The 72,089-nt window shown below is 37.5% G+C and overlaps 1 pseudogene; it reads left to right on the top strand.

Annotated features, from left to right (window-relative positions):
• Positions 1 to 41,886: 41,886 nt before the first annotated feature.
• On the top strand, positions 41,887 to 46,644 carry LOC145113322 (uncharacterized; annotated as a pseudogene).
• Positions 46,645 to 72,089: the final 25,445 nt, after the last annotated feature.

The raw sequence follows: 72,089 nt of genomic DNA, 5'->3' as shown, positions 1-72,089 counted from the left end.
GTTAAACAATACTTCTCAACTACTATGTACAGACAGGGGTCAGACATGAAACTCCGGAGGGTAGGACCATTTTAGCATTTTAAGCCGTTCTGAAAACCAACAACCCAAGCGGTCCTTCAAACCGGATTTCCCGTACCACGAGTAGTTAAACAGGCATTATAACGACACTTATATAAGTCATAATAATAACCCAAATATTTATTATAAGTTCCTATTAACATTACTATAATTAAATATAAGCTATATTAAAAATAGGGTAGGCGTATCTCACTTACAACGGGCTTTTATCAAATCCTGGGCTTCGCTGAAGTAGAGTTTCCGAGCCGAAAATCTCTTTTTTTCGGAGCCTTCGGGCGCTCTGGGGCTTCCTTCTAGTGCTACGGGGTTCCCTAGGCTTTGGGGGTGTTTGGGAGGCTAGAGAGAGAGAGAGAGAGAGAGAGTAGAGAGAGAAAGAAGTGGAGAAAAGTTTGAGAAATGAAGGCTGGCTTCGGACTCTATTTATAGCTGAGAGGCTTCGGATACGCGGGGCGTTCCTGCGAGGGTACGCGGGGTGTACCTCGGTGCGCATGGCGTTCCACTTCTACGCAATGCGTTCGTACGAAACGTGTCACCCTTCGCATGGATTGACGTGGCTACTTCCGGACAGAGCAAGACGAGACCGTGGTGCGCTCCTTCTTCGTACGCAGGGCGTACTCGAACGCGAGGCGTTTCTCGGACTACGCGGGGCGTAGCCTCGCACCCAACTCGCAATTTACACCCTCGACTTCTAAAATTCATAACTTGCGCATACGAGCTCTGTTTTCGACGTTCTTTATATCCACGCGTAGGTGGGACTGTACTCTACAACGTTCGCTTAGACTTTGTTGGCTAATTTTGAATTTATTTTTAAAGTTATATTTTTAACAGGCCGGGACAGGAAAAGTCTTTTAAAAATTCATAACCTCTTCATCCGACGTCCGTTTACGTCTGTCTTTTTATCTTTGAACTACTATTAACGAGATCTTTGATTCTCTTTTAGGTTGTTTCGGCAAAAAATCGGTCGATCTAATATTCGAACTCCGGGCTGCATACTGTTAAGCCGAAACTTAGAAAAATCATAACTTCCTCATACGCAGTCAGATTTGGGCGTTCTTTCTATGCACGCTCTCGGTTTAACGTATGCTACGAATTTCGTTTAGATCACTAAGGCTAAAAAGCAATCTATCGGAAATTCACTATTTACATCACGCAATGTCGTGCCGGTTTTGTCGTGAAACTTCGACAGACCATAACTTCTTCGTTATAACTCGGATTTCGGCGTTCTTTATATCTCCGGAATCTTTGTCACGACCAATACAACTTTCTTCATAGATAACGGGTTTATCTAACATTTTATTTTTGACGCTTATTTTCATTCTTAATTTATTATATCTTTATAAACAAGTAAATAAGCACATAATTCACATAATATTCACACAATTCCTTTTTATTACTTCAAAATGAGTTACAAATTGCTGACCTTATCTATTACATCATCTTACTAATACTTAGCCTGAAACACGGGCGTTACAGTTCTGTCCCCCTTAGGATTATTCCGTCCTGGAATCATGCATCATCAAACTGATGTGGGTAGTGACTCATCATGTCACTTTCTGTCTCCCAGGTGAGGTTTGGCCCATTCGTACGTTTCCATAGTACAAGCACTAAGTCGACCATCTTGCGTCATAACTTCTTAGACTTACGGTCAACAATCGCCTCAGGCTCTTTGATTAGCATCTTATTTTCATCCATCCTTAACTCTGAAATTGGAATTATGTCGGGAACTTCTCCTGTGAAATTCCTCAAATAACACACATCGAAAGTGTTATGAATACCATCTAGTTCTTCCGGTAATTCCAGCTTGTAAGCTTGGTTCCCAATCCTCTGAAGAACTTTGAACGGTCCAATAAACCTTGGACTCAAATTTCCTCTCTTTTCAAATCTTATAAGTCCCTTCGACGGTGAGACTTTAAGCAAAACGGAATCTCCAACTTCAAATGTCATCGGTCGTCGCTTTTTGTCAGCATAGCTCTTTTGATGATCTTGAGCTGCTAACATTCTTTCCCTAATCACCTTCAACTTTTCAGCAGTCTGATGGACTGTCTCTAGGCCCATAAAATGCTTGTCTCCAGCCTCAAGCCAACAAGACGGCGTACGGCATTTTTGTCCGTACAAGGCTTGATAAGGTGCCATCTTGATGCTCGAGTGGAAACTATTGTTGTAGGAAAATTCTACCAAAGGTAAGTGCTCATCCCAGTTTCCTTGGAATTCCAGGGTACATGCTCTTACCATATCTTCCAATGTTTTTATCGTTCTTTCGCTCTGACCATCAGTCTGTGGATGGTAAGCTGTACTTAAACATAACTTTGTACCCATTTCCTCTTGTAGACTCCTCCAAATTCCTGACGTGAAACGACTATCACGATCTGATAGATTCGTTAAGGGGACACCGTGAAGTCTTACAACTTCCTTCACGTAAGCATTTGCAAGCTTATCCCTAGACCATCTCTCGTTGGCTGCTATGAAGTGTGCACTTTTAGTGAACCAATCCACGACAACCCAAATCATGTCGTGACCGTTCTTCGTTCTAGGCAGTTTAGTCACAAAATCCATGGTGATGTCTTCCCATTTACCCATGGGTACAGGTAAAGGTTCTAAACTCCCATATGGTTTATGATGTTGTGCCTTAACTCTTGCACAGGTTACCCACTCGGCCACATACTTTGCAAAATCGAGCTTCATCGTCGGCCGCCAGTAGTAAGGTATCAGATCCCTATACATTTTAGTGCTGCCGGGATGAATCGAGTACATGGTATTGTGAGCTTCTTCCATCAGAAGATATCTTACTCCTGCCGTCTTAGGTATACAAATCCTATCTTGGAATACCTTCAGTCCTTGATTATTCGTACCGAACACCAACGTTTTGCCTAAACGTTCTTCCTTTCGGTCATTATTCTCTAGAGCTTCTTCTTGAGCTTTTTTTATGCTTTCCACAATCGTTGAGGCAACTTCAATTCTTAACGCTCTTGGCCTTTTCCTTTCAAGGTTTACTTTTCGATTTAGAACATCAGCGACAACATTTTCTTTACCAGGGTGATAAAGTATCTCACAGTCGTAGTCCTTGAGTAGCTTTAGCCATCGTCGTTGCCTCATATTAAATTCCTTCTGATTAAAGAGATACTAGAGACTCTTATGATCAGTGAAAAGTTTGCACTTTGTGCCATAGAGATAATGCCTCCATATCTTTAGGGCGAATACTACTGCTGCCAACTCCAGATCATGAGTGGGGTAGTTCTTTTCGTGCTCTTTCAATTGTTTGGATGCGTATGCTATCACCTTTTCTCTTTGAGTTAGAGCACAACCTAACCCAACTCCAAACGCATCACTATAAACTGCGAAGTCTTCAACTCCATCAGGCTAAGAAAAAATTGGTGCTTCACACAACTTCTTCTTTATCTTCTCGAATGCTTCTTCGTGTTTCTCACTCCAAGTATAAGTAGCTCCTTTATGGGTCAAAGTTGTGAATGGAGCAGCTATCAAGGAAAAGCCTTGGATAAACCTTCGGTAATATCCAGGTAATCCCAGAAAGCTTTGAATCGCCGTGGGACTTTTTGGTCGTTCCCATTTCATTACAGCTTCAATCTTTGCTGGTTCAACCATTATTCCTTCCTGGTTAACCACATGACCCAAGAATTGGACTTTTCGAATCCAAAAATCACATTTAGAGAACTTTGCATACATCTTCTCCTTTTTCAGTACTTCTAATACTTCTTGCAGATGCTTGCCATGCTCCTCCTGGCTTTTTGAGTAAATCAGAATGTTATATATGAATACTATCACGGATTTATCGAGGAATGGTTTACAAAACCTGTTCATCAAATCCATGAATGTTGCTGGAGAATTGGTTAGTCCAAATGACATAACCAAGAACTCATAGTGTCCATATCTCATTCTGAACGCAATTTTATCAATATCCTGCTCTCTTACCTTCAGCTGATGATATCCTGACCTAAGATTGATCTTTGAGAAATAGCTCGAACCTTACAGCTGATCGAATAGGTCATCAATCCTTGGCAATGGGTACTTGTTCTTCACCATTGCCTTGTTCAACTCTCGGTAGTCTATACACATTCTCATGCTTCTATCCTTCTTCTTTACAAATAACACAAGAGCTCCCCAGGGTGATGAACTAGGTCTAATGAAACCTTTGTGACATCCCCATTTTCACGGCCAAAAAAGACCGATTTGTTTATGCTTTATTTGAAAATCGGAGTATCCTTTTAAAGAAAAATGTTGCGGAATTTGTTCCCATAAAAACATGATAAATAAATTATCAAAGCATTTCCGAAGAAATGTATTTTATTCATTTTAAAATATCGGGATGTCATTGTCAATACAGAAACATAAGCATAAACAGACCTTACATTCATTTATACTAGTGATTTTCATCTCTTTAATCTCTCAGTGTAATGTAGCCTCATATCGACACTTGTGATACAAAAAACTTGAGTGGATCAGGTTAGGAAACCTAGTGAGTACATAGGGTTTTCAACCCACAATAATATAGTTATTATGTTTAAACATCAAAAAATTAACCCAATTACCCATCCCCATTATCTTCTTTAAGTATCTTCCCTATGAATCATCTATTCCTCGTTATTTATTCCTAAGGGTTGTCCTAAGGAATAGGCACGAAGTCCATCGTCGCCAGGGTTTATACAACAGACACTAAGTTCATAGTCTTCAGGGTTTATACAACAGGCAATAAGTCCATAGTCGCCAGGGTTTATACAACAGACACTAAGTCCATAGTCGCCAGGGTTTATCTCGTTTATTGACAATATTATTTTTGAGAGTCCACTCACAATACATGTCAATGGGTTTTTAGAGTACACCGGGTGAACATCTCGTTCACAACACCTACAGGTTGCGTTCCTGCTAGTGTTCCACTAGACCGTCTAGAATAGTCTGTGGTTGTCATCCATACTCTGCTAGATGACGGGGCCAACGCTTAGGTAAAGGCTTCTCTTATTTTTTACCTCTCACCCTTATCTCATGATCTATATCACCTTTTATCTCATTATCCAACTCATATTTCTGTTGGATTAGGTGTCTAAGTCCATAACTATAATTGGTATGTACTTGACCCGATATTAGCATGGTCCTTTTGGGTTGCCTTCATCATAGCAATTTGATAAGATGAATTATGGAGAAAGAGGTTAATTGTGGTTTATTAGTATATTATAAGAATGATATATTAATTAAGAAATCATATTATTTAATTAGTATTGATCAGAAATTAATTTAGTGATCAAGAGAGACTGATTAAATAAACGGGGACTGATTATGTAAATCAGCAATAGTTGAGTGTTGGGCTATGGACTCCAAATAGAAGGGATGGAAGAATTCTATGGGAAGCCCATTATGAATTCGTCAAAGGGGCCTTCTAGAAGGGTTTATGGATTGCTTAATCCCTAAGCAAGGGAATTAGGGTTTCCAAGTTGATAACCTTAGATGCCTCAACTATATAAAGAATCCCATATACTCCAAAAATCGGCCTAATGATCCTAAGAGGAAACCCTAGTCGATTTTAGAGCCTCCTAACCTCTCTCTCATTATTCTCCATTGCTACTTGGTGTTTGTGACTCATTAGAGGTGCAACAATTGAGGCACTAAGCTCTTGAAGGTCAAGATCTACGAGCTACAAGGAAAAGGTATTCATCTAACTTTGTTTTATGTTATAAACCTCGAAAATTGTATGCTAGTTAGGGTTCATGCTTTGGATGATTAATATTGCATGTATTACTTGAGAAAAACCTAGATCCAAAGCATTAGGGTTGCATGTACACCATAGGAATGTTGTAGTGCTCAAAACTCAACAGTGGTATCATAGCCTAGGGTGCTTTTTCTAGTTGTATTTGATGCTTACATAAATCGTTCAAAGAAAAAGGAAATCAATTTTTGGACCCTGACTGATGACCACGACGTGGTCAAAGTCACCACGACGTGGTATCAGGTCTGATGGATTATTTCTGGATTTTTGGCCTAAATTAGATTTGGATAATTACCATAAGTTGTTTTAACTGTTAAAATTTGAATTTTCTAATATGGTGATGAATATCCTCATCTAATTAAAAGATAATTTTAAATTTTAAGATAATTACAAGATTATGTGATAAATTAATTATTTATAGAATTTGATTTGAATTATCTTACCATATAAAATAGATTAGGTCAAATTTTTGATAAAGATAAAATTATATGATTAATTTAATTATTTTAAATTTGATCTAGAAGTTTGGAAAAGTTTCAAATATTTTCCCTCAAGTTTTGGAATTTAAAATTTGATTAAAAAGTTTTAATTTTGAAATATTAAATTCTAAAACCCTAGTGTTTGAAAAGTTTAAAAATACACCATCATGGATTTAATTAATTAATTAAATAAGTATTTTAGTTAAAGGACTATTAATAAGTCCATAGATAGGTTTAAGTTTAATTAAATTAAAAGTCTAATTTATTAAAATATTAAAACCTTAGTATTTTAAATGTATAAAATACACCCTGATACTATATAAAATTAAAAGTTTAAACTATTATATATGTATGAGTAAAAATCCAGTCTTACCGTTAGTATGCCTCATTCACAAAACTAGTCTATAAGGGGGTATAAGGAAATTACCTATAAAATGGTGATTGAATGGGTGTCCACTCTCACCCACCGCTTCCTTGACTAGTGGAGGGTCATTAGCCGAACGGGTAGGATAGGACACAAACTTCCATTAAAAGTATAATTAAAATACGAAGTAACTAAATGTTTTATAAATTCCCAATCTTAGTTACTTTAGAAAAAATGTGAATTTGGTGCTAATCCATGAAATTGCACATTGCACCTTGTTGGTCGTTAGTGGAGTGTGTGTGGTTAACCAGCACACTAATATGGGACTAATGAAGGATGTCAATGGGTAGCTCGTAGATTATCATAGATCGATGGAGCGTGTGTGGCTAACCGACACATTGATTAGGTGATAAATGACATCGAGAGTACCAAGTTAATTTGCATGGTTATTCACACCTTGTTTGTGATCCTCGGTATCCCAGTCACAAACTTGAAGGGCATAATCGAGATTAAACATGCCATTGAAAAGTTCAATGAATCTCAAAATATCTAGGAGTTTCATCTAAAACCTAATTCATTTAAAATTTTGTTTTCGTGGTGGAATTGGTAAATCGGCATTTACCTACCGACAAATAGTTTGTAATTGGATTACGACATCCCTCTTCCGAATTGTGAATTATTGTGTTGGTTCCTATACTTAATATCTCATTTGGGTGTTATATTAAGGATTGAATCAACTAACTTGAATTTCTCCCATTGCAGATGTCTAGTTCTGACAACTATGGTCTTCTTGAATCCTTTGGAAAAAGCTTTCCTCATGAAGATGATATTCCACGTGACGATCAAGGTGAAAGATCAATCCCTTCTTCGTGCTTTGGTGGAACTTCTCTTCCTCCATCCCCTCCAATAGTTCTCCCTGACCCACTTGTTCATCGACTTGAAAACTTCAAGGTCACTCAAACCCTATTGGCAAGCAAACACGAAGATGGAAAGTCTGTATGTGCTCACGTCTTGGAGATGAAGTTGCATATTGACAGGTTGGGAATGTTGGTTGTCATTTTCCCGAGGAAGTTGGTTGTTGACTTGGTTCTTCAATCACTTCCTAAGTCATATAGCGGGTTCATTAAGGACTACTATATGACTGACCACGACGTGACCCTTATAGATCTTACATATTTGCTAATTGCTGCTGAATCAACAATGATTTGGCACACTGGTAATGCAAATTTGACTGGAAGATCTACTTCCCAAACTTCCATGGACATTAACAATGGCAACATTGGAAGTCCAGAAAAGTTTTCTCTTCCCAATGGAAAGGGATCGGCCAAGGTAAAACCATTTGAGCAAATGGTAAAGAGAAAGGCTGAGTCTGAGATAGTCACATGTACCATTCCGAAAGAGTTTGTTTGTTTCTATTGCCAAGAGAAGGGGCATTGGATGCAAAGCTACCATATCTACCTGAAAGATCGCAAGGATGGTAAAGTCAAAATGTATGACTCTACTTCAGGTAAGTCCAGTATCTAACTCTATTAAGTTCCTATTTGTAGATTCTTAATACATGATGTGATGAGATTGCATTTTGATGTTTTTGTAGGATCAAAGAAAAGAAAGGAAGCTTAAAGGAAGAGTGATCTGAGTCTGGTCACGAAGAGATGGATTTCGATCGCATGGTTCGATGATCAGATTTTTGAGCTGCTACTTAGGAGTTATGATAGATTGCTTAGGAATATTAGTAACATAGTTTTCATATGTATTTGCGTTGTAAGGACAAGTTTTTCCGCATTTTTATAAATAAAGAAAAATTTTATTTTATCTTATTTTATGTTTCCTTGCAATGGCATTTGTGAAAATTGTTGTTTATATGTTTCTATTAATAGCAAAATGTTGAAAATGTTTGATTCTTAGTTATATCGATTGTGGTAGTGTCGTAATTTTCTAAGTAAGGAAAGATTCTCATCGCCCAAGTTTCAATTGGACAGAAACTTGGAATCATGAGATTTGAATTATATGATGTATGAAAATCTTGGTAGTTGGGAAAATTGGGACTAATTCCTTGTTCGCATATGTATGTGAGTCAAGTGAAGGATTAAAGGATATAGTACACATTGATGTGCACTGGTCAATTCCATCACAAAGAGCGATAAGACTATTCGTCATCATTTACTAAAATATTAGTAAATATGGTTATGCTTACAAGATTAAGTGTAATTCTGAATCATTGGAAAAGTTTCAATGTATAGCAGAACGAATAAGAAGAATCAATTGGGCAGAAAGATAAAAGTTTCTCCAATCTGAAAGGAAAGGAGAGTACTTTGGTATCGTGTTTTATGATCATCTTAGTGATTATAAAACCATATCACAATTGATCCTCTAAGAACACCTTAGTGCACTTGTATGTCTAAGAAAAGGAATCGGGAATTGTTGAAATGATTAAATCAAGAAGATGAATCATACTTGGTTCCAAAATCGAGTCTTAGAGTCATACTCCAAGATTATGACTTGAGTGACATGTTTTAAGTAGGTTTATTAACATCTCATGAAATGCGGAGTAGAAAAAGTTTTTATTACTCATGCACATTCGAAATTGGTAGTTGTGATGTTTTGGATAAAACAAAGACCAACTAAGACCAATTGTATGAAGTGTTTTCTTGATAAGAATTTGCACTAACTCTTGAATATTTGTTTGTTTAGGAATGTTCCTTGATAAAGAGTCTTATATGTCAAGAGGTCAGTGGGAGTCTTAATGGTCTAGAATAATTTTAAGAACTAATCAATAATAAACCTATTGTTTATCACTAGCACACGACTTGAGGTTTGTAACCTATCGTGTTGACACTTTCTTGTTTTTGTGCCCATTCCGGTTAAATTGACTATGCGTGTGAGTTCCATGAGTTCTTATTGCATAAGGCAAAGCACTTTGATCAGTGAAAGTGATGGGTTTTGAGCATTACATCAATCCTATGATGCACATGCAATCCTAATGGTTTGGATCTAGGTTTTTCTCAAGTTATACATGCAAAAAAACATCCAAAGCATGAACCTAAACTAGCATGCTATGTTTTGAAATTTATATCTAATATAAAGTTAGAAGATTACCTTTCAATTGTAGCTTGCTTGATATTTGCCTTTCAAGAGCTTAGTACCTCAAATGCGATACCTCTAATAGATCACAAACACCACAAGCAATGGAGAATGATGAGAGAGAGGGGAAGAGGCACAAAATCGGCTAACGATCCTTCTAGGGTTTCAAGTTTCCGATTTCTGGAGTGCCATGGGGTCCTTATATAGCTGAGCTGTTAGGGTTTCAGTCAAAACCCTAATCTGATTGCTTAGGGCTTAAGCAGTCCACATGATCCTTCTAGAAGCCCCCCTATGGACGAAATTCTATGTGGACTCCCATAGAATTCGTCCAACCCCTCTTTAGGAATCCACAAGCCCAACTTTGCAATTATCTTATAATTACAATATCAGTCCCCTTAATTTAATTAATCTCTTTTGATCACTAAATTAATTCCAAATTAATTCTTAACCAATATTAATCAAATAATATGATTTCTCAATTAATATATTATTCTTATAATATATTAATAAATCACAAATAACCTCTTTCTCCATAATTCATCCAGTCAAGTTGCTATGGTGCAGGCAACCCAAAATGACCATGCTACTATCGGGTAAAGTACATACTAATTATAGTTATGGGCCTAGACACCTAATCCAACAGTCTCCCACTTGGATAAGTCTAATAACTATAAATGCAAGTACGACTTCGAAATCCGATTAGCAATCGTAACTCTCAAAAGCCGCTGTCGAACTTTGACCTAGTCAATGACATGTCCTTTAGATAAGGGATCATGTAGTCCTCCGTTCTCAAGATATCATGCGGACAAATACATGGAACATAGTCATACTTATTGTCCAGAAGTTTGTTTCCCGATTTCTGATTTGTTTGACATAGAACTTAATTGAACACATCAATTCAGTCCTGACCGGGCCCGACACATAAGTCAACACAAAATCATCGAGGGGTCCAAGATATATCTTTTAATACTCCTAGGATAAAAGGAACAAATAAACTTTGACTTATATGCTTGTATTATTTACTCATTAAATCGTACACAACAGTGCGGTTTATAACATCAAGTTACTGATGCGTTTACGCATTATCAATGCACAACCAACTCGTAAACAACAACTCATATACCTCGGTTTAAAGACTATACGATATTATCGTCTCACAATCACTCATGATGAATTCCATGAAGTTATTCATGTGAGCGCAGGTTTAATCCAATACTCAAATCTTATTTCAAGAGCACTCATGAACGTTGCAACAAACTTTTACTATGTCTAAACGCTTAGACAATCTACAAGCCAATTCATGACATTCTTGCCTCAATACCTAATTCCAAAGTATGATCGACTGTGGATAGTTTGAATAATCTTATTATTTTGGAAGTCAAAACATGCAAAAGTGAAACAATAGTAAACAATTGACACAAGATAGTAACCTTACTCATAAATAAAACTTATTTTTTTAATCATCAAATGTCAATTACATTTTATCTATTACAAGTTTCTAAATAGCTATCTAATCACTAAAACTAATATCGTCCTTCAGCCCAATACTCCTATCATGCTGCAAGTGCTTAACCCTACTCAAACCCTTCGTAAGAGGATCTGTTGGGTTCTCCTCTGACGATACCCTCTTCACTACGAGGAGCCCCTCTTCTACTCGATGTCTAATGAAGTGATATTTTCTATTGATGTGCCTGGATCTGCCATGATCACTCGGTTCCTTGGTCAAGGCGACCGCACCCTCTTTATCGCATAAAATTTCCATAGGCTCCTTTATGGCAGGTACAACACCAAGGTCACCAATGAAGTTATTAAGCCATATTGCCTCCTTCGATGCTTCGCTCGCTGTTATGTACTCTGATTCACACTTTGAATCAACTACGGTCTCCTGCTTGGAACTTTTCCAAGTTACTGCTCCTCCATTTAGGGTAAACACCCAGCCCGACTGAGAGCGGAAATTATCTCAGTCGGTCTGAAAACTGGTGTCACTATACCCTCGTACTCTCAAGTCATCACTCCCACCGAGGATAAGAACCCAGTCCTTAGTCCTCCGCAGGTACTTAAGAATGTTCTTTACCGCAGTCCAGTGAGCTCTACCTGGGTTCCCTTGATATCGACTAACCATGCTCAAAGCGAAATCCACATCAGGGCGAGTACATGTCATAGCATACATGATCGAGCCAACGGCGGAAGCATAAGGTACTCGACTCATTTCTGCTATCTCAGCATCGATACTCGGACTCTGAGTCTTACTCAATATGGTATTGCTTTGGATTGGTAACTCCCCTTTCTTGGAATTCTCCATGCTAAAACGTTTCAACACTTTATCCAAGTAAGTACTTTGACTAAGTCCTATTAGTCTCTTACTCCTATTTCTTAATATCCTTATCCCTAGAATATAGGCAGCTTCTCCGAGGTCCTTCATGGCGAAGCACTTCCCAAGATAGTACTTAACCTCCTGCAAGGTTGGGTAGTCATTTCCTATGAGCAGTATGTCATCTACATACAATATGAGAAAACTAACTATACTCCCACTGGCTTTGACATATACACAGGACTCATCCTCGCTTCTCGAAAAACCAAACTCTTTGACTTTCTCATCGAAATAAAGATTCCATCTGCGAGACGCTTGTTTTAATCCATAGATGGATTTCTCAAGCTTACACACTCTATTAGGGTGCTTCGCATCGAAAAAACCCTCTGGCTGACTAATGTAAACATCTTCAACCAACTTTCCATTTAGGAAAGCGGTTTTGACATCCATCTGCCATATTTCATAATCATGAAACGCAACTATGGCTAGCATAACCCTTATAGATTTAATCTTCGCTACTGGTGAGAAGGTCTCATCATAGTTAACTCCAGGAATTTGAGTAAAGCCCTTCGTAACCAATCGCGCCTTATATATGTGTACTTTCCCATCCATGTCAGTCTTCTTCTTGAAGATCCAGTTGCACACGACCGTCTTACGACCAGGTACATTGTCAACCAAGTTCCAAACTTGATTGTCATACATGGACTGAATCTCGCCGTCCATAGCCTCTTTCGACTTTGCAGACTCTGGGCCTACCATGGCTTCCTTGTAGTTGTTAGTTTTATCCATATTTATTAGTGTACTATCACTAATAAACGTATCACCCTCAGTAGTTATATGGAAACCATATAATACGGGTGGAACACTAACTCTACTGGAACGTCTAAGAGGTAAGGACTCGTCATTCAGTTCAATAGGAGTTTCCTCCTCGGTTTGAGAGCCAGTGTAAGAGGTTCCTTCATCACTTGATTCTTGAAGCTCTTCAAGTTCAATTTGCCTCCCACTATCCTCTTGGCATATGAGTTCTTGTTGGGTTTTATGTACTCTAACATTCCTATGGTGCACATACAATCCTAATGCTTTGGATCTAAGTTTTCTCTAATTATACATGCAACATTGGTTTCAAAAGCATGAAGCCTAAACTAGCATACAAAATTTGATACATGAATCATAATACTAGTTAGAAAATTACCTTTTTATGTAGCTAGTAAGACTTTGGCGTTATGAGAACTTAGCACCCCAAGTGTTGTGCATCAAACAAGTCACAAACACCAATAAACAACTAGATGGATATGAGCTAGAGAGATTTAGGAGACTAGAAATCGGATTCTACTTCTTGGAATGCAAAGTGTGTAACCGATTTTAGCTTATGAATATATATATATATATATATATATATATATATATATATATATATATATATATATATATATATGTGTGTGTGTGTGTGTGTGTGTGTGTGTGTAGAATATCAAGGGTCATGTGTAACGCTAATCCATAACCATAAGCTTATGATCCACCTATTTGATTTGGATAAATACTTCATGGATTGACCCATAAGCCCATCACAAATCAAACCATGGATCATTAGCCCAACTCATATGTATCAATTTAATTAGTCTCTTTTGATCCCTAAATTAATTCTAAATTAATTCTTGATCAATAGTAATTAAATAATATGATTCCTCAATTAATATATTATACTTATAATATATTAATAAATCATAAATAACCTCTTACTCAAATATCCATCTATCAAATTGTTCTTGTGAAGGCAACCCAAAATGGACCATGCTACTATCAGGTTAAGTACATACCAATTATAGTTATGGGCTTAGACACCTAATCCAACAGTTTCCTGCTTGGATAAGTCTAATAACTATAATTGCCAATGGAACTTAAAATCTGATTAGCAATCATAGCTCTCAAAAAGCAGTTGTCGGACTCTGATGTGTCCATTAGATAAGTGATCATATAATCCTCTGTTCTACAAGATATCGTGTGGACAAAGACATGGAATATAGTCATACTCATTGTCCAACAGTTTGTTTCCCGATTTCCGATTTGTCTGACATAGAACTTAATTGAACACATCAATTGAGTCTTGACCGGGCCCGACACATAAGTCAAAACAAAATCATCGAGGGGCCCAATATATCGCTTTTAATCCTCTTAGGATAAAAGGAACAGATAAACCTCGACTTATATTCTTGTACTAATCACTCGTTAAATCATACACAACAGCACATTTTATAACATCGAGTTACCGATGCATTTTCGTACTATCAATGTATAACCAACTCATAATCAACAACTCATATAACTTAGTTTGAAGACTATACGATATTAAAATCTCACAATCACTCGTGATAAATTCCATGAAGTGATTCATGTGAGTGTGGGTTTAATCCAATACTCAAATCTTATTTCAAGAGCACTCATGAATGCTTGTAGAAAACTTTGCAATGTCTAACACCTTAGACAATCTTACAAGAACCAATTCATGACAGTCTACTTTCATAACCTACTTCCAAAGTATGATCGACTGTGGATAGTTTGAATAATCTTATTATTCTGGAAGTCAAAACATGTAAAATGAAACAATAGTAAATAGTTGACACAAGATAGTAACTTTACTTATAAATAAAACTTCTTTTATTCAATCATCAAATGTCAATTACATTTTAGCTATTACAAGTTTCTAAATGTCTATCTAATCATTAAAACTGATATCTTCCTTCAGCCCGATTCTCCTAGCGTGTTGCAAGTGCTTGACCCTACTCAGTCCCTTCGTAAGGGGATCTGTTGTGTTTTCCTCTGACGACACCCCCTTCATTACGAGGAGTCCTTCTTCTATTCGATGTTTTATGAAGTGATATTTTCTGTCGATATGCATGGATCTGCCATGATCCCTTGGTTCCTTGGCTAATGCTACCGCACACTCGCTGTCACAGAAAACCTCCATAGGCTCCTTTACAGCTGGTACAACTCCAAGGTTTTCGATGAAGTTCTTTAGCCATATCGCCTCCTTCGATGCTTCACTTGCTGATGTATACTCTGATTCGCACGTTGAATCAGCTACAATCTCATGTTTGGAACTTTTCCAAGTTACTGCTCCACCATTTAGGGTAAAGATCCAGCCCGACTGAGAACGGAAATAATCTCTCGGTTTGAAAGTTGGCGTCACTATACCCTATCACTCTTAAGTCATCACTCCCACCGAGGGTAAGGATCCAATCCTTAGTCCTCCGCAAGTACTTTAGAATGTTCTTTACCGCACTCCAGTGAGCTTTACCAGGGTTCCCTTGATATCTGCTAACCATGCTCAAGGCGAAGGCTACATCAGGGCGAGTACATGTCATAGCATACATGATCGAGCCAACAACAGAAGCATATGGTATTCGACTCATTTCTGCTATCTCAGCATCTATACTTGGACTCTGAGTCTTACTCAGTTTGGTATTGCTCTGGATAAGTAACTCTCTTTTCTTGGACTCCTCCATGCTGAAACGTTTCAACACCTTGTCCAGGTAGGTAGTTTGACTAAGTCCTATTAGTCTTTTACTCCTGTTTCTCAATATCCTTATCCCTAGAATGTAAGCAGCTTCTCTGAGGTCCTTCATAGCGAAACACTTCCCAAGCCAGGACTTAACCTCCTGCAAGGTTGGAATGTCGTTTCCTTTGAGTAGTATGTCATCCACATAAAACACGAGAAAGCTAACTATACTCCCACTGGCTTTGACATATACACAGGACTCATCCTCACTTCTCGAAAAACCAAACTCTTTGAATTTCTCATCGAAATAAAGATTCCATCTGCGAGACGCTTGTTTTAATCCATAGATGGATTTCTCAAGCTTACACACTCCATTAGGGTGCTTCACATCGACAAAACCCTCTGGCTGACTCATGTGAACATCTTCAGCCAACTTCCCATTTAGGAAAGCGGTTTTGACATCCATCTGCCATATTTCATAATCATGAAACACAGCTATGGCTAGCATAACCCTTATAGATTTAATCTTCGCTACTGGTGAGAAGGTCTCATCATAGTCAACTCTAGGAGTTTGAGTAAAGCCCTTCGCAACCAATCGCGCTTTATAAGTGTGTACTTTCCCATCCATGTCGGTCTTCTTCTTAAAGATCCATTTGCACCCGACTATCTTACGGCTCGGTACATTGTCAACCAAGTTCCAAACTTGATTGTCATACATGGACTGAATCTCGTTGTCCATCGCCTCTTTCCATTTAGCAGACTCAGGGCCTGCCATGGCTTCCTTGTAGCTGTTAGGCTCATCCAAATTTACCAGTGTACTATCACTGATAAATGTGTCACCGTCAGTAGTAATATGGAAACCATAAAACTCAGGTGCCTGTCTAACTCTACTGGAACACGTCAGAGGTAAGGACTCGTCAATTGGTTCAACAGGAGTTAAATCCTGAGGTTGATCGCTAGTGTTTGAGGTTCCTTCATCGCTTAACTCTTGAAGCTCTTCAAGGTAAATTTGCCTCCCACTGTCCTCTTGGCATATGGGTTGTCTCTCTCGAAAGACTCCTCTCCTCGCAACGAAGACAACATTGTCCCTCGGTCTATAGAAGAGATATCCAAAGGATTTCTGTAGGTAGCCGATGAAAATACATCGCTCACTACGAGGTTCGAGCTTGTCGTGAGTCTCTCATCTTACGAAAGTCTCACAACCCCAAACCTTGATGTGGTCTAATGAGGGAAACTACCCTTTCCAAATTTCGTGAGGTGTTTTGGTAACCTTTTTAGTTGGGACTAGATTAAGGATATGGCCGACAGTCTGTAAGGCATACCCCCAGAATGAGATAGGTAACGAAGCTCGACTCATCATGGAACGAACCATGTCTAACAAGGTTCGATTGCGCCTCTCAGCTACACCATTAAGTTGTGGTGTCCTAGGTGGCGTCAATTCTGAGACAATTCCACAATCCTTAAGATAGTCGTGGAACTCGATACTAAGATACTCTCCTCCACGATCGGATCGAAGCATCTTTATCTTCCTGCCCAATTGATTCTCCACTTCTTGTTTAAACTTTTTGAACTTTTCAAAGGTTTCTGACTTATTCTTGATTAAGTAGACATACCCATATATACTATAATCATCATTAAAAGTCACATAGAAGCGGTTAGCATCCCTTATGGCGGTTCTGAAGGGTCCACACACATCGGTGTGTATGAGATTCAACAGACTCTCACCCCTTGCACAAGAACCAGTGAAGGGTGACTTAGTCATCTTTCCAAGCAAACAAGATTCACAAGTGTCATTTGACTTTAAGTCAAACAGATGCCATGGAATGGTCGTGGTGTTGCAACAAGTCTAAAACTTACCAACTCTATATACAAAGGAACTCTAGAACCAAACATAAAGTTTAAAATACTATAGTAGTATTTTATGATACTATAAATAACTTATGTGAAAACTAAAATACCCTTACTGATAGGTCTATAATTGCTTAGTGTATACGCTAAGGTTATATATAATTAAGATTTTATAGACTTAGAATTTGTGATTTTCACTTTACTTCATGTTCCTTGTTTGTTTGTGGTCTTAGAGTAGGATCACTTATTCGAAGGTCTATTCGATCTTAGTTATATACAACTTGTATACACTGCGTGATTATAGGAGGACCTGGTAAGGATCACACCATAAAATTTTCAATAGAAATGCTTTTATTAATCTCATAGATTCTTTATACACCCCTTATCTCGCATAAACAAAATATCTAGACATCATAACCCCACTACAACAGCCAACAGAGGAGGTGAGGAACCAGAAGGGGTTCATGAGGAGGATTACGAGAAGGGATCAGATTAAGAGAAAGGCGTTGGAGAGATCGCTAATGAACCTTACCCTATCAGGAGCAAACATGAGAGGTCTGCTCGGACATTCGAGTTTTGACTCTCCATCATGAAGTAATGGAAGTCAGTTGCAAATCCCGGATCATGACGGAGCAAAAATTAAACACTTCTACGATGAATAAGAACACCCTATGGATGTCATGCCTACAAGTAGATTAGGAAAACAATAAGGACCACCAACACTTTATAGACGAAGAGATAGCCACCATGAGACAACAAATCTTTGCAGCTGAAGCCAGGACAATCATAGCGGAACAGAGAGCATAGGAGACCTCTCGCGAGACGTGCAAGGTGGCAGAGCACCTTATGCGTCACTCTAATAATTAATAAACGAATATAACCTAGTGAGTTAGTGATTACACTACTCGCACTATGTGTTAGGCTTATCACATCTTTCGTCGTAACTAGTAATAGTAAATCAAGTCACAGAATTTCATTTGAGGGTGGTTACTACTAAACATAAGTTGATGTTACATACACCTCTGTTATGAATTGTTTACAAAACCCTTTAAAGTCGGAACATGATACGCACAGAACTAAGATAACTTAGTTCAAATGACATTCGACTTATAACAACTACTAAAAGACTTACCATCATTTCAACTTTTAAACCATATAGCACAAAGATTCCTCCTCATAGACCAATCAGCCGTGTCAACAACAACACATCAACAAATCCACCACCGCCTCCACCACAATATGACCCCCGCGGTTTTCCAGGCTGTTGTAACAGCTGTCGTGACAGCCGCCATGACTCAAATCCATGCAAGTGGTGCTAGTGGGGAGGGTAGTGGTGCTAACAATTCTAACCACGGAGATAGCTACATACACCCTAGGGAGTGTTCCTATAAAGATTTCATGAATTGAAAACCCAAATCCTATAATGGAAGCGGGGGAGTCATTACTCTAACGCAGTGGCTCGAGAAAACGGAATCAATATTCGAGATTTGCGCATGCCCGGAAGGGAGCAAAGAAAAGTTTGTTGTCTGCACCTTCTCTGACAGGGCCCTTGCATGGTGGAATGGCCTTGTCAAGTCACTGACTCTCATAGTGGCTAACTCAATGGGCTGGGACAACCTAAAAGCATTGATGATGGAAGAGTACTGCCCTAGGGGCGAAGTACAAAAGCTGGAGCAAGAGCTATGGAAGCTTACCATGACAGGCTGGGGACTATCCCCTCAAATTCAAGGGAATGTATTGGCTTCAAACCCTATTACTTTCGATAGCGCCAAACACTTGGCCCAGAGACCCATCGACCATGGAGTCCGCCAAGGCGTGATGGCCCGTGTTCCTGAGCCAACAAAAGGGGGCGACTATAAGCGAAAGTCTTGGAGCAAGAAAAAAGGACAGCCAACGCAAGAGCCCTCGAAGAAACAACAGATGGTTGGTATTTATGCTGCCACAACCCCTGTCACTCCAGCACCCGCCAATCGTTATGATGGAACCCTTCCGAAGTGTAACTACCATCACACCGGAGTTTGCCGGGAGATGCACTGCAGAAATTGCAACTGGAAGGGGCACACTGTCCGTTTCTGTAAGGCACCGACACAACCAATCTCCCAGGTCCCCGGCATTGGAGTAAGCCAGGCTTGTTACGGGTGTGGTGAAACTGGACACTTCAAGAGGGATTGTCCAATAGCAAGGAATGTTGGTGGAGATGGAAAGGTACTTATGATCACCGCAGGAGAGACTCTCCCGGAACCACTTGTGGATATCGGTACGTTTCCTAACTATAATGTTTAAGCCTCGAAATTTTGCTAAAAATAGTGCCAATTAAAGCTCATTGACCATAGGTTTAGAAATGCGACAAAACATAATCATAAATTGCTCCCTCATCCGAACAAATCACATCATTCATATAAAAACTAAGGATCCTTACAGGTGAGCTATGATGGCTTAGTGTAAACATTAGGTTCATATATAATTAAGATTCTATAGACTTGGAATGTGTGATTCCGCCTTAAATCCTGTTCCTTGTTTGGTTGTGGGCTTAGGGCAGAGTCACTCATTCGACTGCCTTATCAATCGCAATTATATATGACTTGTATACACCAAGCGATTATAGAGGGACCTGGTAGGGATCATACTATGAAATTTCATCACTATTTATACGAGCATTCGTACTGCTAGTACTCGCTAATTACGGTACAAAATATTCACAGTAGTAATAACAAGGATAAAACTGAAAACACTAAATCCATATACATAGAATACATTATCGCTCTAAACAATCACTCCTTCCAAATCGAATTAACACCTGTTACAATAAGAAGTTCCGACGTCGTCATTCGACATTGATTGGTTTGGTCCTCACCATACCGGTTTCATGTGCTACGAAAAGACAGTTCGCCTTAATTGACCGACTAACGAAACCCTTTCAATCTATAATGACAAACCCGACACAAACCTCAGAATCGTCTCTCGCTTCAAAACACAGAAGTACCCATGCGAGGGGTACCATGCCTTCCGAACCCATGCAGGAGATGAGAAACAAGAAGCGAAAAACATCGAGGATGTTCCGAAAGTCCGTAATCTTCCCCAAGTATTCCCAGCAGACCTCCCGGGAATACCACTCGTATAGCAAGTCAAGTTCAAGAATAGAGACTAAGGACCCATGCAGTTAACCTATCACTACTAGGTGTATACGTGAGGGTGGTATATAGATAAGATTCTACGGACTTAGGATGTGTGATCCCCCCTTAACTCATGTTCCTTGTTTGGTTGTGGGCTTAGGGCAGAGTCGCCTATCTGACTGTCTTTTCAATCTTAATTATATACGACTTGTATACACAAGGCGATGATAGATGAACCAGGTATGAGTCTTGCCATGAACTTCAGGACAAATCTGCCCAGGACTACGAATGGACATGCTACCATTCGGGTGAACGTAGACAAGTAAACCAAACCCACACACTCCTTACCGATCAAAGCAGCAGACGAAATAGTGAAGGTCCACTAGAACGCCAAGCGAGGACCTGAGTTCCCTTGGGAACGAGAAGATCAGATGAAAAAAAGGTACACACATCTCTTCCCTAGCTCCTTAGTAACCACTCTAGAACTAATTTCGGGACGAAATTCCCTCTAACATGGGGATGATGTAACAACCGGTTATTTCGGGTCAATAAAAGTCAAACAAATCAAACAAAGGTCAAGCATGTCAAATGAAAGTCAAATAATTAATTCATGATGCACAAAGTACCCATTGCATAAGAGATTTCGGTTTTGGGAATCTAGGATTAAATAGATTTCGGTTTAGGGAATCAAATGTTAATCCTTGGCTGAAAACCCTTCATGGCCGAAATCACCCTCAATGACCCACCATAAGACCGAAATCTCAAAGATGCTTACCCCTTAGACCAAAATCTCTATGTTAAGGCCCATTAAGGCTGAAAACACCACAAGTGAGGATCAAAAACACCTTAGTTAAGGCCCATCATGGACCGAAATCTCCTCCTTTATATATATGCATAACCGAAATCTAAACCTCATTTCTCATTTGCAATACCGAAATCCTTCCCATTTTGCTCTCAAAACTCATACGAAATCACCATATCTTCATAAGATTTTGTCCAGATCATCATCAAATCTTCATACCATTATCAAGAACATTCATATCATCTTCAAATCTTCATAAATCCACCCAAGAACACCTTCAAATATTCCTAAGGATTTTTGTAAGTATTTCTTACATAATCTAGTGTTGTCTAACACTTTAAATTGTTATTTCGCTAATTTAAATACGATATCGTGTATAAATATTATTAGGATACGACTATTTATAGTTCTAACCCGAGGATCATCGATATCGCTACGCTATACAAACAAGAACACACATTCGATGTGAGTTCATACCCCTACGTTTTCACTATTTTTCAATGTTTTAGGGGGTGGGATACAAGTAAAACACAAGAAATCTTGTGTTAACATTCAAACGATTTCAACTTGTTTCAAACTACTTCAAACTATTTCAAATTTATTTCAACTTTTGATTTTCTTTCTCTCTCTCTCTCTCTCTCTCTCTATATATATATATATATATATATATATATATATATATATATATATATATAATTAAGATTTAACAGGCTTAGGACTGGTGTTTCCACCTTAACTCCTGTTCCTTGTTTGGTTGTGAGCTTAGGGTAGAATCACTTGTCCGACTGCCTTTTCAATCTAAATTATATATATATATATATATATATATATATATATATATAAGTATAAAACTTATTTAAATAAAACTTTAACCCTTTTGTAACATGTTGAGCAAAAGGGTATCTTTCTCAAATATTTCATTATCATTTATACAAAATGTTAAATTGCAAAGGTTTTCATTACATACAGAACATACATATAAACTATAATAGGTATAGTATATGGAACTTACATACTATTTTACTAAGTCGGATAACAGTACAAAAACAAACATATAAACTATAATAGGTATAGTTTATGGAACATACATACTAGGATTTCACTATGAAAAGAGTAATACAAACGATTTATCATTACTAAATGGCTTTTCATTATTCTACACGTAACCGTCAATATAGCTTTGTGAGACACACCTTCAATTACTTATCTAGTACCAATAAAAGCCCTGATTTTATAACCAGAGTCTCCTAGAGGGTGAGCGTGAATTGGTGTATAGATCTATACGGGACTGACAATCCCGCGCCCTGACTGTTGGCTACAGTTGGAACGGAAGTTCTGGGGTGACAAATGTCATAACGATTCCAACGCCTGAAGAACGTCGTATCAGGCCATCTTAGGTCATCAAGCATGGTTATAATAACTCACAATTTAGTATTAACAATACGATTAGTGTACGAATACATAAAAAACTTCAAATGGTTTTATTTAATAATAAAACTACAAAACAATATTTTACAGTACATCTGGTGGATCCAGGAACATACATACAAAAGGTTCAATATTCATTTACAAACTAGTAAGACAAAAAGGACCCTTATTACTAATTCTATAATTCCTTAGTTTATACATGAGGGTTATATATAAATAATATCCGATAGGCAGTGGAATGTGTGATTTCCGCCTTACTTCCTGTTCCTTGTTTGGTTGTGGGCTTAGGGCAGAACCACACATTCAACTGTCCGTTCGATCTTGATTATATATAACTCGTATACACTAAGTGATCGTAGAAGGAACCGGTATGGGTCATACCACTTCATACAAGTACAGTACACTATTTTCTAAACACAGAAACTTACATTTCTGGAAAACATTTATCCAGGCACATACATTAAAAAGGGTTACATACAAATACAACTACAATACACTACTTTTCTAGTACAGTGCAACTACATTTCTGAAAGGACCATTATTGTTAACTCTATGATTACCTAGTGAATACGTTAGGGTTATATACAATGAAGATTCGATAGGCAGTAGCATGTGTGATTTCCGCCTTACTTCCTGTTCCTTGTTTGGTTGTGGGCTTAGGGCAGAACCACACATTCGACTATCCGTTCGACCTTGATTATATATAACTTGTATACACTAAGCGGTCATAGGAGGAACCAGTATGGGTCACATTACTTACATGAATTCAAAACGTTGTATTTCATATTTTAAGCATAAGGAACTTATACATTTCGGTCTTAAGGTTCTAAGACTACATTTCATTTACAAACAAAATATTGGATTTTCTGGAGGAACACACTAACACTTTCAAGGAACAAAGAACATACCTTCTAATACAAAAATGCTTATGAACTCACCAACTTAAATGTTGATACACTTTCAAAACTACTTGTATTCTCTGGGAACCAGTAGACAGGTACACACACAGGTTTCGTGAAGACGGAGCATAGTAGCGTCACATCTTAGTTTTTGCTACATACTTTTGGAGTCAATCATGAAATGATTCGAATACAATGTAAACACTATACTATTAATACAATGGTTGTTCTTGATTTGATCACTATTATACAATTGTTATGATATTGTACATGACGTCGCCCGCCCCCGGACGTTTCCGCCGTTCTGGTTCGGGGGTGTGACAGGTTTTAAGGCATGTATGAGTTGATAGAAGTATATATCTTCTCGTTAACTTTTCGTGGATATAAGGATCATCGGAAACGGACTTAGAACAAAGAAGTTATGGCCTTCAGAAGTTTTAGTGGTTTTAGGGTGAAACCGGGTACGCGGGGCGTACACAAGTGTATGTGGGGTGTATTGGTGCTAAGGCCAGTACGCGAGACATACAATGGCGTACGCTGGGCGTACTCAACAGATTGATCATGGAGTATTTTTTGCTTTTTGGAGTCTTTTGTGATGAAGATGGGTTTTTGAATACTCCAGAAGCAATGGGTGCTAGATCTTAGCCCCATTCGGTCCCAAGGTTCATAAAAATGCTTGTATGATGTATTGTGGTCCATGCAAGCATTAAGACCTTTGTTAAGTCCTTTTGAGCTTTAAGAGCTTCATATAGCCATGCATGAACGTAAAGTTAGCAACTTTACGTGATAATCCAACTCAAGGATGTCAAATCTGCGTTTTGGAGAAATGACTTAAGGGATTAAGAGCAAAATGTGGAAGATCGCTGAATGGGAGGAGTACGTTGGGAATACAAGCCAATACGCACATAGTACAAGCCCAGAAGCATGTACGCTTTGATGGGATTTGAGCACTACAACATTCCTATGGTGTACATGCAACCCTAATGCTTTGGATCTAAGTTTTTCTCTATTGAACATACAAATAAAAACTCCAAAGAAATAACCCTATGGACTAGCATACAATTTCGAAAATTGACATAAACTAGGGTGAGAACATTACCTTACTTGTTATGTAGCAATAACAAGAACTCATTGACTCTTAAAAGCGTATCCCCAATTGTTGCACCTCTAATGGAGTCACAAACACCCAATGCCAAGGATGAAGATGGAGAGTAAGGATTTTCGGCTAGGGTTATGATTCTTAAGCATAGGCTGAAAATCCCATAACCTGGAGGGTTACATAGCTGAGGGCTACTAGGGTTTTCAGGTGGAAACCCTAATACCTTGCTTAGGCAACAAGCAGCCAATGGATTCCCTCTTTAGAGCCCTTGGACGAAATCTATTGGGCTTCCCATAGGATTTCGTCCACTCCACTCTATGGAGTCCATCAGCCCAGTTTTGCAACTATCAATGATTTACAAAACCAGCCCCTCCCTTATTAATCAGTTCATTTAATCCCAAAATTAATACTATATTAATTTCTGATTAAACACCAATTAATAATATAATTTACAAATAATATATTAATCATATAATATATTAATAAAATCATTCTGAGTACCAATTTATTATTCATATAATAAATCCTACTCTCTCTCTCTCTCTCTCTCTCTCTCCACTTATCATCCTATCAAATTGCATGAGTGAAGGCGACCCAAAAGGACCATGCTCATAATCAAATCAAGTACATACCAAAAATAGTTATGGGCTTAGGATGTTTTGGGCTTCGGTTTGGGCCATTCTTTTAGGCTTTGACGCTTAGGGCTTTGTGGGCCATCTGAATGCAATTGTTTTGGATTAGGAACTTTGTTGGGCCTTGGGCAAGGCCCATGGAAGGGTTTGGTCCCAATTTGGAAAATTGGACCATATATGTGTTGGATATAGTGTCTAAGTCCATAACTTTATTTGGTATGTACTTGACCCGACCCGGCATGGTCCATTTGGGTTGCATGGTATTGCAATACTTGGATAGACTAAATGAGAGAATAAGGCACTTATGATTATTAATATATTAAAAGTTCTAATATATTAATAATAGTATTATTTAATTAGTATTGATCAAGTATTAATCTAGGATTAATTTGGTGATCAAAGTGAGACTAATTAAATATATAGGGTTGATTATGACAATCATCAATTCTTTTATGGTGGATTAATGATCCATGGTTTATGGGTTATGGATGTAACCAAATGGAGCTCCATGGATAGTCCATGGGAGTTACAAATCCATGGGTCATGGGAAATCAAGAGTCATGACAATTAAGGGCATTCATGTGTAAACCCTAATTGTGACAACACTATAAAAGGAACCCTATGGCTAGCAAAATGGGGACCTAGTGGACCTAGTGTTACTAGAGAGGGCATAACCAATTTTGAGTGCTAGAAGTATTCTCTCAAGTTATTCCAAGTCTTGTGGTGTTGTGTGAAGCATTTGAGGCACAACATTTGGGGTGCTAGGCTCACAAAGTCTTGAAGGAATCCAAGCAACAACAAGTTATGTATTTCTACTAGTTTTTATGTTTTATGTAATCCCCATGCCATGCTAGTTAGGAAATAACCTTGAAAAAGAAATTTGCATGTATATAGAGAAAACATAGATTCAAGGTTATTAGGGTTGCATGTACACTTAGGAAGTGTTAGAATGCTCAAAACCCATCAGTGGTATCAGAGCCTAGGATTGTTTTCTGTATACTTGATGCAAAACTGCTTAAAAAAAATCGAAAATTCTGCATTCTGACGACTGGAATCGCTGAGCCCATGGGGAGGACTCGCCGAGTCCATGAACAAATTCATTCTACTCGCCGAGTAGAATAGTGCACTCGGCGAGTAGGAGCGTGCTGGGCAGTTTTTTCGAGTTTTGTTGCTGGAAATGGATTAAGATCATTATCCCAATCTGTTTTGGACTTGTAAAATCTGTTTTTCAAAATGATAATGATTATGTTAACCCATTTTACATGACTTTTATCAATTTTCAAGTATTGTATATGTTTATATGATTTCTTGAAATTGCTTGACATGAATTTGTGTTCTTATGAGTTTTTAGAAGATCATAGGAATTATGTGTAACCACCATGTGTGTTTAATTCATGATCTTAATGGCTATGATGGTGTCCATAACTTGTCCTCAAGTTATGGATAACCAAGAGTCACTTCTTTTAATTATGATTAAAGAACTAAAGAGGTTTCATAAAATGAAGAGTCTTCATTTTTATGAACCATTAAAACTCATAAGTTACAAATTGAAGAGACTTGGAATAGTTTCAATTCTCGCCCTCAAGTTTTGGAATTTGAAAAGTCTTACACTCTAATACTTTAATTCCAAATTAACCCTTAGATTTTTAAAAAGTTTAAAAATCAACACTTATACTATTATTATAATTTTATTATATAGATATGTATAAGAATATGTCATTCTTACTGTTAGTAGGCCTCATTCACGAAGCCGGTCTATAAGGGGGGTATAAGGTTGTAGCCTATAAAATGGTGACTTAATGGGTGTCCACTCTCACCCACCGCTTCCTTGATCGGTGGAGGGTCGTTAGCCGAACGGGTAGGATACGACTTTAAATACTCGTTAAAAGTATAATGAATTATAAAGTAACTATACATTATAAATTCCCAATCTTAGTTACTTTAGGAAAATGTGAAATTGGTGCTAGCCCATAAAATTACACTTTGTACCTTACCAAGTCGTTAGTGGAGCGTGTGTGGTTAACCGGCACACTAACATGGACTAGTAAGAGTGGCAAAGGGTAACTTGACCTTATTATAGATCGGTGGAGCGTGTGTGGTTAACCGGCACATCGATTAGGTAATATTGTTGAGGGTACCAAGTCAATTTGTATGGTTATTCACACCTTGTTTGTGATTCTCGGCATCCCAGTCACAAACTTGAGAGGGCACAATCGAGATTCAAACATGCCATTGAAAAGTTCAATGTATCTCAAAAGATCTAGGAGTTTCAAAACCAATAAAACCTAATAATAAAATATTTCGTTCTTATGGTGGAAATTGGTAAATCGTCATTTACCTACCTTCAAATATTTTATAGTATGGATTACGGCATCCCTCTTCCAACTATAAATAGTTTGTTGGATCCTAGCCTTAATATTTCATTTGGGTGAATTATTAAGGATTCCTAATCTAATGAAACTTGTCTTTCTTTCCTTTCAGATGTCTTCCAACAATGCTTCTGGCTCAAACCCAACAGGCTCCTTTTCCCTTATGAACTTGTGTGGTAAGGTCATCTTTGATGGATCCAATTTCAATGAGTGGATCAGAAACATCAGAATGATTACCCGCTATGAGGACAAAGAATATGTCCTCGATAGGGAGCTTAAGGTTGTGAATGAAGCCACTGCTACTCCTGAAGAGTTTGCGGAGTTTGTTACGCATGAAAAGGATGCTACTAAAGTAGCATGCATCATGATGGCCACCATGACTCCTGAACTTCAAAAATCCTATGAAGATTTCTACCCCTATGAGATGCACCTGGATCTGATGGAAAGGTACCATCAGAGCGCGCGTCAGGAGAGGTATGAAATCATCTCCTCCATGATAACCGCAAGGATGAAGGATGGTGAACCCATCACCGGTCACTTGCAGAAGATGCAAAGGTTCGTTGACCGGTTGCTGAAGCTAAATGTTGACTTTCCTGAGGAAATGGCGATTGACATCATTCTCCATTCCTTACCTCCAAGTTATGATCAGTTTCGTATGACTTATCATATGAACAAGGAGGAAGTCACACTTAGCAAACTTCAAGGACTCTTAAGGACAGCTGAAAATGGCCTTAAGGGTAAAGCGGTTGCTACTTCTACTCCTTCAACAGCCCCTGTTCTGGCTATTGGGCAGGGAAAAGGTAAGAAGAGGAAAAGCCCTTCGAAGGGTACCAAGGGTAAGACTCTTGATGGTTCCTTTTCAAGTGGGACAAAGAAAGGTCCCATTACTCCTTCTTCAAACCCAAAGGAAGCACAGTGCTTCTATTGCCAGGATAAGGGACATTTCAAGCGAAGCTGCCCTAAATATCTGCAAGATCTAAAGGATGGGAAGGTTAAACCCACCCATGCAGGTATTTACACAATATTGTCTAACAACTCATCTAATGCTAATTCTTGGGTGCTTGATACAGGGTGTGGTATTCACATTTGTACTGATTTGCAGGCACTAAGAAGAAGTGAGCAAGTGGAGCACGGGAAGATAAACTTAGTCATGGACAACAGGAAAGCATCACATGTTACCAATATAGGAGTTTATTCTTTATTGCTTAATAATAGGTTAATGTTAGATTTGAATAAGTGTTGTTACTCGCCCGAAATGGCGAGAAATATTATTTCCTTTCATGGCTTGTACAAACAAGGTTTTACATTTTCATTTGATAATAAAAATGGTGCTATTAATGTTTATTACAATGATGTATTTTACTTTAAAGCATTACCTTGCGATGGTGTATATGAAGCCGTGAATGTTGTAGACAATCTAGGAAATAATGTGTTGTATATTGATTCTTCAGATAGCTTGGATAAAGCATCCTTGTGGCATTGTCGTCTTGGACATGTTAACAAGAAGCGCATAGGCCAACTCCAAAAGGCTTGGAATCATTTGACCTCAAGTCAGATGATAGTTGCGAGTCTTGTTTACTTGGAAAAATGACAAAGTCACCCTTCACAGGAACTTGTGATAGGGGTGAAGGTTTGTTGGACCTTGTACACACGGATATGTGTGGGCCCTTCAGAGTTGCTACAAGGGATGCTAATCGCTATTATGTGACTTTTACTGATGATTACAGTAGATATGGATATATTTACTTAATCAAGCATAAGTCAGAAACCTTTGAAAAGTTCAAAGAGTTTAAGCAGGAAGTGGAGAATCAATTGGGCAGGAACATCAAGATGCTCCGATCCGATCGAGGAGGAGAGTATCTTAGCATTGAGTTCCTTGACTATCTAAAGGAATGTGGGATTGTCTCACAATTGACACCTCCCAGAACACCACAGTTGAATGGTGTAGCTGAGAGGCGCAATGGAACCTTGTTGGATATGGTTCGTTCCATGATGAGTCGAGCTTCGTTACCAATCTCTTTCTGGGGGTATGCCTTAGAGACTGTCGCCCATATCCTTAATCTAGTCCCTACTAAAAAGGTTGCCAAAACACCTCACGAGATGTGGACTGGGAAAGTTCCCAATTTGGACCACATCAAGATTTGGGGTTGTGAAGCTTTCGTGAGGCGTGAGACTCATGACAAGCTTGAACCTCGAAGTGAGAGGTGTATTTTCATCGGCTACCCACAGAGATCCTTTGGTTACCTCTTCTACAGACCCAGAGATAATGTGGTCTTTCTAGCAAGAAGAGGAGTCTTTCGTGAGAGAGAATTCATAAGCCAAGGGGACAGTGGGAGGCGAATTGACCTTGAAGAGCTTCAAGAGTCAAGTGGTGAAGGAACCTCAAATGCTATCGACCAACCTGAGGAGGAAACTCCTGTTGATCCGATAGATGAGTCTGTACCTCCAAGACGTTCCACTAGGGTGAGGAACACACCTGATTTTTTATTATGGTTATCACATCACCACTGAAGGTGATACATTTATTAGTGATAGTACACTAATAGATTTGGATGAACCTAATAATTACAGGGAAGCCATGGCAGGCCCTGAGTTTGCTAAATGGAAGGAGGCTATGGACAGCGAGATTCAGTCCATGTATGACAATCAAGTTTGGAACTTGGTTGACAATGTACCAGGTCGTAAGACAGTTGGGTGCAAATGGATCTTCAAGAAGAAGACCGACATGGATGGGAAGGTACACACTTATAAAGCGCGACTGGTTGCGAAGGGCTTTACTCAAACTCCGGGAGTTGACTATGATGAGACCTTCTCACCAGTAGCTAAGATTAAGTCTATTAGAGTATTGTTAGCCATAGCTGCATTTCATGATTATGAAATATGGCAAATGGATGTCAAAACCGCTTTCCTTAATGGAAAGTTGGCTGAGGATGTTTACATGGCTCAACCAGAGGGTTTTGTCGATACAAGATACCCTAATAGAGTGTGTAAGCTTGATAAATCCATTTATGGATTGAAACAAGCATCTCGCAGATGGAATCTTTGCTTTGATGAGAAAGTCAAAGAGTTTGGCTTTTCTAGGAGTGAGGATGAGTCTTGTGTGTATGTCAGGGCTAGTGGGAGCATAGTTAGCTTCTTGGTGTTGTATGTGGATGACATACTTCTCATAGGAAACGACGTCCCAACCTTGCAGGAGGTTAAGTCCTGGCTTGGGAAGTGTTTCGCTATGAAGGACCTTGGGGAAGCTGCCTATATCCTAGGGATAAGGATATTGAGAGATAGGAGTAAGAGACTAATTGGACTTAGTCAAAGTGCTTATGTGGATAAGGTACTGAAGAGGTTCAGTATGCAAGATTCCAAGAAAGGAGAATTACCAATCCAGAGTAATGCCAAGCTAAGTAAGACTCAGAGTCCGAGTACAGAGGCTGAGATAGCTGAGATGAGTCATATACCATATGCTTCCGCTGTGGGCTCGATCGTGTATGCTATGACTTGTACTCGCCCTGATGTGGCCTTTGCTTTGAGCATGGTCAGTAGATATCAAGGGAACCCTGGCAAGGCACACTGGACAGCGGTAAAGAACATTCTCAAGTATCTGCGGAGGACTAAGGATTGGGTCCTTACCCTCGGAGGCAGTGATGACTTGAGAGTGGAAGGATATAGCGCTGCTAGCTTCCAGACTGATAGGGATAATTTCCGCTCTCAGTCAGGCTGGGTCTTTATCCTAAATGGAGGGGCAATTACTTGGAAAAGTTCCAAGCAGGAGACAGTAGCTGATTCTACTTGTGAATCAGAGTACATAGCAGCAAGTGAAGCAGCTAAGGAGGCGATATGGCTAAAGAACTTCATCGGAGACCTTGGAGTTGTACCAGCTATAAAAGAGCCAATGGAAATTTTCTGTGACAGCGAAAGGGCGGTTGCTTTGGCTAAGGAACCAAGAGATCACGGGAGATCTAGGCACATTGACAGAAAATACCATTTCATCAGACATCGAATAGAAGAAGGACTCCTCGTGGCTAAGAGGGTATCATCATATGAGAACCCGGTAGATCCCCTCACGAAGGGACTGAGCAGGGTTAAGCATTTACAGCATGCGAGGCGCATTGGGCTGAAGGATGATATTAGTTTCAATAATTAGATTCCTGAAACTTGTAAAATGTAATTGACATTTGATGATAAATAAAAGTTGTTATTTATTTATGAGTAAGGTGTTACTATCTTGTGTTGATTGTTTACTATGTTTCAATTTTGCATGTTTTTACTTCCAGAATAATTATGTTATTATTCAAACCATCCACAGTCAGTCAAACTTTGGAAGTAAGTATTGATTTAAGACTGTCATGAATTTGGCTTGTATGATTTGTCTGAAAGTGCTTTGGACAATGCAATGGTTGCTACAACATTCATGAGTACTCATAAGGGCTGAGTATTGGATCCAACCCACGCTCACTTGCATCACTTCATGGAATTTATCTCGAGTGATCGTGAGACGGTAATATCATATAAATCTTCAAACCTAGAGATATGAGTTGTTGACTATGAGTTGGTCATTCATTGATTGTACGAAAACGCATTGGTAACTCGATGTTATAAAACGTGCCTTTGTGAATAATTCAACAAGTAGTTAGTACAAGCATATCAGTCGAAGTTTATCTGTTCCTTCTAGAAATAAAAGCAATATCTGGGCCCCTCGATGATTTGGTTTTGACCTATGTACCGGGCCCGGTCAGAACCTAATTGATGTGTTCAATTTAGTTCTATGTCGAAACAAATCAGAGATCGAGAAACAAATGCTGGACAATAAGTAAGACCATGTTCCATGTGTTTGTCCGGCTGATATCATGAGAACAGAGGATTATATGATCACTTATCTTAAATGGCGTATCATCATCATCTCAGTTCCGAGAGACTTTGAAAGAGCTACGATTGCTAGTCGGATTTTGAAGTCATATTTGCAAATATAGTTATTAGACTTATCCAAGTGGGAGACTGTTGGATATAGTGTCTAAGTCCATAACTTTATTTGGTATGTACTTGACCCGACCCGGCATGGTCCATTTGGGTTGCATGGCATTGCAATACTTGGATAGACTAAATGAGAGAATAAGGCACTTATGATTATTAATATATTAAAAGTTCTAATATATTAATAATAGTATTATTTAATTAGTATTGATCAAGTATTAATCTAGGATTAATTTGGTGATCAAAGTGAGACTAATTAAATATATAGGGTTGATTATGACAATCATCAATTCTTTTATGGTGGATTAATGATCCATGGTTTATGGGTTATGGATGTAACCAAATGGAGCTCCATGGATAGTCCATGGGAGTTACAAATCCATGGGTCATGGGAAATCAAGAGTCATGACAATTAAGGGCATTCATGTGTAAACCCTAATTATGACAACACTATAAAAGGAACCCTATGGCTAGCAAAATGGGGACCTAGTGGACCTAGTGTTACTAGAGAGGGCATAACCAATTTTGAGTGCTAGAAGTATTCTCTCAAGTTATTCCAAGTCTTGTGGTGTTGTGTGAAGCATTTGAGGCACAACATTTGGGGTGCTAGGCTCACAAAGTCTTGAAGGAATCCAAGCAACAACAAGGTATGTATTTCTACTAGTTTTTATGTTTTATGTAATCCCCATGCCATGCTAGTTAGGAAATAACCTTGAAAAAGAAATTTGCATGTATATAGAGAAAACATAGATTCAAGGTTATTAGGGTTGCATGTACACTTAGGAAGTGTTAGAATGCTCCAAACCCATCAATATGGGCCTTGAGTGTTTATATGGATTTCCGGACTTTGGCTTGTTGGTTTGGGGCCGAGGTTTTGGTCATGTTGAGTAAAGGGTAAAAAGGTCTTTTACCCTAGTTTGAGCACTTACTGTGGACCAGATCCGATTATTGATGAGTGATTATTTTGATGGTTTGTAGCACCGGGATTTTAGCGGGGCAGCAGCCATAGATTCTTTCTATGAGATTCAGCAGTGCGAGATGAGTTTTCCTCACTGTAATTTCGGGTCGACGACACCAAGGCCGGCCCTTTGGATTGTTATCTTGGTTTATCGTATGATTGTATGTTGTAGTGATCTATTAGATCGGTATCCTAATATACAGGATAATGTTATTTTAAGTGATATGTTAGATTTGTATCCTGGTATATAGGATGATGCTATGTTGTAGTGATCTGTTAGATCGGTATCCTGGTATATAGGATGATGCTATGTTTAGTGATATGTTGGATCTGTATCCTGGTATATAGATGATCCTATGCTTAGCGATTTGTTAGATCTGTACCCTGGTATATAGGATGATGTCATGTTTAGTGATCTGTTAGATCTGTATGACTGTCTGTATATGCTAGCTAGTATTTGATATGGTATATGTTGATATGTGCTGGTGTGTTGGTTTGAGGCGGTCCTGCTGTGTGCTGAAGGCCAAGAGACCCAAGGTGGCCCGAATAGACTACAGGCCAGAGGGGCGTACCAATCAGGCCGAAGGCCCGGAGAACGGTCCAGATAAGTTAAAAAGCCCGATGAGGCGGTCCAGTCATGCTGAAGGTTCTGTGAGCAGTCTAGATAGTCTGTAGGCCTGCAAGGCAGTACAGTCAGGCTGAAGGCTCTATATGCATGTTGTTTGTTGTTGTTATTATGACTATGTGTTGTGTTGGTACTTTGGTGGAAACTCACTAAGCTTCAGGTTTACAATTTTGGGTTATGTTTCAGGTACTTCAGATGACCGCGGGAAGGCGAAGGCGTGAACGTACACATCCTCGTGTTTTGATTTATGATTTTAGGAAACTCTGATATGGAACATGTTTTGGAAACTATGTTGTAAACAAATTATGATTTTTAGGTCGTTTTTAGAAGTTTAAAATTTTCATGATTTTATGGATGTTACAGTTTATCAGTGACAATACACTAATAAATTTGGATGAACCTGCTAACTACAAGGAAGCAATGACAGGCCCTGAGGCAGCCAAATGGAAAGAGGCAATGGACAGCGAGATCAAGTCCATGTATGACAATCAAGTTTGGAATTTGGTTGACAATGTACTAGGTCGTAAGACAGTTGGGTGCAAATGGATCTTCAAAAAGAAGACCGACATGGATGGAAAGGTACACACTTTCAAAGATCGGCAGGTTGCGAAGGGCTTTACTCAAACCCCGGGGGTTGACTATGATGAGACCTTCTCACCAGTGGCTAAGATAAAGTCTATTAGGGTAATGCTAGCCATAGCTACGTTTCATTATTATGAAATTTGGCAGATGGATGTCAAAGCCACTTTCCTTAATGGGAAGTTTGTTGAGGATGTTTTCATGAGTCAGCCAGAGGGTTTTGTAGATTCAAAGTACCCAAAAAGAGTGTGTAAGATTGAGAAATCAATCTATGGACTGAAACAAGCTTCTCGCAGATGGAATCTTTGCTTTGGCGAGAAGGTCAATGAGTTTGGTTTATTTAGAAGTGAAGATGAATCTTGTGTATATGTCAAAGCTAGTGGGAGTATAGTTACCTTCCTGGTATTGTATGTTGATGACACACTTCTTATAGGAAACGACGTTCCAACCTTACAAGAGGTTAAGACTTAGCTTGGAAAGTGTTTCGCTATGAAAGACCTAGGAGAGGCTGCTTATATTCTGGGGATAAGGATTCTGAGAGACAAAAGTAAGAGACTAATTGGACTTAGTCAAAGTACATATTTGGAAAAGGTTCTAAAACGTTTTAGTATGGAAAATTCCAAGAAGGGGTAGCTGCCTATCTAGAGTAATACCAAACTGACTAAGACTCAGAGTCTGAGTATTGATGCGGAGATAGCAGAAATGAGTAGAGTTCCATATGCTTTTGTAGTTGGATCTATCATGTATGTTATGACATGTACTTGTCTTGATCTGGCTTTTGATTTAAGCATGGTTAGTCGTTATCAGGGAAATCCAGGTAAAGCTCATTGGATAGCAGTTAAGAATATACTCAAGTATCTGCAAAGGACTAAGGACTGGGTCTTAGTGCTTGGTGGCAGTGATACGTTGAGAGTAACTAGGTATAGTAACGCCAGCTTTCAAACAGATAGGGAGATTTTCCGTTCGCAATCTGGCTGGATGTTTACCCTGAATGGAGGAGCAGTTGCTTGGAAAACTTCCAAGAAAGAGACAGTGGCTAATTCTACCTGTGAATTAGAGTACATAGCAGCACGCGAAGCATCTAAGGAAGCAATTTGGTTGAAGAACTTCATTGGAGATCTTGGAATTGTGCCAACGATCAAGGAGCCAATGGAGATTTTCTGTGGTAATGAAGGAGAGGTTGCCTTAACTAAGGAACCTCAAGATCATGGCAGATCTAGACATATCGACAGAAAATACCATTTAATCAGACATAAAGTAGAAGAAGGTCACCTCGTTGTTAAGAGGGTGTCATCTGAAGAAAATCCTGCAGGTCCCCTCACAAAGGGTCTGAGTAGGGTCAAGCATATTCAACTTGCTTGGAGCATAGGTCTGAGAGATTATATTAGTTTTAGTAGTTAGGTAGTTAGTTTGAAACTTGTAACAATGTAAATGTAATTGACTTTTGGTGATTAAATAATAGTGATTTATTTATGAGTATTGTTTACTACCTTTTGTCAATTGGTTAGTATTGTGTTTCATTTTGCATGTTTTACTTCCAGAATAATTTGATTATTCAAACTCCACAGTCGTTCGTACTTTAGGAAGTAAGTAGTAAATTAAGACTGTAGTGAATTGAGTTGTAGATTGTGTATGGGTTTAGACATAACAATAGATTGCTGCAACGTTCATGAGTACATGAAAATGGGGATTTTAAGTATTGGATTAACCCACACTTAGAGAATTACTTCATGGAATTCATCACGAGTAATTTTGAGACGATAGTATCTTGTAATCTTGAAACTGAGATATATGAGTTGTGGTTTACAAATCATTTGTGCATTGATAATATGTAAACACAATAGTAACTTGGTGTTATAAAACATATTGTTTTGTATGATTTGGTAAGTAAATATTACAAGCATATAATTCAATGTTTATCCGTTCCTTTTTCCCTAACGGGAAAAGTGATATCTGTGGGCCCCTCGATGATTTGGTGTTGACTTATAGTGTTGGGCCCGACCAGGACTAAATTGATGTGTTCGATTAGTAGTTCTTTGTCATTACAAATTAAAACAAGGGAAACAGAATATTGGACAATGAGATTGATTCTATTGCATGCCTCATATCTAAATGATATCTTGCAGAACAAAGGATTATATGATCATTTATCTTAGAACACGTTACAGACTGGGTCAGAGTTCAACAACGACTTTTGGTTGCTACAATTTGCTGGTCAGTTTGGAAGTTATACTTGCAGTTATAGTTAATAGACTTATTCAAGTGGGAGACTGTTGGATTAGGTGTCTAAGCTCATAACTAAAATTGGTATAAACTTTAATTGATAGTAGCACAGTCCTTTTGGGTTGTCCTCAAAGTTGGCAATTGGACAAGATTATTTTTGGAGAGATATATGATTTATTATTTGATTAACAAATTGGAATAATTAATTTGTTAATATATTATGAGAATAATATATTAATTAGAAATTATGATATTTAATTATTGATTGATCAGAAATTAATAGGAATTAATTTTGGGATTAATTGGATTAATTAAAAGTGCAGGGGTTGTTTGGTTATTTATTGATAGTTGAGGAAAAAGGCTCTAGAACCTCCTTGTAAGGGGTTGGAAGAAAACATCTAGGAAGGGCCTATAATTTTCGTCCAAAGGCTCTTGGATGGAGGCTCGTGAGTTGCTTGGTCACCAAGCAAAGGGATTAGAGTTTCCTCTTTAAACCCTAGCTTTGGCTCAAAGCTACCTCACCTATATAAAGGGTCTTAACCCTCACAAATTCAACACCTCCTACCCTAGAAGAGTTCTGGCTGAAAATCATATATCTCCTCTCTATAATCCTTAGTTGCTAGCCTTGGGTGTGAACCATCAAAGGCACTACACTTGTGGTGCTAGCTGCCAAAGGTTTTACAAGAAGGATTCAATATTGTTTACAATAACAATCTTTAAGGTTATTTTTCTTATCTTATGAATTAGTTTCTTCATAGAAAAATATTTTAGGATAACTATTCATAGTATGTTGCTATATATGAAAGACATAGATCATACTAGGTTGCATGTGCCCTAATTAATTGAATTGTTTAATTGTTTTTCCACTTAAGGCATTGTATTTGTAACATTAAAAACCCATCAACACACACAAAAATTACATGCAAGAATCACTAAGATAAACAACATACAATACACTCATCAGGCCCCGCCTGGCATCGGGCCCTGCCTGGTATACATATCACATACCATACATGTAGAGTCACACCCGACAACTAGCGTCGTAATCATAATAAATCACGGGCTGACATTGGTGCCTTCGACCCGCCAAACACAGTGAGGAGACTCACCTCAAACTGCGGAAAATCAGATAAATGCTCGGACTGCTGATCCAGAAAATCTTCGCGCGAATCAATCAAATAAAACCCCAATTAATAATTGGGCCATAAACCATGACAGAGGATCCAATTCATTTGTCCCACTCCCAGGGTAAAAGACCATTTTACCCTTTCCTCACTTGGCCCAATAATCAAGGCCCAAACTAATAGCTCCAAAAGCCCAATATGGTCCAAAATCCTAAATGACACCCAAAACCCATTATGGGCCCCAAGCCATGAAGGCCCAAAGCCTAACAATGGCCTAAAGTCAGAAAGACTAGTGGTCCAACAATGCCCAAAACCCTAATAGTCCAAATACGACCCAAATTGTAATAGTCAACAAAAGTTAAGGCTGCTGAGTACGCCCAACATACTCAGACTTACGCCTTGCGTACGCCATATTTGGCATGTACGCCTTGTGTACGAGGTGGGTACGTCCACCATTCTCCACAGCATGATCAACTTTGCCATTATGATCTTAATCGATTAAGCCACTATGTCCCATTCTCAAATATGATCCTGAATGATGTCTTAACACGTAAAGTTGGCAATTTTACTACTTTGTTTGTCTTAATGGGACCCAAACTCAATAAAACCCATAATAAGAATCCTAAATCATGCATGGTCGAATATAACACACCAATATTGCATTTTTATGAACAAGAGACCTCAAAAGTGCTAAGATCTACCATCCCTAGCTTCTAGAGTAGTTCATACTCTCATGCATGACATAAAGGACCATAAGAAGCACAAAAGCAAGTCCTGACTAGATCTATTAAAAATAACCATCAAGTTGAGAGCTTTATACCTCCAAAAGCTTTCCAAGTTGGAGATGATTCTGGATCCACAAGCTCTAGCCACACCAATGCAACCTCCAAGAGTTATTATTCCTTCAAAATCACCAAAAACACCTTCAAAGTTCACCTCTAAGCTCAAAACACTCAAATGGCAATTAGGGTTTTGTTCTTAGGGTTTGGTGAGGTGGAGTTTGGTCATAAGAAGGGCCATGAGTGTCTTAAGGTGTTTAAATAGAGCACAGACCCTAAAAAATAGGGTTTTCCCATCTTGGCCGTACGCCCAACGTATGTGGGTTTCCTCCGCGATCAAGATTCAACCTAGTGCGCCCCGGTGTACTTCTACGTACGCCCAGTGTACTCGGCCAGGGACTAAAATGCGACAAATTTTAAGTTAAGGGCAAGAACGAAAAAATACCTGAAATGCAAATGTTACACTTAGTTTTTGCATGCCTTTCTAATAGATGGGGCTTCATTTTTCAAGAAGCAATCATGAATGTCTGATGAAGTCCCCTCGTTATACATGACTTCACAACAGTTTCAGGTATTATATAATTCATCATGACATCTTTCTTGTTTCATAAATATTTAAGAAAAATAATCGAAAATCTGCCATCTTATTTCTCTATTCATTTGTGACTCTTCGTGCAGTGTTTTTTAATACATACACATCCATTATTTCTTGATCCAAGTTGGAGTTTTTGGTTATTGAATCAATCTACAAGTACTTAATTCTGATTTAAATTGGTTTCTATATCCTACTTACCTGCATAGATGGTCTTCAGTTCTCTTCCAGATCTTGTTCAGTTCGGGTCAAGATGCTATAAAAATGATCCTTATTGGCAGTTGATGGTTTATGAAAGTTCTTGGGAATTTTTTTGGCTTCTGACTCAAATTCATTAGTGTTGTTGCAACATTTTAATGCCTCATACAAACCTCCTTACTATAAAGCACACTTTGGTGGTTTTTTATTTTTGGTTCGGGTCTGGACCATTTTGCCCTCGTCGATTATTCAGTCATGTTGTGTGTTCCCTGGAGCTGTTGTGTATAAAGTTAGAGCAATTGTGGATTTCTAATTGCATTTACAATGTTAATTCATGGAGTCTGATGTATTTTACCTACCATTTACCATTTTACCCCTGATGAATTTTTTAGGTGTTCTGGGCCTAATTCTTTTCGTACGTTGTTGATGTGCTGAAATGTTAACTTAGCAGCATAAAATTCATTTCGTATTGTTCAGGTTGTTGGCCTAATTCTTTTTGGTTAGTGTCTTTACCATTTTGCCCTTGAGGGTAGTTTTTTTTTTAATTCTCCTTGGTGTTGTAAGATTCGGTGCACTTGACTCGATGGTTTTTTGAACTTAAGACATGTTATGTCTTCAACTAAATCGGTAAATAAAGATGACAAAATTGGTTGTAATTAACTTACTTATCTTTTGTGTTTTTTAAATGTTTCTTCTTTATGGGTTTATAAGAATCTTTTTATCCAAGTCGAACATCTTTACATACAAATCTTTTCTATTTTTTGTATTAATTTTTTTAGTTATTTTATTTTATTTTTTATTTTTTATTTTAGATTCCTTTTTTTTTCATATCTTTCTGTATTTAAAGGGCCTCATTTTTTATTTTGCTCCGGCCTCAAATTGGTTTGGCTTAGGGGTGAGCAAAAACTGAACCGATAAAAGAAAAACTGCAAAAACCACAATAAACCGCAACCGAAAAACCGAAACCGACGCAAAAACCGATGGTGCGAATTTTATTTTTTTGAAAAACCGAATTTATTGGTGCGGTGCGGTTTTTATCTAGAAACCGGACCACCAAAACCGAACCGCACCGCAAGCTTATTAACAATAAAACAAATTACTAATTTATATTATACAATTATACACATTATTTAAAAAACTAATAAATTCTAATTTATACATATATTATATATTGAACTTGACGGTAATTAGTAATTAGATATTAGGTTTAATATGTGAGTTTGTCACTTTGTGTTTGTGACATAATGATTATGTGTAAAGTGTATACATTATGTGGGCTACAAGTTGCAAGCTTATAACTTCTAAGTACAAATTGAATAAAAAAATGAGTTTGGGAATATGGGTTGCAAATGAAGTGCTCAAGTAAACAACATAAAAAACTCAAAATTATAGCTTCTAAATGTGAGGAAACGAAATGATAGCATGACATATAATCATAAATCTTCACATGAACACCACGGTTAAAAAAATCGTACCGGTGAACATAAAAAACCGCATCATATATTTGAATCGATTTAAAACCGAAACCGAACCGGTACAAACCGAAACCACACTAAAAAACCACAAAACCGAACCATTGAAAAACCGCACCCAACGGTTTCTAGAATTCAAAAACCGCACCTTGCGGTTTGCGGTTCGGTTTGGCCCTAAAACCGCACCAAACCGCACCATGCTCACCCCTAGACTTTGGCCGGCCCTGGTTGGGATAATTCAAAATCTAGAAAGTTTTAATCCTAGGAATAATTTGGGAAACTTTCCATTTATGTAAATTTTGTGTTAGATTAAGATACTAGTTTTATTATTATAGTTTTATTATTATAAATAAGGTTAATCCAGCAAATTAGACATTGTTCGCCAAGCAACCTAATAGTTCGTTTTTCTTCTTTATATTCTTTTGTTTTTTTTCTTTGTTCGGTTTTTTCCTTCGGCATCAAGGTATCATCAGATTGATACCTTACAAAACCTACGTCTCTCTTGAGTCTCTTGCTCTGCTCCCGCAATCCATAAACACAGTGTGCTCCTTCATTCCTTAAAATCCTTTGCGCAGACACCAAAATCCTCAGTGGCGATGACAAACCTTTTGTTGAACCCCCCGATGATGATTGCGGAGACACTAAAGGCCCCCATACCGATGGTAAACCTTTTCTTGAAAGCTGCGCAGACACCAAAACCTTCCATGGCGACGAAGGGAAACCTTTTGTTGACTACTCCACTTTTGTTGATCCCTCCGGTGATGATGATTGCCCTAAAAGCCACTCAACAACCTCCTCCTCTATTTAAAAGTAGTTTCTCGAATTCTTCTCGCTTTAAAAAGAGTTTCTCATATACTCCACCAACATCCTCCCCCACGCGTCCTCTGTCTCTTCGTCTTTCTTCGAACCATGCTGCAGTGCCTATCTCTCCAGTCCTTAAAAAGGTCAACTGGAATACTATTTATTTTTCTTTTTCATATGCATGCTGCATCTCCTAATATGCAGTCATATACACCATGTTCTTACTCTTAGATTCCGTTTTTTTTTCACGATTTTCCTCAGGAACACAAGGGTTTCGGTGGCAACATGAACTGCGCGGAATTTTGGGGCGCTTTGTCGGGTTGGGATGATGTGGTGCAAACGGATAAAAAGGTTCGTGGACTGATTTTTATTGTTAAATTAATTTCTTCTTCATGAAATTGCGGTTTAAGTGCATAGTTGTGGTAAATATTTGTTGCAATGATAGTATATGGGTATTTTTTTATGTGTGATTTATATGTACGGTAACATTACTGACTATGGATCTGCATCATCTGTGAAGTTCGTTTGTCAATGGGCGGCCAAAGACGACAGTACTACTGTTGTTGCAGAGACAGAAGATGGTATGCAACATTTTCTTTAATGCGTGATTAAATTACATTGACAACTGGAGTTCATTGCATAATTTTCTTTAGTTACATTACAGACACACAAGACGTGAAAAGAAAAACTCCTAAAACAACAAGGATGTCTGATGGCAAATTGAGTCGAAAGATATTCATGGTTGTAGTCGGAGCTTCTTTTTGTGTACTTGTAGCATTTGTCCTACCAAAACAACAAGCATCGCGTTGGGTAGTTGACCCTGAGCATTTATCCAGAATAATGAAGGATATCTATTTTCGTGTCCTCTTCTCCTGTCCATTGACACAGCAGCTTTTATACGAATCAATGAAAGAGTTTTTGGGTGAAATGTTTAATTTTGCCCCTACCTTGCTCGATATCTGGTATTATTGGTATCACTATACAGTTGGCAAAATATTGGAAAAATTAAAAATAAAAAACCGAGTACGAAACAATCCATAACTTTCGCAGACGTGGAAGGAGTTAATGCTGCCAAAGCTGAACTTCTCGAGGTAATTTACTAATGTGTCCCCTTGCTTATTAATTATTATGAATTTGGATATGATGAAAGAAAAATTATAAATCCTGCATGCATGTTGAGCTTTTGTAGATTGTCTTATGCATTAAAGGAGATAATAAATATATGAAACTTGGGGCGAAATTACCACGAGGGGTTTTGCTTGCGGGTCCCCCGGGAACAGGAAAAACATTGTTGGCCCGTGCAGTGGCCGGAGAAGCTGGCGTGGCGTTTTTTTGCGATGTCTGCTAGTGAATTTGTTGAGATTTTTCCTGGTAACGGAGCTGCCCGTGTTCGAGATCTTTTCCATGATGCGAGAAAACGTTCACCGTCTATTATTTTCATTGATGAGATAGATGTTGGAGCGCAACGTGGAACATCTTTCAATAGTGAACGTGACCAAACTTTAAACCAGGTAAATATAATTTTAATTTAATGCTCATGGTCAAAGTCAATCAATCAAATAGTTGACATAAAATCAGGTCTTTTGATGTATTAGCTTTTAACAGAGATGGATGGGTTTGAGAAGGGTGCAACTGTGGTGGTTATAGCTGCTACCAGAGTTACTAGATTCTGCTTTGATGAGACCGGATCGGTTTTCCAGGAAAGTGGTTGTGGATAAACCGGATGAAGATGGAAGGAGAAAGATTTTTGCTTTATATTTACAAAAGGTGCCAATGGAGGAGGACAAACAAGTCATTTGTGACCTTGTTGCTTCAAGTACACCAGGGTTAGTTGGGGCTGATCTTGAAAATATAGCTAATGAGGCTGTAATGCTTGCTGCTCGTAGAGGTTTGTGCTAAACTTAACATTTACTTAAGTGTTTAGACATAGCAATGTCTTGATTGTGTTTGGGTATGTTGTTAGGGGGTGATTTTGTGACCAAGGAGGATGTTCTTCAAGCTCTTCAGAGGGCCACAACGAAGATTTGTAATGATGATGCTACCACTGAAGCTAAGTCACCATATTTGTTTGGACAAATGGCACTAGAAAACGTGTACGCCGGGGGATGTTGATGGAGAATTCTATTTTGATTTTATTGGATTTCTCATTCCTAGATTGAAAGTCGTTGAAGCGCAATGGTACATACGGTCACATTAACATTAATAAACACTTTAGCACCTAAGGACAACAAAAAACAATATCACCCAAGTACACTAAAAATAAACAATTTTGGAAACTCGTTAACAATAAGCGCCTCCCTTTTGCTCTCATTTTACACGTGATCATTTACTTATAGAGTTAAAATCTTAGGTTTTCTTTAACCTTCAACCATTTCTCAACATTAATATATCAAATTAAAATGAATTTCTTATAAACTGAATTCAACCATCAACTACTTTCAGGGCATTGATTTTAGGATAATTTCGTCTATATCTTTGTAAATTTTCATAATTACGTCTATATCTTTTTAAAATTTTAAATTATATGTATATCATTATAGAACCTATAAACTCACGTATATAATCAAATACTTCATTTAATTATAATTAATCTACTTAAAAATTAAAAATACTATTTTTAAATTGATTTTTTTATTATTAAAAAACTAATTAACTTGTAACATTATAATATTACACTTCTCCCATAAAAATCTCAAGCATATAAATAGATATTTGGATGTAGTCGATCGTAGGTCTCATGAAACCGAAGAACCCGAAAAATAACAAAATTGTTTAGAGGTGAATAATCGCAGGTCTGCTAAATCGATTATAGGAGATGAAATATATTGTTTAGCAATTGATTAAGAATAACAATTTATTATGCTGAATATGAAGTGGCAAAAATCAGGTCATGAATAATCATATCGTGAATAAGGAGATCAATTATGGGAAAAAATGCAAATGAATATTTTACTAATTTAATTATAATCTAATTTGAAGATAGTGTTTTTTAATTTTTAATATATATTACTTAGTGTGCTACTACAAAAAAAAAAATTGGGGCGGGGGTACATATAGAATTAGTCATTAATTATAATTAAATTAAATATTTAAGTATATACGTGAGTTTATAGGTTTCACAAAAATATACATGTAGTTTAAAGTTTAAATAATTATTAAGGTTACAAGGATATAAGTGAAATTTTTCGGATTTTATACACATTGGTAGAGTTGGTATCATGTATGAAGAAATCCATGGGAAATGCATGAATGGTTGGATAATTGGATTTTTTTACTTCAAGATTTTAGGAAAAAAAACTCATCGTTTTTATCTGTTGAAGACTTGAATCATAAAAATGAAACTATATTCAATATTTTTATAACGACTGATATACGTACATCCTAGGGATCGAAAAAAACTTAACGTTGGAGAACCCGAAACCCGCACCCGTTTTGACTAAAGAATCCTCAGTTGATCGGGGATTGGGAATCAACGAATAAAAAAGTGGGGATGAGGATATCCCTAGTCACCGACCCTGGACCGGCCCCAGTATATAATAATATTTAAAAATAACACAAAGAATATATTTATAGTATAATTTATAGTACATAAAATTTTATCCAAATAACCTAACTCATTACTAATTACTTAGTTAAAATTATACTTTTACTTATACTTTTATCTACTTTAACCTTGTGTATAGTTTTTTTTCTATTTGATATATATATATATATATATATATATATATATATATATATATATATATATATATATATATATATATATATATATATATATATATATTACCTCAAATATCACTCTGATAATTTTTTTCTACTTGATTTTTCATTTATGTATTTAAATTTGGTTAGAAATTTTGTTTATAATTTTTAGGGTTATTATCACTGTAGCCCAACGATGTTTAATATATTGGTTTAAAAGGTCCCTCGTTTTTTTTTTTTTGCGTTTTAAGGGTACGTACTTGTATTTTACCGATTTAAAAGGCCATTATGGAAAATGTGAAGGGGTCATCCAGTGAACCCCTATTCATAAGGTCACATATGCCACGTAATGTCACCTAGATTAAAAATACCCACCTCAATTTCCATGTAGGAATAATTAATTCACCTACTAAAACGCTTGAAGAACACTCAACTATATCTTTCGTCTCATTCTTCTGCTTTTTTGTTCCTATCCTTTCTTCAAATGTTATTCTCTTAAATCGCTCAAATCGATCTTTGCAATGATCGTACACATGAAGATCGATCTTCATTTTGCAGGTATTTTTACGAGGTACCTTGTTATCACTTACTCAGATGGAGCGGAACAAAGGTTTGAGGATGTCGATTTTGTTGGGATGGATAAGAACGACTTTGTGTTGTTTGTTGAAATATTTTCCACTTAAAGATGTGTCAATGTTTATTACTGCATGCCCGACATTAAGTTTCCTCATGGATTGAGGATAATAGCCAATGATTCCAACTATATGGATTTCATCGAAATAGGGTATGCTTGCGGTTATGTAGTTCCTGTATACATAGATCATCTTGGTGTCTATCTTCCTGAATGGCTTAAAGATGAACAAGATGAAGTATGCAGTCATGAAGACAAATTGTCTGGTGTAGGTGAATGTTAGGTGCATTTCATGCACACATTTTGTAGCTTTATTTCATAAAAGTTCATTGTATATAGGCTTAAACTCATGCATTTTGCATGTTTTTCGGGATTTTCCATGATACTATTTCACTCGCACACTTTTGTGATATTACAAGGACTTTTGGAGGTGGGATCTCGCTTAAGGAGGTGAATAAAAGATGTGAACAAGATTTCAGGACTTGCGGAGCACCGGGAATGGAGATATTCAAGAATTGAAGATTTTGGCAGTTCAGGGATTTACACGGCCGTGTAAACGTAAGGCATGAGTTTACGCGGGCCGCGAATTTGAAACTACAAACACAGTTTGGGCGTTCTACTTTTTGCGTTTATGCGGGCCGCATAAACGACAATGTTAATTTACGTGGGCCGTGTAAACGTGGTTGTGGCTTAAAAAACAGTTTTTCTTCTCTCTTAAAAGGTGTAACCGATTTCATACTTTGGTCTGTCGATTTTTGGAGCAGAGAAGGCGATTTTCTTGAGGATTGTGGAGTTGTTTAACACTTGGGAACATTTGATTTCATTTTGTAAGAACTTTAATTTCATTTTCTAGATTTGTGATCTTGTTCTAGTCATGAGTGGCTAAAACCCTAGTTTCTCCAACTTTATGTATTGACTTCTTAGTTGTGATTTCAATCTTGTGACTTGATGTTTGCTTTCAATTTCTATCTAGTGAATTTGATTTTATTTCAATCGAATGTTTGATTTAATTATGGTTCTTATTGGCCATTTGAATTAGGGTTAGACCATTCAAGTTATCTAATTGCAAAATCCGTAATTGTTTTGTGAATTAGACTAAGTAACAAGCACTAAACTGATTTCCATTGAATAAATTTAGTGTAAATCTTATTCACACACTCTTACATTCCCGAGCTTGTGAGGAGTATTGGGTGTTGTTGGGAACATTCACATAAATTTTAATGCAATCTTTCAACCTAACTCTATGAGCTTGTTTAGATTGACTTGGTAAGGTTAGGATTAATCAAAGAGCTTATTTTGGTTAATCAATGTGGTGAATGGGAAATACTAGAGCTTGTTAGCATTTCCAAGTATCAACTTAGATAGAATTGAACAAATATCATTTCATTCTTGGAATCACACGGCTAATTTTTCTTGCATGGAGTTGGAGTACTTACAAATCTTGAATTTATTTTATTTAATCAATTATTTACTTATTACTTCAGTTTTTTGTTTAAATCAATGCATATAAACCACCCTCTTTTGTGATCACATTTGTACCTTACGCAAAAAAGGTATAATCATTTGTCCCGTGTCTCTGTGGATCGACCTTGTTTACCTAGTATTACATTTTTTAGTGCAAAGTAACAGTGTTCTTGGAGTCATTTTGTACCCTTTATTTGTTGGGTCTGATACGCCTAAAAAATTGGCGTCGTTGTCGGGGGCACGGTGTTACTAATTGTTTATGCCTAGATCATTCCGTACAGGTACACCACTGTCAGTTGACTCGGGGATAGAGAAGACTGCAAAGAGGTTACGGAAGCCAGCCAAGCTTCATAAGAGGCGACCGGGTTCCAAGACTTCTTCATCATCTACCCCTCCGGTCATCAACATTTGGGAGGACATACCCCTCTCAAGTGTGTCAGAAACTGAAACAGAAAACCCTTCCTCATCATCTCAACCATCCACACCTATAAATACCACTCCACTCTCTTCACCTACTTATAATATCCCAAACACTACACCTACAGAAACTTCAACCACTACTCACACAATGGGAGACAACCTTGGAGGGAACCGAAATCCTCCAAATCCACCACCCGAGCAAACCCTTTGCCAATGGGCGAGGCAAGAGGTTACTCAACAACCTCTTTACATCACCTATCCGGCAGCCACAAATCTTGAACTAAAATCCAGACTCATCCACTTACTCCCAACCTTTAGAGGCCTAGAAACAAGTTTCTAACTATATTCCATGTTGTGTGTGTGTGGGCATGAAACCACACAATGTCACGAAATATCAAATCAAGCTTAGGGCATTCCCCTTCTCGGTGCAAGATGCAGCAAAAGATTGGCTTTATGACCTTCCACCGGGAACGATTACTACATGGGTAGATCTTGCACGATTGTTTTTGGACAAATATTTTCCTGAGATGAAAGCTTCAGCCCTACAGAGGGAAATCATTGGAATCAAGCAGCATAAGAGAGAAGCTTTTCACACATATTGGGAGAGATTTAAGAAACTTTGTGTCCGTTGTCCAAAACATGGAATCACCGAATACCAGCTCCTCCAATACTTCATTGAAGGCATGACTCCAATGGAAAGAAGGCTTCTTAATGCCTCGAGTGGCAGATCTTTGCACGAAAAAACTCCAACTGAAATCCACAACATAATCAATAACATGGCTAAAGATTCTAAGCATTCAAGCCATGATGAAGAATGGTACACGAATGCACCCCGAGGTGTAAAAGAAGTCCAAACTCCTCAAATTGAAGCTCAATTGTTCGAGCTTATAAAAGTGGTAATGATGTTGGCTAAAGACAAGGGTGTGCAGCCCACACCCTGACCTTATAGTATTTGCACTCAAGTGGGGCACCCAACCGACATGTGCCCTCAACTTCAAGAGGAGGATTATGAAGAAGCAAATGCCTTGGGAGGGTATTCCAGGTCAAATCAAAGAGGATACGATCAGCCACAAGGTGACCAAATATGGAACAACAATCAAGGTTGGGGAGGAAATCAACAGGCAAGTTATCAACCAAGTCAACCACATCAATACCAACAAAGACCACCTTTTCCACCACAGAACTTTCAGCCAAGGCAGCCACAACACCCTCCTCAACAAGCGAGTTCATCAAGTATGTCTTTGGAAGACATAGTTAAAAGTTTGGCAACTAGTACAAAAGCTTTCCAACAAGAAACAAAAGCAAGCATAAAGAACTTGAAGCAACAACTTTCACAGCTTGCTACTTCCGTAAGTAAACAAGAATCTCAATAAAAGTTGCTCGCCCAAACTGAAACGAACCCAAGGCACAATGTGTGTGCCATCACATTGAGAGGCGGAAATAGTTACAATGGTCCAACAATGTCGGTTGATCAATAGGAGGAAGAAGAAGAAATAGTAGTTGAAGACGCAACCGAAGAAGAGAAAAAGGAAGATAAAACAACTAAAAAGAAGCCCTTCGTCACTGAATCTAAAGACATGCCTGCTCCATTTCCCGAAATGTTAAAGAGCACGAAGAAATAACGATAAGAGAGTGAAATCATGCAAATGTTTAAAAGAGTTCAAATCAACATCCCACTCCTCGAAGCCATCAAGCAGGCACCTAGATATGCAAGGTTCCTTAACGATCTTTGTGTATCTAAAAATAAATTAAAAGGAAACCAAACTATAACAGTTGGGGAAAATGTATCTGTGGTTTTGCAAAAGAGGATGCCCCCGAAGTGCAAGGATCTCGGTGTCTTTATCGTGCCTTGCAAATTGGGGAATCGTCATGTACCTCGATCCATGCTCGATCTAGGTGTATCCATAAATGTCCTGCCATATTCTGTTTTTAAATCAATTGGTGTAGGAACATTGAGCAAAACCAGTGTGATCATTCAACTTGTCGATCGTTATTTAGTACACCCAAAAGGTGTACTAGAGGACGTGTTAGTGCAAGTCAATGAATTTGTTTTCCCGGCTGATTTTTATGTTCTAGATATGGGAGATGATGACTCTCCAAGTTCAAGTTCCATACTTTTGGGTAGACATTTTCTTAAAACTTCTAAAACAAAAATTAATGTCTACAACGGAACTTTAACTATGGAATTTGATGGTGAAGTTATCAACTTCAATATTCATGAAGAAAAAAAGGTTCCTTCCGATGTCCAATCTGTCAATCTTGTGAATATGATCCATCCCTCAACTAAAAAAGGTTTAAACTTGTCTAACAAAGAATTTCTAGAGATACTTTTGTCACGAAAACTAGACAGGGACAAAGCCAAAGAACTTGCAAAGGAGTTCGATATAAATAGCGAGGTGCTGGAGATTTTAGAGTTTATTGATGACAAGAAGCATATGGGGGTTGATGAAATGAAATCCAAGCCACCTACAACCAAAGCCAAACTCCTTCCACCGGTGGAACAAGCACAAGATTTGGGATTAAAAACTCCACCGGACCCTTTAAAGAATGTGTATCTAGAGAAGGAGAGCACCCAACCGATCATCAACCCAAACAAACTATCAAAAAAGGAAGAGAATGAGTTCATTACCCTGCTAAACAAATAAAAAAAAGGATTGAGTGGACAATTTCCAACATCAAGGGTTTAAGTCCTTTTTGGTTTGTGCACAAAAAGAAATCCAAAGAAATGTTGAATGTTCCATTAAAGGAGGTGGCGAGAAGGTTGATGTGTTGGAGAGCCCCACATACTTAGCTTGATGCATTTTCAAGGGTCACGTCGAGCCAACGACTTTAAAAAGGGGCGGCTAACCGGGAGGCAACCCGGGGGTATTTTTGTCCTTTCTTTTAAAACTTTTTAGTCTTTGGTAAATTTAAAAAAAAAAAAAATTATGTCCCAAATGGTTTTAATTTTTTTTATGCCTAGAAAATGAATCTCAAGCTCCAAAAATATTTCACGGATAGCTTGGGGAGGATGAAGAGGAGGTTCTCACCATAATTGCAAGGCTTCAAGAACGATTTGGTAAATTCTTTTCATATCTTTAATCGTTCATATTTTTCTTTAAAATCCAATTGGTGTGCATTTGTGACTATTTTGGACGCATTCCCAACTCGGTTACCATCCTCCACCAACCCCCGATAATTAGATGGTTTATCCCTCTTTAAGCATCGAGGATGATGCTACATTTTAAGCTTCGGGAGAGGCATCCATCCATGCAAATAGATCTCGTTGCATGTAGGTTGCAGTTTTGTACATATTGCATAATTTTTACTTTTTCATTTTATTTTTCTCTCATTTCCTGCATTTAATTTTTTTTCAAAAAAAAAAAACGATTTTCTTTCTATCCTGATTTTAATTTTTTTGCATCTATTTTTTTTTTTTTTGCTTTGCATTTATTTCAATATTTTCAAAAAAAAATTATTCTATGTTTGTTTTGATCCAATCCCAAGCAACCGAATCTTCTTAAAACAGTTGAGTTGGTAAGTGAGTCGTATGCCTTGAGATTAGTCTTGCTCTTTTTATTGAAAACCTCAAAGCAAGTAATCACACACGAACACACCTCCCGAAGCTACTCATGCAAAACAAAAAATGAAAAGATTTTCAACATCGGAGCATAATGACATGTATGAGTCAATCTTTGGGACACGTGACCGATCTTATGAGTAGTAAGTGCTCAATTGAATCCAAAATGCTAAATTCAAGAAATCATAAAAAGCATACAAAATTTCAATGAACCGAGCCTCCCATCACTCTAAAAAGTCATTTCTGCTTTTTCCCGTTTAAATACCTTTCTTGGGGACATAGTTTCCAACTATACTTACGGGTCTTTGCGTGTTGACTTCAGTCCCCCGAAAAATGTCTTAGAAGCCTCTCACGGTAATAGACCGTGAGATGTTCCCATAATAGAAAATTCAAGGACGAAAACATAAAGAAATAAGCCTATCAAATAAATTGACAAGAGTATTATATGTTGTCATAACTTTTGTTTGTTATAAAAAAATAAAAATAAAATATTATTAAGTTAATCTGTGACCTTTGGGACTCGAATGAGTAAACTCCATGGGGTGTTCTAGACCTAATCTCCTAAGGCTGAGTTGTTTAGGACTGATTGGGTTGAAAGTTCGCTACACGGGTTCCATAGAAAGTCATGAACTTAATAATAACAAAAAGAAATAGGTATGTATAGATTTCCAAATAAAGCTAATTTGTGGCCTTTGAGCTTCGGGCAAGTAAACTTGAGGGATTTCTTTAAATCTAGCACTCTAAGGTCTTTTGGTCTGGATGTGTGGGTTGGAAGCCCGTTACATGAATTTCAAAGAAAGCCATGAGCTTTATTTGTAGGAAAATATAATTATGGGCTGTTTGGCAGGATCTGAATTTTTAAGAGCTGGATTTTTAAGAGGTCTGAATTTCGAAGAGGGTCTGAATTTTTAAGATCTGAATTTTTAAATGTTGTTTGGTTGGAACCTCTGAATTACAGTGCTGAATTATAAAAATGACTATTTTACCCTTCTATTTTATTTTTCGCTTAATTTAATGATTTTTTTATAAAATAACCAAATCTAACTTTTTTTATAAACACTATATAAAATCCAGATTAAACATAATTGAAAATTAATATTAATCCAAATCAAACCTAACACTGTCAACAATAAATTTCAACATATCAGCACACAATAACAAGATCACCAACAGATTTCAGCAAATGAAAAAAATCAGCAACTTATATTAGCAATTAGGAACCCATTTTCTATAAAAAAAATCTATCTGAAGAATCAGTTGAACTTGTATAAAAATTTTATGAAGAACCAGTCCTCTCATGTATATTCTTCATTACCTAACCATGAGCTGCACCACAAATCAATGGGAACATGAGGAAGGAAGAACCAATCAAGTATGAATCAAAATAATTATACCTAATTACATCTATTGTTCATTAATTTCCTATACGCAAACATAATTAATACCTATGAAAAGAAAAAAAAATGCAGAAAAACATAAAACTGGGAATGAATTTCAAAACTCGATATTTAGACATAATTTTCTGCATAGATTCTTCAAAATCTCGATTTCAAACAATTTTCAGGTTTCAATTTTGATTTCAATAACTCGATTATGAGAAAATCAATTTCAAAACTCGATTATGAGAAAATCGATTTCAAAATTGGAGAATGAAAAACACACCAACAGAGAAAGACCGGAGGAAGGCGGTGACCGGTGGTGGTTGTTGGGGAAATCGATTTCATAAACTCAATTTAAGAAAATCGATTTCAGAAAATTTGGGAGTGATAGAATTTCAGCGATTGGAGAAGAACGAAAGCTAAACCCTGGGGGTCTAGGGCGGTGGCGTCGGAGGTCTCGTGTCGACGGTGTACGACGAGTTCGACCGAGAGAGTTGGCATGGAGACGTCGAAGAGGGCAGAGGAAAGAAGAGGCAAGAATTCTTCGGTAGCGAGAAGAGAATGAACAGAGGCGGTATGGTAGGGTTGGGGCATAAAGGGAAACATGTCTTTTTTTTTCTTTCAGATGTGGCCTAGAGTCTGGCCGAATAAGAGGTTATTTTAAGATTAAGATGCAAAAATAAGAGATAAACAAACACACTTAATTGGACAGATTCAGACATGCTTCTTTTTAAGAGGTATTAAGTGGTAAACAAACAGCCCCTTAGATAGTTTGTATATGTGTATGTTTATAGTTTAATTGAATAATATGTTTAGGAAAAATGCTTGGCTGTCAAAAGATTCCTTTCGACTTGAACTTGAACTTATGAAATTTGGATAGACTGTTAACTACTTTGACTGGTGTAAGTGGTTTGAAAATTGTAACCAATCTGGGTAAATTTTAGGGAATTTTTACAAAAGATTTTTTTAGAAAAAGATTGTTGTTAATCAGCAAATAGTTGGAATCGGTCATTGTCATATTTTGTAAAACAAAGATGATTGAGCATATTTTTGTCACATACATTTTCACGAGAGTAAGACCATAATTTGTTCCATGAATTGACTTGATACTAATAAGAGGGAACAAGTGTTGTGATTTTTGATTCTATTGAGTTGCATTAGGGAGTGGCCAAAAGTCTTGTCTTTTAATGATATATAATATTGTGGGACTAATTCCAAGTTGACTCAAGGCACGACAGGTACATTCTCAACTATGCTACAAAAATGAGGTTAATTGGATTGGATTCCTTTCATATTTGTTTCAGTTATTGCATTAAGTTTCAAAAGTTTGGATTTTTTTTGTTTCTTTTATATTATTTTCTCCGGTCTCAATTTTTTTTGTTCTTTCTTGGGGACAAGAAAGGTTCAAGCTTGGGGAGATTTGTTAGGTGCATTTCATGCACCCATTTTGTAGCTTTATTTCATAAAATTGCATTGCGTATAGGATTAAACTCATGCATGTTTTCAAGATTTTCCATGATACTATTTCACTCGCACACTGTTGTGATATTTCGGGGACTTTTGGACGTGGGATCTCGCTTAAGGAGGTGAATAAAAGATGTGGACAAGATTTCAGGACTTGCGGAACACCGGGGATGAAGATATTCAAGAATTGAAGATTTTGGCAATTCAGCGATTTAAATGGCCGAGTAAACGTAAGGCATGAGTTTATGCAGGCTGCGGATTTGAATCTACAAAGGAAGTTTGAGTGTTCTACTTTTTGCGTTTACGCGGGCCGCGTAAACGACAGTGTTAATTTATGCGGGCTGTGTAAACGTGGTTGTGGGTTAAAAAGCAGTTTTCTTCTCTCTTAAAAGGTGTAACCGATTTCATACTTTGGTCAGTCGATTTTTGGAGCAGAGAAGGTGATTTTGTTGAGGATTTTGGAGTTAATTAACACTTGGGAACATTTGATTTCATTTTGTAAGAACTTTAATTTCATTTTCTAGATTTGTGATCTTGTTCTAGTCATGAGTGGCTAGAACCCTAGTTTCTCCAAGTTTATGTATTGACTTCTTAACTGTGATTTCAATCTTGTGACTTGATGTTTGCTTTCAATTTCTATCTAGTGAATTTGATTTCATTTCAATCGAATGTTTGATTTAATTGTGGTTCTTATTGGCCATTTGAATTAGGGTTAGGTCATTCAAGTTATCTAATTGGAAAATTTGTAATTGTTTTGTGAATTGGACTAAGTAACAAGCACTAAACTGATTTCCATTGAATAAATTTAGTGTAAATCTTATTCACACACTCTTACATTCCCGATCTTGTGAGGAGCATTGGGTGTTTTTGGGAACATTCACATAAATTTTAATGCAATCTTTCAACCTAACTCTATGATCTTGTTTAGATTAGTTTGGTAAGGTTAGGATTAATCAAAGAGCTTATTTTGGTTAATCAATGTGGTGAATGGGAAATACTAGAGCTTATTAGCATTTCCAAGTACCAACTTAGATAGAATTGAACAAATATCCTTTCATTCTTGGAATCACATGGCTAATTTGTCTTTCATGGAGTTAGAGTACTTACAAATCTTGAATTTATTTTATTTAATCAATTGTTTACTTATTACTTCAGTCTTTTGTTTAAATCAATGCATATAAACCCCCCTCTTTTGTGATCACATTTGTACCTTACGCAAAAAAGGTATAATCATTTGTCTCGTGTCTCTGTGGATCGACCATGCTTACCTTGTATTACATTTTTTAGTGCCAAGTAACAGTTTTCTTGGAGTCATTTTGTACCCCTTTATTTGTTGGGTCTGACATGCCTAACAGTGAAGTTCATGAAGATTCGCAAGGTGATATGGATGTTGCATTGACATGGATGAGTTGCAACGTAATATGGATGTTGGCATTGACATGGAATTTGACAATGAACGAGATATGGAGGTTGACAGTAAACCTGATGATTGTATTTGTAACACTCAGTTTCGAATTGCTTTATTATTCAGGTTGGTGACCGATCATCAGTTATCATAAGGCTTAGGGCCTTTGGGAAGAAAGGTTTATACCCATTTGGATGTGGGTGATGTTGGTTATGTGATGAAAGGGTACGGTTTATACTTTAGAGCCCAAGGGTATCGGTAAAGGCGTTGGTTCGGGCATTTTTTGAATTTTGGATTTTAGTTCGGTTGGTTTTCAGGCTAAATAAGGTTGATAGAAGTGTAGGGTTTCTCGTTACCTTTTCTTGGATATAAAGAACATCAAAATCGGAGTTATAACGAAGAAGTTATGACCGTTTGAAGTTTGGGTGGTTTTGGGCCAAGCTGAGTACGTTAGGCATACAAGGAGGTGTACGTTGGGCGTACTTATGGAATCATGAGTACGCTGGGCGTACCAGGAGTACGTTGTGCGTATGCAATCAGTGCCTAAACCCTATTTTCGTGGTTTGAGTCTTATTTAAGCTTCTTAACTCCCCCAAACTCACTCCATTCTCAGCCTCCACCCCACTAACACCCCTTCCATGATACCCTAACCCTAGTTGAGCCATGTATAATAAAAGAAGGTGTTTTTGAGTGCTTTAGAGTATGCATGGTGCACCTTGGAGAAGAAGGAACTTCTTGGAGAAGTGTTGGTTGCATTGGAGCTTGTAGATCTGGACTTTGCTCACCTTGATCTATATTCTAGAGGTATAAAGTTTGAATCTTGATGTTGCATTTGTTAGATCTAACTAGTTTTGGATGTTATGAGCTTTTTGGTCATTTTAGTGCATAAAGTTTAGATCTTGGAAGTTTGTGACCTTGTTATGGATAAATTTGGAAACTTTATCCATCTAAACATCATTTTGATTCAGATCTGAAATTCGAAAACTTGTACTTAATGGATTAAGTTGAAACAGATGATCTTTTGGGCCCTTTTGAGACTTAAAGACTAGATCTTGTTTATTGGGACCATTCTAGTGGATAAAGTTGGAAACTTTATCCATTATAAAGCTATTATGAACTATAAAAATGTGATTTGGCCCTTCTATCCCTTCCATGCAAGAGTTGTGATGTCTTATTGGGTTAAGAACTTAGGGTTTTGGACATTAAGCACTTTATAACCATGAAAAGTCATAAAGTTGGAAACTTTATGACTTAGAACATCATTATGGGCTTGGATCTGAGTTTTGGATGTAAGAACTTAGTGGAATAAGCACTTAATGGATTTTGGGACTTGCGAGGATACACCCCGCATACCTCCGGATACTCCCCGCGTATGCACCCTAAGTTGACTCGGTCGAGTTGACTCGGTCGGGTTGACTCGGCTGGGTTGACTTAGTTGACCTAGTTGGTTTGACCAGTTGACTTTGACAAGTTTGACCAAGTTTGACCTTGAGGGTATTTTGGGTATTTCGGGATTTTGATTTTGATTGGTCACTTGGAGGAATAGGTGTCGGTTGGAGCTAAGATTCGGAGTCAGGACCTCATCAGCTTTTGTTCAATTTACGAGGTGAGTTTTCCTCACTATACTAAGGGGTCTAAGGCACCAAGGTCGGTTCATTGGTTTGATAACCTAGTAGTCATTGATATGATGAGTATGGGTTAGATATGCATGTTAGTTTAATATGCTAGTCTGGTAAGACTACCTGTGATAATGTCTGATTATTTGTATGTGTATTTATCTGTTACATGTCAACATGTTGTGTGGGTTGGGTTGAGGTTGTACTGCTCCGTGTTGTAGCCAACAAACCCTGGAGGATGCCAGATATGAGCTGAGGGCCAGAGAGGGTATGCCAGACTCATACTGAGGACTCATAAGCATTCCATATACGATCTGAGGGCCGGACAGAGCATGCCAGACTCGTACTGAGGGATAAGTCGACATGTTGTGTGGGTTGGGTTGAGGTTGTACTGCTTCGTGTTGTAGCCAACAAACCCTGGAGTATGCCAGACATGAGCTGAGGGCCAGGGAGGGTAAGCCAGACTCATACTGAGGACTCATAAGCATTCCAGATATGAGATGAGGGCCAGACAGAGCATGTCAGAATCGTACTGAGGGATAAGTCGACATGTTATGTGGGTTGGTTTGAGGTTGTACTGCTCCGTGTTGTTGATCTGTGGACCCATTACATGTTGTTATTATGTGTATTATTTGTTATGTATCGGTATTTTAGGGGAAACTCACTAAGCTTTGGGCTTACAATTTTGTTTATGGTTTCAGGTTCTTCATATGATTCGTGGCAAGGTGAAGGCGTGACCGTACACATCCTTGGTTTTAAAACATATTGGATCTTGGGAGACTCTGATTTGAAATCATGTTTTGAAAACAATGGTTTTGTAAACACTTGTATTAGTAAATGGGTTGTTTTGAGAAGTTAAAATTTTATGAAATTTTATGGAAATATTCCTATAAAAAAGACCAAATATGATGACATTTGTAGTATGTTGTCCCCAAAGGATCAAGTTACCCCTCACAATCCACCTCATGAGGATCCATATGTGCAGATGGATGAGAATGGGGTAATACCTAATAACCAAGCTACTTATAATGAAAATATTTATTGAAAAAAACAGAAGCTTGTATTAGGTATGAGATTTGAAAGTCCTAAACAATTGAAACATATAATGTGTAATTATGTTGTTGCTAATGGTTATCAGTTATGCTACAAAAAAATGATAGTAGGAAAATTTTAGTTAAATGTTGTTCTAGCCAGTGCAAGTTTAGAATGTAGGCTTTTGGATGAGTGAAGAATAGTTTTTTCAGATTAAGAGTCTCATAAATGAGCAGAACTATGCAATAAACTTCAAATTGGGATCAATTGTTAGTTATGCTTGGATTGGTAGCCATTACACCACGTTCTTACATAAACAAAAAGTAAGTGTTAGGTTGCTTAACGAATCGGTTAAAGAGAAATTTTGTATAGATGTGAGTATGGGACAGTGTAGAAGAGCAAAGCAATATTCAATTAAACTAATTGAAGGAACACTAGTGGAGAATTATGCAAAGCTTTGGTCATATGGTAAGGAGATATAGATATCAAACCCTAGATCAACAGTCAGAATGGATGTCAATTGTATACCAGATGGTAAGAATTATTTCAACAGGTTTTACATATAATTTGAGGGCCTAAAGCAAGGTTGGAGAGGGAGCTGTAGAAGAGTAATAAACTTGGATGGTTGTTTCTTAAAGGGTATATGTACTGGAGAGTTAATATGTATTGCAAGAAGGGGTGCTAATTGTAACGACGTAATTTTTCAAAACAATTTTTCATTTTTAAATCATACTTTCAATCACATGAAAAATCACAAAACATAATGTATCACTGTGTCATAACAAAGCATGTCCCCAGAATCTCAATAACATAAACTCTATAAGTGTGTACGGATCATGCCGGCGCCTTCCCGCGATCCTCGCTAGTACCTGAAACACATAACACAACAACTGTAAGCATAAATGCTTAGTGAGTTCCCCAAAATACCACATACCACACATACGCCTTTCCAGGCCATAACTCTGTAGGATCTTCCGATCCATGTGTCTCAGGGACTTCCGTCCCAAATCCCGGTAGACCTTCCGGTCCTACCCGTATCGACCTTCCGGTTCGTAACCTCTTGACCTTCCGCTCCATATCATCTTGACCTTCCGGTCCATACCATACATAACATACATAGCACATACATATCACATAACCGCATATAGCACATACATCTCATAGCATACAAGACCTTCCGATCACACATAAGTACCCTTCCAGGTACAGTATAGTGAGAAGACTCACCTCGGGTAACTCGGTAATCTCGAACTCGGTAAAATCTGCTCTAGCCTCCGCCTAATCACATGGAATAAGCACTCTAATCAATACAACTCTCAAGGCTAGACTATTCCCTCTCTTAGCACTCTCAGAAGGGTAAAAGACCATTTTACCCCTCTCATGGCTCAAAGACCCAAATGTTGACCAAACCCTAAAAGTCAACAAAAGTCAACTCTCCGGGTTACGCTGGGCGTACCCGGCGACCTCACAGAAACGGGGTGCGCGACCCCTTACGCCGCGCGTACTGGGATTACGCCCCGCGTAACTCCCAGTTTCAGACTCTAAGCTCTTGAGGTCTTAAACAGTTAAGTCACACGTCCAACTTCTAGATCTGACCATTTCTAAACCTCTTAATCCATAAAGTTGGTGACTTTAAGCCTGTGCATGGTCGGACAAGTCACTAACACCCATAACATTCCATTTCCCAACTCTAGAAAGCTCATAATTCAAGCATGAGCTCATAACAATGACCAAGATGGAATTTTTATGGATCTATAACACAAATATCACTGAAATGGGACAGATCTAGGTCCATGGAGTAAATTACACTCATAAAGTCTCCACCTTTGGGACTTTTAACCCTAGAAATGGTCCACGCAACATTAAACCAAATAAAGAGGAAAGTTTTGAACTTTATACCTCTAGATGAAGCTCCTTTCTCTGAAGATCTCAGATCCAAACTTGCACTTCAAGCCCTAGCCTCCACAAGCTCTTCTCCTTCTTCTTCACTAACACACCAAGACACTTTTAGCTCCAAAATACACACACTCAAGCTAAGGACAATGGAAGGCTCTCTCTTAGGGTTTCACTCTTTGATATGGAGGCTGAGAAATGAGCCTTAGCATCATTTAAATAGTGCACAAGCCAAACATTTAGGGTTTGCATCTGGACCCGTTACGCCCAGCGTAACCCTGGGTACGCTCAGCGTACCCAGGCGAGTCCGCGTCCAAATTAAGCGCATGAGTACACGCAGCGTACTCCCCAGTACGCCCAGCGTACTCATTTGCTACAAGAACTCTCTCAAGGTACCAATCTTGACAACTTGACAAAATGGAAGGGTTAAATAGCTTTACCTGAATTTCGAGATGTTACACTAATAATCATATATTCTCAATTGCATGGAAAATTGTTTGTGTTGAAAACAAAGAGAATTGGAAATGGTTCTTGGAAAATCTTAAAGATGACCTTGATATGGAAAATTGTTTTGGTATTACATTGATGTCATATCAGCATAAGGTATGTGCATTACTTTCTACTATTAAATATTGTAGCTTTAGGTTTCATTTTGTTTAACATTTACGATTTTTAGGGGTTGTTGGAGGCTATCAAAGATATACTACCTACTACTGAACATAGGTAGTATGCAAGTCATATTGTTGCCAACTTTAGGAAAAGATTCAGTGATATACACTATGAGACTATGTTTTGGAAGGCAAGCAAGGCATCCACTGAGCCTTTATTCAATGCAACTATGAAGGAGACTGAACTGCTTAATCTTGCATCCTTTTCATACCTTTTGGAAACAAACCCCAAATCTTGGAGTAGATTCTTTAAAGAGGGAGGGATGTGTGATGTAGTGGAAAATGGATTATCTGAAAGCTTTAAAAGTGTGATCGGGGATGCAAGGAAGAAGCCAATCACACTATGTTAGAAGAAATTAGATTATATGTTATAGAGAGGCTATTTAATTTGAAAATGAAAGGTAATTCATGTCCTGATTACAAACCTTACCCAATAATTACACTTCTACTCAACAAATTAAAGAAATCTCAAATGTATTTTCTACCATTTCTATGCTTTAAAGTCATAATGTAAGTAAATTCTAACTTATGTTGTATCTCAAATAGAGTGTGGCAACTTAATGGGTATGGATGCATGCATTCAGTTGCTACTATGTTGGCACTTATGTGGATCCTATGTACTATGTTGCCTTTTACAAGAACATTTATTAATACCAAATACGTGGGATGAATGGTAGAAATATGTGGCCACCTATTGACTTCATACCACCTCTACCACCATTAAAGAGAAGAATTCAAGGTAGACCAAAAGTAAACAAAATAAGAGATGCAACTGAAAAGAAGGAAAGACACACTATATCTAAGGTAGGGTAAAAAATATTGTGTAGTGTGTGTAAACAAATAAGACATAACAAGGTAACTCGTCCTCAAGTTAAAAGGCCTCCGGCTAGAAATCCCACAAAAATAAAGGTCAAGAAAATGATAACAACAGTCCGGGCAGAGAGAGAGAGAGAGATAGAGAGAGAGAGAGAGAGGTTGGTGAAGCAAGTAGTAGAGCAAAAGCAGTTAGTGAAGGAGAAAATGGAGCAAGAGCAGTTGGTAAAGGAAATACGGGAATACAAGTGAACAGACAGATAAATGAGAAAAAGAAAAAAATATGAGAGAATTATCAAGATGAAACTTGCTAAGAGGGTTAAGGGAAAGGATGGGAAAGGAGATGATAGTACAAACCCAATGAACATTGAGTAGGATATGTCAATATGAATGTTTGGTCTGTAATAGTTTGGATGTTTTTAATTTACTTTGTATGTTTGAGTAACATTTGTAATGGATTGTTTGTTTGATAAACATTTGTAATGATTGGTTTGTTCGAGAAACATTGTACTGGTTTGGTAGTTTCGTGTATTGAACGTCCATGGTCCATGTTACCCAATACTATAAGGTCACATGGGGTCCTTATACTTTAAGGGAACACTACTAATTTGGTTAGGTTACAAGGGAACATGTGGTCCTTGTACTTTTAATGGCCACATGTCCAATAAGTGTTAATACTATAAAGGATGGTATATAGCAACATACTCTATGAAATGCAATGGTGAACCTTTGTTTTGTGTTTGTCAACACACACTACACAATGACTGGATCGGTTAAGACAATCACATTAAGGGTAATAAAATAGGCATTCATGGTAAACATTAATGCTAAACAAAATTAAATAATCATGACATGCCGTAGACATCACTTACATCACAACTTGTTCATAATTAAACTGGAATTAATTTGTTTATAAATTTTACATAATTATACCAAAAAAGAAAACCCAACTACAAATTAAATACAACATGAACTTAAACGCTTCTGCTTCAAGCTTCTTCTTCGGGTTAATCAGTGCAGTTATGATCATAGCTTCACTATTGCACTTTACTTCATCTACCCAAGCTATAAAACGTGAAGGTGCTCCCTGAAATTGTTATTATGTGCCTCAATTAGTAAATGTTACAGAAACTAGGGTTAAAATTAGAAAATGAAAAACTACAGTTTACCTTCTTTTTCACCACCGCTGGCTTCCCTTTACTAATCTTCAACTACGCACATACATTATACATTAGTTATGTGTGTATGTGTGTGTGTGTATATATATATATATATATATATATATATATATATATATATATATATATATATATATTAGTAAATGATGAATGATCAATCTAATGATAAGTACCTACAATTTCAGAAACTTCACAGGCAAACGTTCCCACATAAACATCCTGAATTGTTGCATTTTGTTGTGTTTGGCGATTCTCTGTGCAAACTGATCTTCTCTATTAAAGATTGATTTCACGATTCACTTCAAATGTTTCATCCAATCAAATCTCATTGTTCTTTTCTCTTTGGTTCGTTGGTAGAGAATGAATTATAAAAGTGGTAATGGTTGTTTTAGAGTTGGAGGGGAAAGCGAAAATTTAAGCAGGTCGAGTTGGACTGTGATCCCGTAAAAACATGTCTAATACTAGAGACCATTAGGAGTGTAGTCAAAGTCAAACTTCTAGCTATATTAGAGTCAAACGAATTATAGATGTTTAAAGTTCTTCTTAGAAGACATATAATATACAAGACAATCATAAATATGAGTTTTTACTTACTTATATAAAATGTAATGTATGTATTTTATTATTTATAAAAATGAATTATAACATATAAATATGCTTTTTTGTTTGTTCTATATTAAAATTTATTTTATATATCTATATGTATAAAAAAACATTATTAAACACATAAATACATAAAATACATTATTACACACATAAAACTTAGTTTATTTCAAGTAAATTAACATTTTATATAATAACATTAATTTATATGTATAAACTAATGTATTTTATATATATATAGATATATAAAACAAGTTTTTATACTAAGAAATAAATAAAAATACGATATTATACGTTTTAATTCGTTCTTATAAACATTAAAATACATAAATTAGTACTTTGTTTGATTGGCATGTGGCCCCACAAATAATACTCTTACTTCTAAAACAAAATTAACAAAATAGTAGTGAGATATAATTATACGATTGTAGTATACGTTTGTAACTTTACTATTCTCTTCTTATTTTGTAAAATTTGTTTAATTGTCATTCATATTATATGAATTTGTATTAGTTTTGTTCATCTACGATCACATTAACTAACATGATTGGTGGATTTGGTTTCAACCCTGATTGACTAATTATTTGTGATCAATTAAACCATCACACTATTTACTTTCAATATTTTACAACTTGTAGAATTAAACTTTTACACATTAACTATCAGTAACCATGAATTAATTATAGCAACATGTATTTTCTCTTATCATAATGATTATTTATTTTTAGACATATTATAAACTACAACATGACTATAAACTACTTATATACACATGTTTTAATTTATTTTATCATAATATTTTTTCACTTTTAGACACGCGAAAGAATTAAGTTGCGACCTTTAAATACTAATAGTCATATGTTTGTTCATTTATCATGATCGGTGTGTACTTTTAGTCACACATAAGTATTAAATAGTTACCATAAAACATTTGTAATCCAATGTTTTTTCAATAAACTGTGACCATAGAATGCTTACAGTCCTTAGTTTTTCTTAAGTTGTGACTATAGACTTAGTCATATGTTTTTTTTATCGTTAATATTTTTTAATTTTATACACACATGAAATTAATAGTGTTTATAAAACAATAATATATATATATATATATATATATATATATATATATATATATATATATATATATATATATATATATATTATCATATGACTATTGTTTACTATTATACACATAAAAATCATATGGTAACCTTAAAACATTTATATTCGCATATTGTTTTCTCAAAAGTGGCAACAAAGTACATATAGTCGCATTGTTTTTTTAATCATGGATATTTTTTTTCTTTTACATTCATAATAAATTAATAATTCACCACTAAATACTTATATATTTTTCTTTTATGATGGTTATTGTTTAACTTTAGACATACACTAGAACGTAAACAGTGACCATAATATAATTATTTATATGTTTTTTTTTCCTTTTATCATGAACACGATTTACATGTAGACAAATATAATGAATTAATCCGTGATCATAAAATACATATTTTAAATTTCTTTTATCATGACAATTATTCATTTTTAGACACATAATAAAATGAAACATGATCATAAAACACTTATAGTAACTTGTTTTGTTGTTTTACTAAGTGGTTAATGAATGCTACCCTATGGACACACAAATAATTAATATGAAAATATATATTTGCTTTTAAATACATTCGTTTCATGTGTCTAAATCCGCTCCATGATATAAACACATTAATAATTGTTTTATGTGATCATATATTTATCTATCATCTCTTATAAAAAGCATAACAAAATGTTTCCATCTATCAAACAAAACTCATGGGAGATGGTGACAGTTTACCACACGGCTTAACTGTGGCTCATAATTTTCATATTTTTTGTGTTTAAACTGTAACATTTGCATTTCCGGTATTTTCCCTTTTTGCCCTTAATCTTGAAAATTCTTGCATTTTGGTCCCTAGACGAGTACGATGGGCGTACACTAGGAGTACGCTTAGGGTACTGGCTCGATGGCATGGTCGCGGAGGTACGCAGGGGGTATGGTCACCAGGGGAAAACCCTAATTTTTAGGGTTTGTCCCTTATTTAAACACCTCAAGTTGCTCATGGACTTTCTTATGACCAACCTCCACCTCTCTAAACCTTAAGAATGAAATCCTAATTGCCTTTTTGAGTGTTTTGAGCTTGGAATTGAGCTTTGAAAGTGTTTTTGGTGATCTTGAAGGGAGAAGAACTCTTGGAAGTTGCATTGGTGTGGCTACAGCTTGTGGATCCAGAATCATCTCCAACTTAGAAAGCTTTTAGAGGTATAAAGGTCTTAACTTGATGGTTCTTTCGATAAGATCTAGTCAAGGCTTGTTTTTATGCTTTTTATGGTCCTTCAAGCCATGTTTGAGAGTATGAGCTACTCCAAAAGCTAGGGATGGTAGATCTTAGCATTTTTTAGGTCCCTTGTACATAAAAATGCAATCTTGATGTGTTATTTTGGACCATGCATGATTTAGGATTCTTATTATGGGTTTTATTGAGTATTGGGTCCCATTAGCACATGCAAAAGAGTAAATTTGCCAACTTTACGTCTTAAGACATCATTTAGGATCAGATCTGAGAACTTGACTTAGTGACTCAAACCGATTAAGCACTTAATGGCGAGTTTGGACCGTTGTGGAATACGTTGGGCGTACCCAGCTCGTACGCAGCGCGTACTAGCCAAAGATGGCATACGCAGGGCATAAGTCTGAGTACGCAGGGCATACTCAATAATTGTTGACTTTTGTGATTTGGGCCATATTTGGACTACTAGGGTTTTGCGCCTGGTTGGGCCACTAGTCCTTCTGACTTTGGGACATTGTTAGGCTTTGGGACTTCTTGGATTTGGGCCCATAATGGGCCTTGGACATCATTTAGGAATTTGGGCCATATTGGGCTTTTAGATGTCATTGGGTTGGGCCTCGATTATTGGGCCAAGAGAGGAAAGGTTAAAATTGTCTTTTATCCTGGGTGTTGGACAAATGAACTAGATTCCTAGTTATGGTTTATGGCCCAATTATTAATTGTCGTTTTATTTGATTGATTAGCGCGGAGATTTTCCGGTTCAGCAGCCCGATCATTTGTTTGACTGACAACAGCCTGATGTGAGTTTGCTCACTATATTGTAGGACACTAGGATATGTTATATGTTTGTAGTCTTTGTGACTGCTGTTGTATGTGGCATATTATTGTGTGCCTGTTTGATATATGTATGTGGGGTGAAATAGACCCGGTACATCCTTGTACTGACATATGAGTTTAAATAGACTCGGGGTGAAATATACCCGGTACGGCTTTGGGCCGAAGCATGAGTTGAAATAGACTCGGGGGTGAAATGTAAGGCCCGTGTTTCTAGGCCAAACATTAATATTGACATAATAGTCTAGGTTAACCTTTGAAACTCATTTTGAAGAAATGAAAAGGAATTATGTGAATATTATGTGTTTTATGCTTAATTACTAGGATTTAATTAATTAAGAATAAAAATGAGCGTCGAAAATAAATATTAGATAGAGCCGATATCTATTAAGAAAGTTGTAGTGGTCGTGACAAGGATTACGGATATATAAAGAATACCGAAATCCGAGTTATAACGAAGAAGTTATGACCTCTCGAAGTTTCGCGACAAAACCGGCACGGTGGCGAATGACGTAAAAAGTGAGTTTTTGATAAACTACTTTTTAGCCTTAGTGATCTAAACGAAAGTCATAGTGTTCGTTAAACCGAGAGTATGTATAAAAAGAACGCCCAAATCTGACTTCGTATGAGGAAGTTATGATTTTTTCTAAGTTTCAGCTTAGCAGTAGACAACCAAAAACTCGAATTTTAGATCGAGTGATTTTTAGCCGACACAACCTAAACGAGAATCGAAGGTCTCGTCAATAGTAGTACAACGGTAAAAAGACAGACGAAAACGGACGTCGGATGAAGAAGTTATGAATTTTTAACGGATTTCCTCTCCCGGTCTGTTAAAAATAATAATATAAAAATTAAAGTCAAAATTAGCCGACGAAGTCTAAACGAAAGTTGTAGTGCGTAATTTTACCTACGCGTGCATATAAAGAACGTCAAAAATGGAGCCCGTATGCGAAAGTTATGGATTTTAGAAGTTTTGGCACAAAAATCGAGAAAAAATGTCAAATCCGAGAAATTTCGCATGGTGGGACTTCGGCCACGTCACCCTCGCTCATAACGCGCCACGTGTCCGAAATTGCTGAGTCACCGAAGCCAGATGGCGAGGCGTGTCGCATGCCCTCGCATCCGAAGCGCGGTCCAGTAGGAGTCCGACGCGTGCCCTTTCTTGACGTGTCCGAGCTTCGCAAGTAGCGCCACGACCCAACCCTCAGACCTAGACCTCGGTCCAATCAGAGGCCAATAGCTGACCCTCGCACGTGCGAGCCACCTGCCTTCTCTTCGGATCTGCTGCCGCGTGGAGTCTTCTCAGCCCTTGGATCAGAAGTCTCGCCCCTATAAATAGAAGGGTGCGAGACCTCCCGGGTATATTTTGGAAATTTGTCATTTTACACCCCTAAACCTATATTTCTTTCATTCCAACTTCCCCCAAAGCCCCGGTATTATACCAAACACCCGAAACACGCCCCGAAGTGCCCGAGAAGCCCGAGAAATTTATCTTTTCGGTTTTGAAGCCCAACCCTCGCAGAGCCCGGTTTCTCAATAAAACTCCCGGTTTTATTAGAAACGATCGTTTTAGGAAACGAAGTGCTGCCCGATTATCATTAAATCAAGTGAGTGTGTAGTCACTTTCATCTTACACATAGATATGAAATATTTTATATAAAATACGTGCTATGTGATTATATATTGTTTATTTATTTGAGATGGATGATGAATGAATGATTTATACAGATTTTTAAATAAATTAAACTGTTTATGTATTTTTATCTACAAATATGTTGGGTAAAACATGGGTATATAGTTGATGTGTGATGAAATAAAATGATGAGAGGCCTCGATGTTATTGTGATCCAGTCATCTAGCGGAGTATGGATGACGACCACGGACTTTTCTAGACAGTCCAGTGGAACGCTGACAGGCTCGCAACCTGTAGGTGTTAATGAGCTTGGATGTTCATTTGCTGTAATCCATCCCCCACATGGTTGCCTTATTTGACATAATTTGTTGGGAACCCCCCCCCCCCAAGCAGTGTTGTCGCCCCGATGAAAATCCTTAGACTAGGTCCCTTGTGATAGTTGTTTTAGGGACGTAAAGTGAGGATAACGGGAATGGGTAATCGGGTTATTGTTGTTTGATGAAATTAATAAATTTATTTATTGTGGGTTGAAAACCCTATATGCTCACCAGGCTCCCAAGCCTGACCCACTCATCTTTTTATCTTACAGGTAGTGGACCCCGAGCATAGTCGGATGATGATGAGAGATATTTGGATTATAGGCCAGTAGTTGTAAATAACTATTGTAAGGCTTATAATGTCTTGTTTATGCTTTTGATCTGTATCGGAACATGACATCCCGAGGTTTTGATATAAAAGGAAAATATATACTTTCTTAAAAAAAAGGTTTTGATAAATTTTTATCACGTTTTGTTTTGGGGACCAATTCTACAACGTCTTTTAAAAGAATTTCTCTGACTTTATTTTAAAAGCATAAATTAAATCGGTCTTTTCCGGCCGAGAAATTAGGGGATGTCACAGTTGGTATCAGAGCATTAGTTTAAGCGAACTAGGAATTTGTAGGATTTCTAGACTTAAACTTAGAATGCTAAGCGATGATTGTGAAATGAGTGTCTGCTATATTTTAGACACGAGCACAAGTTTATTTTAGGAAAGATGCCTAAAATGTTTTATGTGTTAAATATTTTATGTTATAGCTATAAAGATGCCTTATATGCTATTATTTGTTCGAATCTATGGTTTGTTGCCGACCGGATCTGGAAACTTTATGTGTTTAGGATTCTAAGCGTATGACTACGATATTAGAACTAGCATGTAAACGTTTCGGAGTGACAAAGAGATTTATACATCTATCGTAAATAAAGCTTTCCTATCTTAAATTCTCGCCCAGTGCACCGAACGTCTGCTTGGGTGTACAAAACGTTATGGTGAAGACTCGTAGAGAATTGAGTAGATGGAGGAAATGAAAAGCTTATGATAGTGAATGATACCTATCAGAAGATATCGTAAGAGTGGTATCTTGCCTTTAGAATATGTATGATAAAATAACGAAACGTTTAGAGGGGTACGGTACGTCTGAAGTACACCTTCGATTGGCAGGATGATGGAATGATTGGTGTAATTCTTGAAGTTGTCCCATCGTCTGGAATTTCCATCACCAACCAAGTTGAAGTAGAATTGATGATTGAAGATACGCATGGAAGAAGTCCTAGTAGAGTCTAGGAAAATTTTATGATTAATTGGACACATTCGTATGTGTTAAATTGTTTTGTGATTTTAGGACTTGGGGACTACGAGACAATACTTGGGACGAGTATGAGTAGTTGTGAATAGTAGTAGAGATCTATACTACTAGAAGCACAGGACTCACACTTGGATCAGCGAAAGTCACAAGGTTACCAAGAAGCTAGTAATTGATTCCGTCTTATTCTAGTCTGTTGTTACCATCGTTTCGGTAATGACTAAGAAGATGATTGCTATTCCGACCCTAGAGGTCACATCGAATCGAGTCCGACTACGATGAGTTTATTACGTGGTTCAAATAACCAAGTTCGATGTAGCATTTGACTTAAGCCAAATTGAAGTAAAGGATGATCAAAGCGATCAATAGAAGTATCGCGTTCGTTGTTAAAGAAGTTGGGTTAGGTTGTGTTCTGACCCAAAGGGATAAAGTGATAACGTATGCATCAAAGCAATTGAAAGAGCATGAAAAGAACTACCCCACTCATGATCTGGAGTTGGCAGCGGTAGTATTCGCCTTAAAGATATGGAGGCATTATCTTTATGGCACAAAGTGCAAACTTTTCACTGATCATAACAATCTTCAATATCTCTTTAATCAGAAGGAATTGAACATGAGGCAACGACGCTGGCTAGAATTACTCAAGGACTACGACTGTGAGATACTTTACCACCCTGGTAAAGCAAATATTGTTGCTAATGCTCTCAGTTGAAAGGTAAATCTTTAAAAGAAAAGGCCAAGAGCGTTGAGAATTGAAGTTGTCTCGACAATTGTGGAAAGTATAAAGAAAGCTCAAGAGGAAGCTTTAGAGAAAAATGACCGAAAGGAGGAACGTTTGGGTAAAACGTTAGTGTTTGATACAAACGGTCAAGGACTGAAGGTATTCAAAGATAGGATTGAGTACCTAAGATGGGAGGAATAAGAGATCTTCCGATGGAAGAAGCTCACAAGACCATGTACTCGATTCATCCCAGCAGTACAAAAATGTATAGGGATCTAAAACCCTATTACTGGTGGCCGACGATGAAGCTCGATGTTGCTAAGTATGTGGCCGAGTGTGTAACATGTGCTAGGGTTAAGGCACAACATTAGAAACCGTATGGGAGTTTAGAACCTTTGCCTGTACCCATGGGTAAATGGGAAGACATCACCATGGATTTTGTGACGAAACTGCCCGGAACAAGGAACGGTCACGACATGATTTGGGTGGTTGTTGATCGCTTCACTAAGAGTTCGCATTCTATTGAAGCCAACGAGAAATGGTCTATGGATAAACTTGCGAATTCTTACGTGAAGGAAATTGTGAGGCTTCACGGTGTTCCGTTAACGATTGTATCTAATCGTGACAGTCGTTTTACCTCATGGTTTTGGAGAAGTCTATAAGAGGAATTGGGTACCAAGTTGTGTTTGAGTACAGCTTACCATCCACAAACCGATGGTCAAAGCGAACGAACAATTCAAACGTCGGAGGATATGCTGAGAGCATGTACCCTGGAATTCCAAGGTAACTGGGATGAACACTTACCTCTAGTAGAATTTTCATATAATAATAGTTTCCACTCGAACATCAAGATGGCACCTTATCACGCTTTGTATCGAGAAAAGTGTCAAATGCCGTCATGTTGGCTGGAAGCTGGGGAAAAGCAGTTTATGGGACCTGAAATAGTCCATCAGACTGCTGAAAAGTTGAAAGTGATTAAGGAAAGGATGTTAGCAACTCAAGATCGTCAAAAGAGCTATGCTGACAAGAAAAGAAAACCGATATTTCGAAGTTGGAGATTCGGTTTTACTTAAGGTCTCACCGTGGAAGGGACTTATAAGA

This window comes from Lactuca virosa, chromosome 5, assembly GCF_052849685.1.
Source record: "Lactuca virosa cultivar CGN04683 chromosome 5, Lactuca_virosa_CGN04683_v6, whole genome shotgun sequence".
Taxonomy (NCBI): domain Eukaryota; kingdom Viridiplantae; phylum Streptophyta; class Magnoliopsida; order Asterales; family Asteraceae; genus Lactuca; species Lactuca virosa.
This window is presented reverse-complemented; position numbering and strand designations above follow the sequence as displayed.